This window comes from Cibotium barometz, chromosome 1, assembly GCF_041138505.1.
Source record: "Cibotium barometz isolate CiBa-2024 chromosome 1, ASM4113850v1, whole genome shotgun sequence".
In the NCBI taxonomy this organism is placed as follows: domain Eukaryota; kingdom Viridiplantae; phylum Streptophyta; class Polypodiopsida; order Cyatheales; family Cibotiaceae; genus Cibotium; species Cibotium barometz.
In genome coordinates this window covers 33,015,973-33,088,061 of record NC_141046.1, presented here as the reverse complement: position 1 = coordinate 33,088,061, position 72,089 = coordinate 33,015,973, and the positions used below count along the sequence as shown (strand labels likewise).

The following is a 72,089-nucleotide window of genomic DNA, read 5'->3' as shown; positions in this document are numbered from 1 at the left end:
ACTCCTTCAATTTGGGTCCAACTATGTGGGCTCTTAAATTCCCATTCATCCAATGTGATAAGCCTACAATTTCCTTATAGAAAGAACTGATAGAAACCCGGACCCTGAAAGGTGTGTGCACACACACGTGCAAAGGTGCATGTATGTGCAAATGGAAATGTCTGGTGAAAATGCATGTGCACGTGCGGGCGAATCACGGATTGTGTTTGCATGCGCTCTTTCTTCTTCTTCTGGACCTCTAGTTGTGGTTCACTCGCCTTTGTAGGGGCTGCTACAACTTTTGGGGCTTGCACCTCTGGCTCTTTAGCTCCTTGCTTCAAAGTTGAAGCCCAGGATTTCTACTTATTGGCAACCCTTGCACTCATCTTGGCTTGAAGCCTTGTAATGGTATCAAGGGAATGGAATTAAAAGGGATTATGTGAATGAGTCCTCCTTACACATTTAACAACTGAAGGCTCCTCAAAGTGGAAGCAAATGCTTTTATCCCAGGGGAGATTGTCACTCTGGTTTGGAAAATCCTTGTAAGCATGGTCGAATCCACACTTGTAGCATGTGCCTTCATAAGGAATTACATTGGGATTGGGCACGAGATTTGACCACTCAAGAGATTTGGTGTAGGTCTTTGTGAGGGCACCCCACAATATGGTGTGAGCCTTTACATATTAGAGATATCTCAATGTTTTTATTGCACTATATCTTTGAACAGAGAGGTGTAGTCTATGTGTGAAGCATGTGCATGATACCTATAGGGATCATATTATTATTGCTCATATGGGACTTGCTGGTCATCATAAGACATAGCTCTCTTGTTCATTTTTACAAGCACGGTCACTCAGTAATGTTGTATTGGTGCGATTCTTAGAGGAACTGACTAGGTTGATAGTAGGGAAGATGTATATGGCAATTGGGGTGGTCTATACATACCTTGCTTTTAGTAAAGGATTTTGATATGTAGACATTGGATCTTGTGCCTACTGAGGAATGACTAGTGGGGTTCACGAGGCCAATGGTTGCCTTTGCGTAGGGAGCATCTATTGTGGTCCCGAAGTCTACCCTACTGGGTTTCCTTGGTACCAACAATGAGATGTGTCATGGCTCTTATGGCACTGGTAATGAGCACAAAATTGTTGCTTTTTAGGCCTTAGCATTGGACACTTCGTACTTGAATGATTGTAGTGGCAAATTGCACACCAAATCATATCTCTTCGTGTGTGAATAGATGCGAGTGTCCTACTTGAAGTGTTGGTTGGGGTTAGCTTTGAGGCTGTCCCCACCACTACTGGCCTAAAAGGTTGATGTTTCCCTTGGGGATGTCCCTGCCATTGTTGGCCTTGAGGTTGCCCTTGGGGCTATCCCTACCACTATTGGCCTAAATGGTTGAGCAGATTCTCTACCAACTCGTCACTCATGTCCTCAATAAGGACTCTAGCTAGAGTCCTGGTGGGTCACCCTTGGCCAATAATAAGGTTTCGAATGATGCATCCCCTACCTATCGGTTTACATGGATGGCTTCTATGTCCTTGTCTTGCACGTTATCTACTAGGTCTATTGCCTTGTGAGGCAGCACTCTTCAAAGATGTAGTGCCTAGACCTATGGAGATGGTCGTGAAGCCTCTTGCTATTAAGACCTATGGAGATGGTCGTGAAGCCTCTTGCTATTAAGACCAATCATAAATCGACGAGAAATATATCATCTAGTGTTTTATGAGTATTGTATCTCATATGGAGATACTTAGATCTCTTAATATAGTCCGACATTGTTTCTCCCTCCTCTTGCTTCTTGAGGTTATATATGGGAGTCCATTTGGCTCCACTAGGTGGGAATCCCACTATAAAGTGTGTCTCAAGACCTTGTATCTAGCCTTTTCAAGTGGGTTTAGTGACATAAACCACTCACGTGCTTTGCCTTTAAGGCAAAGTATGAATGAGAAGATCTTGGTGGGATCATCAAACCTTCACATGGTCTCATAAATTTGATCAAAATTTCTAGGTACTGAATGGGATCTCCAGTTCCATCAAATTTGCTCATTATCCTTAAGATGTGGACTGGCTTGGTTTTACCCAATTGTGAGCCTCTCGGTGTTTTTTTAGTTTCAAACCCCCCTCCCATTTCAAACAACATCCTTACCATGTTTTTTACGTATTCACATGACAAGGCAATGTAAGGAAGTGGTTGCATGATACCCTCTGTTTCAAGGTACATGATCTCTTGCCCTATGAGGTTGGGCTATATGGTTTTCAATGACACTTGTCCTTTGCTAGTCTAGCCTTGATTCTATAGGCTTTTTGTGGGCTAAGGACATGTTTTGCAAATGTTCATGTGGATCCCTTTATGACAACGTAGTCCCTAACATTGGCTCCTTACCCCTCCCCGTGTTTCCCATTCTTCCTCAAAACAGAACTAGGTTTTGTGGTGGTGGTAAAGGTGCTTCTATAATGGGCTCATGTGGAGAGAGGAACTCATGCTTATGCTATGTGTACTTTTGTTGGTTGTACTATGGAGCATTCATCCCTAGTGGTATAGTAAAAGAGATATGTCCCATTTGTTGTAATTGGTGCACTTGTTGGGATATTTAATTGGTGCACTTGTTGGGATATTTGCTAGTAGTCATGGTCTGCTTGGGATAAACCTAATTCAAGATCGACAAGGTTTGGCTGCCGCGCTGGTAGTGAACCTTGAGGTTCCTAGTCTTGCTCTTCCTCCTTCACTAGAGCTGCACCCAAAAATAGAGTAGTTGAACACCTTCTTTATAAAATTTAAGGCATTGTTTATAGAGCTAATTAGGTTATGAAGCACACTACAAAGGTACTTCATTTTTTTATCGTGCATAGATAAAGAAACTTTTCCAACATGCACAATAGGGTGCAATGTATCGAACTTTCCCAAAACCATGCATAATAGGGTGTGATGTATCATCACCTATTTTTATATAACCTGGTTTTTCCAATCCCTTTATTTTTTAACCACTCACCATGGCTGCTCATATGGGTAAGAGGCACACCGAATCACATTCATCTCCTCCTCATATTGATCAAAAGGGCTATAAGGTCCTGAAAGTTTGGGAAATTTTCCCTAGTTCAGATAGATGTTCAAAACTAAGTCTTTTCCTAGCCCAATTCAAAGTGACCAGCACCAACAAGTCGTCGTCATCAAATTGATTCACCAATAGAGATGAGGAGATTTGCAAGACCTTTAATCTTCAATAAGTACATAGCTTATTCCTTTGTACATTATGTAGCTCTTGCTTTAACTGCATCTTCCTAGCCTTGGTACTTTTATACCATACTCCTTAAGGTATCCCACACATTTTAGGTGTCATTACATCCTTTATAAGACTAATTATAGAATTAGACACACTACTAAAGAGCCAATACATAACCTTGTTAGCCCTCTCATGACATGCCTTAAAGGCATGTACACCTATTGTAGAGCGGGATTTTCTTCTAGAAGCTCGGGCTCCTTCTCATTGTTTGTAATAAGCTCCCAATATCCTTCTCATTGTTTGTAATAAGCTCCCAATATCCTTTTCCCATGAGGAATTTGTCATCCTAAACCTCCATGCTTCAAACTTATTCTTATCTAGCTTCTCGCTCGCAATCTGATGGGAATTAGACATTGTTACCTGTAATAAATTTCACTCGCACAAAATATGGTATTCTATAGGGCCAAATAGAACTTGCAGTAACTTATGTCTCCTCACATCAATCCTGCAATCTCAAATAATATGTCTTGTAGATACCTACACAATTACCAATGGTATTGCAAACCTATCATGTAGCCACCTATAAGGGGAAGTACTCTACTACTAAAATATAAGCCACCTATAAGGGGAAGTACTCTACTACTAAAATATACAAGGTCTATATTGTGAACCCTACTATACGAGTTAGCTCTATAACAATGCCATAACTCTAGTGAACCTCACACTTGTCTTCCTTAGTAAAGAGATTTTTTAAAGGATGGACCTACTATTCACAAATGGAAACCAAAATACAAGAGTCTCTCACTATCCACCACTACCTTTGATATTAAGTAACTATGGAAAATGTGGCCTAGTGCTTCATATCATCATAACATAATTCCAAAACATAATGCAGTCATGAAAATGTCAAGAGAAAAATTTCTTGCACAAAATCTAAATGTCCCAAATCACCAAGACACATTATTTGATGTATTGCAAGAGGAAATACATCAATGGTTGACTATCATGGTTAACACATTCAAATTCTTTTAAGATCTATATTTACAAGATAGGTTAATATATCCTTTCTACCAATAGAATTGGTGCTTTCAAATGTCAAACTATCATCGTCAAAACATTCAAATGATTTTAATCTATACTTTACAAGATTGGTTCATATACCTTTTCCACCATGATCCCACACCCAATGTCAAATCCATGGCTTTAGTAGTCAAAATCCTTAAGATTATAGCTACTTGTTATGAACAACTACAAATTACTCATCAATATGGCCGAGAGATGTTTGACCTTATCAAGTGAGAAGCACATAGGTATTCTTCTTTCTTCTTCTGTGGCATCATCTTGATATATAAAAAACTCCCCCACCCAATGTCAAATCCATGGCTTTAGTAGTCAAAATCCTTAAGATTATAGCTACTTGTTATGAACAACTACAAATTACTCATCAATATGGCCAGGAGATGTTTGACCTTATCAAGTGAGAAGCACATAGGTATTCTTCTTTCTTCTTCTGTGGCATCATCTTGATATATAAAAAACTCCTTGAGCATCCCTCCTCACCTTCTATCTCCTCTTCTCTACCTACTTCCCCACATGCTTAGAGATCACCGCATTAGTCATACTCATTCAAACTCCCTCCATATGTGGCTATCTCAGAGGCACAAGAATGGCTCAAGTACGAAGGAAGAGAAATTTGGATTAGATATGAGATTGAAAGGAGTAAAGTGATGTATGTTGGCAAGAAGCCTAGCAAGAGGAGACTTAGTTGTATATATCCTTTTAAGAGAGTACTCCTCATATGTTGTTTTTTTTTCCTTTTAATATCTTATCTCAAAAAAAGGTTACTCATAACAAGGAATGCTTCATGTGTGTTCCAATAGGATATAAATATATGTCATCATTAATTTTTTCATTGAATTAAGGAACATGCAAAAGAGTATATATTGTATTCTCCTTAGTTTCCAAACTTGAACAAACATGGTTACCATCATGTATAACTCAATGATTAATAAAAGAATAATTGGTCCACAAAGGTCACCATACAAGATTTAACTCTTCTCAAGGTAGTTACATGATGAATACTTACATTATATATCTAGTGAAAAAACTAATCTTACATGATGAATATTTACATTACACATCTAGTGAAAAAACCACTCTTTGGTGAATATCTATGCTATTAAGACATAATTTAAAAAACAATAACTCGTTATCTTGAACTCTTAAACAGAAAGAATATTCCAGTCTCTTAAAGAGATGGAAGGAACTTCCATTGCAACATTATGTTACACAGATTAGACTAGATTCTCAATGTATTAATGATCATTAGAGATCACCAAAATATAGAGTGTCTAGAGTAGGCCCATACTAGATCAAGTGTATTGATGTATTGATGTATTGATGTATTAGACATCACCAAAATTTGGATTCTCTAGAGTAGGTCCATACTAGATTAAGTGTACTTGTCATGGCTTAAGATGTCTTGTTTAAAGGATAAGTGAATAAAAAATGGTTTGGTTTAAATGATATTTATAACATAACCCCTTCATGTGGGCCTTAAGATTGCCACAAAATTGTCTTAAGGACTCTTCACCATTTAGAAGAACTAATTATGTCCTTCTAGGTAGGCACCATAATATCATCATAGATAGATCTTCATAAAGTGGAATGTGTTCTCATATGTCTTGATCATATTTTTCCTTACTTCATTTTGTTTATTATAAAAACTTCCTATAGAAAAGAGGGAAATATGTTGATCGAAATGATCAAAGAACTGCATAATAATCTCTCTAAACTTTCATATAAAAGCACATCTGTAGAACTTTAAGCACATTTTTAGACCTCTTAGCACATATGTAGACCCTTGAGCACATTGTTAACCACTTTGTAGATTAACATGGTTTCACCGGCCAACCTATTACGAGCTGCCACTTATCTTTTTGTAAAACGGCATTGGGACATATAAAGTAGCCTTACCTTGAGCTTAATGTCAAATAGGTAAAGTATAAGGACTTCGTGTATATACTTGCTTAACACTAGTAATAGTGGCCAAACCATTTTTAATTTTGGCCAGCTTAGTGTGAAAACTTGTCACTTATATATAAGTTATTTTTAACACTAAGCTATACACACATTCCCTTGCAATAGAATATTTGTGAGCTCTTCTCTTCTCTACTCATGCTTTGCTATTAAATATTTCTTACTTGATGAGTGCATGCTAGATACTTTTTTTTATGGGTTTCCCTCTTGTGTTAGCTTCTTCTTTTTCCCCCGTCTTTTGTGAAAGAGAACCACCACAAGAGGTAAATTTCTATTTGCCTCCATCTAGGCAAAGAGCGCTCTTTAACCCCCTTAGCAAGGAGTGTTCTAGTGTGATAATGAAATGAGAATGGGATGGACGAGCTAGCACAACCACATTGGTGGGGAGTTGCACTACAACTCAAAGGCAAGGCCTAATGACACATGATTTGGTAAGGCTAAGGTCAAGCTCTTGAACATATTTGGTGCAACTCTGACAAAGACTTAGCCATTGTTCTTCCGTCCATTTCAAGCTATTAGGATTTCCCAATGTTGGTTAGGAGGTCACAAAACATATGGTTTTGGAGCCTTCGATGTGTTTATTTTGTTGTTTTTTATTTTATTTTGAGTTTTATTTAGCTTAGGGCATTCCGTTTTTATATCTTGGAAGGGGAAGAACTGTGATTTTTTGGTGATTCACATGATTTTGGAGTCCACAAAGGTGAGATTTCATTGTAGAGTGAATCACAAAATATCTTAGCAATTATAATAAAAAATGGAGTTCACTCCAAAAACATAAGCATCCATTAGGTGTAGATTAGAGTGAGATAGTTAATTTTTGTTTGAATTTTATTTTTTTTGGATATGGTAGCTTAGAAGTTTGTAAAGTCAATAAAAAACAAACAAAAAACACTTGATTACTTGTATGACCATCATTAACTAAGATTAGGACCCTTAGTCACCTCTCATCAAGTCTAAAAAATCTCAAAAAACCCCCAAAACTAGGCCAACAAACCAGCTCTTCGATTGGGAGATGTGAGCCCACAATCTTGCAAAAAAAAAGACATGAGTCAACATGTGTGAGCCTGGAGACGTGAGATAACACACATGAGCCCAGAGATGTGATTCATGAGCCTAGAGACGTGATCTATGAGTTTGGACACATGAGCTGTGAGTTGGAGGTATGAGTCAACCACACGAGTTTACAGGTAGGTATACCTAATATTACACAATTATTATTGCCTTGAAGACTTGCTAAGGACATGCCTACGTATGTCCTTCAAGGATTATTCTATCATATAGGTTGTAATAGCTACAAATTCTAAGGAAAATTCTTATCCTTTGTAATTATTAGGACATTCAAGTGTAATCAATACCAAATAATTGCACACCAACCCTATCATCATAGACCTATTTTATAAAAGTATGTGCCATAGGTAGGCCTTATCCAAAAAAATGTGAGCATAGTTCATACAAAAAAGGCATGAGTCTGGACATGAGTCAATAGACGTGAGTTAACAAATGTGAGTAAACACATGTGAGCCAAATACATGAGTCTGGATACATGAGTTTGGAGATAAGTCTCTAGACGTGAGTCTTAGAAACTTGAGCTTAGCAACAACAACAACACCCAAAAAAAAAATCTCAAAAAATCAAAAGCTTTAAAATTTTTTATTTTTTATAGTTTGAGCAGAATAAACGTGTCTGAAATCAGTTTCAAGCCATGCCAAATCATGTGTCGTTAGGCCTTAACTTAGAGCTACAACTGCAACTTCATGATGTGGGTGCACTAGCTTATCTATCACATCCTCACTCTAGTCTCACACCACAAATCCTCCCTTGTCAATGGGGTGAATGAAAAGCTCTCTTCACCTAGATAGAGGCAAATAGAGATTGTCCTTCGTGGTGATTCTCTATGTCAAAAGGTGGGGGAAGAAAAAGAAGAAGCTAATGCAAGAGAGGGAATCCTACAAGTAAACTTATTCAAGCAAGCATCCATCTAGCATACATGAATCCAATAGCATACAAGTAAGCAAGAGTAGAGAAGAAGGGGATCTCACAAGTATTCTTTTGCAAGGGAATGATTGTGTATTGCTTAGTGTTAAAAATGACTTATATATACAAGTGACATTAGGGGAATTTTGGACTCAACTTTGGGCCCTCTAAGAAGTGCCAACCAAGCTTAGAGAGAGAGAACCCAAAAAGCCTAAAAAATAAGGTGAATTTGATTTTGGCGTATTTTCTCTTTTGGCATTTTCTTAGATATAAAAGATATATTTCCATTCTTAAATGTACATAAAAATGATAGAATATTGCTAGTTCTCGAATTCTTCAATCCGTTCATGTACTATATATACTACGTGAACAATGAATTGGTCAATTCTCCAAGTTTAATAGCTTATATCTCAAAATCTCTACGTACAATGAATTGGTCAATTCTCCAAGTTTAATGGCAGAAATAGAATATTTCTTAAAATTTGAACCAAGGATCATCCAAAAATAGTTCGATTCCCAATCTTCAAGAAACTTCACCTCAAATTTCAAAGGTTTTACATATCAAAGTTTGCAGGTTTTGGTACCTTCAAAATTAAGGTTTTTCTCGTAAATTAGTTCGACTCTTTACTTCTTTTTACTATTTTGTCACCTTTCTCTTTCCATTCAGATTTTGCTAGTAATCAAGAGCAAGGAGAAATACAGAGAAAAGAGACATCTACAACCTGCACATCAAGCATGAACGTGAATATGAACCTCTAAGTAAGAGAAATAAACCTAATACTTTGTGTACTGCTTTTTCTAAAGAAATGTTGAGGATGCAAGGGAAGAAAAACATAGATTTATGGATTGATGAGAAGTTTTATCCAAAAGACCCTTTTACAAACTCCACACCTCCACATTTAAGAATATGACATCTCTGTTTAGGATTAGGCAAGATCAGTATAACGCGATAAGGGTGGGAGAACTCTCACATCGAGATCTCTATTCGTGTTGTAGTGATTTGATGAAATATTATAGTGAGAAAATGAAAATGCAAAGAAAAATGTGCCAAAATCACTACAACGCGATATGTGTGGGAGAATTCCCACCGAGGCCTCTCTTCACGTTATAGTGATTTGATGCAATATTTCAAAGGTAATTACGATGGTAATAAGCAAAATCACTACAACACGATATGAGTGGGAGAGTTCTCACCGAGATCCCTCTTCGTGTTGTAGTGATTTGATGAAATATTTGTAAGAAATAAATCAATTTCTTAAAAATCTAAACGTAAAATTCTTTGAAAAAGCAAAAAAAAAGGAACGACTGTAGGACAAATCACTATAATGCGATATGCGTGAGAGATTTCGCACCGAGACCTCTTCTCGCATTGTAGTGATTTGAAGAAATATATGCAAGTGTACCTATATCGCGTTGTAGTGATTTGAAGCTATTTTATCGTCATAGGTATTGTTGGGTGTATTGTTCATGTGTTATTTTGTCAAATGAAAGGGTCTGTGTGAGAAATCACTACAACGCGAGGAGTTGATATAGATTTTGTCTGATGTACCCATATCGCGTTATAGTGATTTGAAGTTATTTTGTTATCCAAGTTATCTTTTTCAATAGTTTTTATCTTATTTTATGTATTGAAGGGCTATGCGTGATAAATCACAACAACATGAGTATTGTATTGTGATTGTATCTAATGTGCCCATATCACGTTGTAGTGATTTGTTGCTATTTTATTGTCCTATATATTTATTGAGAAAACTTATTATGTAACATTATGACAATTTTCAGATGGCGCATATGAAGAAGACTGCAAGGCTCTTATCTACAAATGATCCTAAAATAGGTATTAAAAAAAAGTTATTTCGGGAAAGAAAATGTCTACACTGCGCTCAATGAGGAGATACTGATATGAGCAACATAGATGCGCCATTCTTGAACTAAGGAAGGTGGAGAAACATATGCATCATTGCGTGGTTCCAAAGTTGCCATTCCAACACGTAGTTAGGTCGATATGCGAGGATTTTGGCATTAATATGCGTTGCAGGCCTCTTCCCCTAGGATGTTTGCAAGGCTGCGGAAGGCTGGCTTGTCAAATATTTTCAGGATAGTTACATCCTTGCCGCGCATGCACACAGAATCAATGTGATGCGTCGAAAGACAATGAAGACATCGATTTGGAAGCTTCGAGATCCCGACAACAGCAAACTACGCCACTCCCCCAAGCGCAAAGTCAAGCTTCAACCCCACATAATGACAGCAAGCTTCCCGTCCAGAAGAGCAACCACCCCAAGAGCGTCTGGAAGAGCAACCACCCCAAGAGCGTCCGAAAGAACAACGATAGCTAGCTTCTGTTCTAGAAGAGCAACCACCCCAAGAGCATCCGAAAGAGCAACCACCCCAAGAGCGTCCAGAAGAGCAACCACCCCTCAACGACAAGCTTCACGGCCCCAACAACAAGAATATCCCCACACCCAAGAGCACGCTTCGTAGAAAAAAAAAGAACATGCTATCAATGTTTTAAACATCCAATAAGAAAATGTAGAATATTTGTCTTAGTTTCTATTGCTTTGAGAAATACAAAATGTTGTCATGATTGATGTAACTATACACTGTCAAAAATACATTTATCTCCATTTTTTAATGATTTATCTCTATGAGATGGTCGTTTGCACCACAAAAACTTGCTTCCTTGTAATGTCTTTACATTGAATGGTCCTTTCTTTTCTCCTTGGTACCTATTTCCAAAAATCAAAGTAATGTAGATAAGTAATAATGATTATTATGGCATAGTTTTGAAATGAATACTTTTTCGAGGTTAGATTGAATAACATACCTTATGGTTGTTGCACTTGAACACATAATCATCAGGCACTTGTAGGTCATTCTCATTTGCCAAGTCTGTTCTCAATTGACGCAGTGAGATGTTTGACCTTATATTGAGTACTATCAAGAGCTCATGTTCAAACCATACCTCTAATAACATCAATGGATCTTCAATGTCATCCTCCAAGTCCTGATCAATTGCTGGCAGACAATAGATTTCCTCTGGATTTTGCAGGTAACCCCATTTAATTCTTTCACATTCCAATTTTGATCTAGGAAATCCAAACATTTCTCTGATTTACAGATAAACATTGACGATGTTTTTTTGACCTCCTCATCATAAAAGAAGTCGACAAAAACATGCAATGGCATAAAGACAACGATTTTCACCTGACGACTTGCTACATTTGGTCTTATACACCTCTACACATCTTGGTATATCTTTAATCTAAAGCACTCGCTTGTTTCTGCTATTGGTATTGGCCATTCTGGACTGTCGAATGAAGGCAATGGTAATGCTTTCAAAGATCCATAACCTATAACACTATGAGGTGCCGTGTAAATTTCATTATAAAAGAAAACTCCTCTCTCTGCCAAAGACCTGCTTGATGTTTCTTTGTATAGCTACTCACCACCAATAGATGCATGAAAGGAAGATTCCCACAATACTATCTATAGGCTACCAATCAACCAAGTTTGAAGGATATATATCTATACAGATGAATACAATAGAAGCATAAGTATAGAAATGAAACACATTACATAAACATAATGTAAAAATCTTTCAAAAAAATATTTTCTTATAGTTTGGTCTGGAGTGGGATTCCATTAGGCAAACGTTGCAAACGCAGTTCTAAGTGCATGTAGGCATGTTGTATAAGAACTTCCTTAATGATCCTACCTGTGTCAGAGAGTTTGAAATCTTAAACTCTGCCTTTATAAGTGTCGATGAACTCATTCTTTGTATTTTTTCACGTCCTCGTCTGTAACATAATCCAACTACCAATAGAGATTGTGGTATGAATCCACCTTTGATTATCCATATCAAAGTTTTTGTATACTATAATAGCTCTAGTAGAGGAGCAGGGACGCCTAGGACGTGTGGTTTCCATTGAAGCAAATGGAAAATAAAAGCAGATGTAAGAAGATGGAAGACGATGAGATGGAAGAAGAAACCTCCAAAACGTGCGAAATTATTAGAGAGAAATCCATTCATTAAATGAGCTAGAAACTTCGAAGAGAACATTTCAAATTTTTAGAGCAAAAAAGTACTTTTATTAAATGAGATGAACGAGGGAAATTTTTAGATTGAAAAGCGTTCATTAAATGAGCTGAGATTTATTAAATGAGCTGACAACACTCTAATTTTCATATATATTAAAGAAATGACATTATAAAGTGTGGTCAAATGTATTTCGTATTTCTTTAATAACAATATATTCATATAAAGAATATATGAGAAACGTCTAATTATCAAAAGTTCCGTTTACGGTGGCTCTCTTCCTATTGGTCCTCCAAAGTCTTTCTCTCTCTAGAGGAAAAAGGCCCAAAGTTGAGTCCAAAACTTGCCTAATGCTAGCTTTCACAACTTAAAAACAATCTAACCTCTATTACTAGTCTTAAGCAAGTATGTATTTGAAGTCCTTAGACTTTCTTTATTCAACATTAAGCTCAAGGTAAGGCCATTTTAGATATTCCAGCACTGTCTTACAAAGGGTAAGTGCCCATTTGAGTAGGTAAGATGGCAAAACACCTTATGGTAGGTTAGTGAGTGAAACTATGTTAACCTATTGAGTGGTCAACATACCCCCCTTCCTAATAGTGTGATCATATCCTCCTGTCACCCAAATCGATGGTGAATCTACTGCTAAAGTGAAAAGATGTGGATAGTCCATGATATGCCATGAAATAAGTAGTATGGTTCAGGGCCAATCCGTAGGCATAGTGGTGAGAAGCATTGGGTAGCTTTGATGGTACGCAACTTGTCAAGGCAACATTAAAGGTATAGGCGATATAGTTGTTTTCCATGTGAGGTCTCCTCTTGTTATGGAAATAGCTTGGACCCTTCAAAATTAGGTAGTTGGTAGAAGTGGTCCACACCCTATGATTTGTAGAATGAGCGCCAAGATTTGCATGGGTAGGTAGTAGGCTGGTGTGAGGCCACATGCCGGTTCTTCTAGCTCATCATCCTGGAGAAGGCTTTGAGAAGGTGCCCAAGAACCAATGGATAAGAAAAGAGAGTGACCGGTCTTCAACTTTAATGAATGTCCCAACTTCTATCCCAGGCTCATATATCTTTTTACGGCATGGTCAAATACTTACATGGCCCAGATTGGTCACTTTCAAAGACATGACAGATATAAAATTTAGAAAATCTTTGAGATCATGCACTGATCCCGATCATTAGCTTTCCCAAAAGCCCCTCATCACGTCTTTCTATGAGATTGGTGATTTCTTTGGAACCAATGTGGATTGGTAAGTCTCACCCCATGTCATTACCAGTCTCCTACTTTTCGAATTCTTTATGTGCCCAAAGTTGGTACAAAACCCTTGTCCCGAGGTGTGCGCACAAGCTGCATGAACAAAAAGTCAAAGAAAGGAAACCTAAAAAAGTCAAATAAAGTAGTGTATTAGAGTTTTCACTAGAAGGAGCTTCTACATGGGCACACATTTAGCCCCATGCCCATGCATAACACCTGCAATATGTAGAATGAAAAGACTTGAAGAAAGAAAACAAAGAAAGAGTCAAAGAAAGCATAATTTAAAAGAGTTGAATCACCATTAGGAAGGGGATATGTTAGCCACTCCATAGATTAACATGGTTTCACTTGCCCGTGACCTCTACCGTAAGGTGTTTTGCCATCTTACCTACTCAAACAGGAACTTATCCTTTGTAAGAGGGTGCTTTGCCATATTACCTGCATGAATGGGCACTTATCATTTGTAAGATGGCATTGTAACAAAGAAAGAGGCCTTACCTTGAGCTTATACTTATGAGCTCATCTTCTTCTCTACTCTTGCTTGCTTGTATACCCTTGGATTCATGTATGCTAGATGGATACTTGCTTGAAAAGGTTTGCTTGTAGGATTCCCTCTTGTTTGTCCATCCACGACGAAAGCCTTGACATCATTATCGTCGGCTTTGTTGGTGCACTTGATTAAGCTTTGTCTTTCCATTTCCAACTTGCGAGTTGGTATTGCAATGTGGCGCACATGGGTGTTGTGGGGTCGTGGTGGTTTTTTTGGGCTTTGGGGTTTTTCAATGGTGCCATGTTAATTCTCATGATAGTTAGTGGGAGTAGCTTACAAATTAGTTTTATGATGGTTTATGTGTGACGAGGTAGACTGAATAGAGAGAAAATCTTAAGTGAAGAAACTTCATTTTTTCCTAACTCCATAATCTTGAGAGAAATGGAGTGGAGACGTGAGCTAAGAGAAGTAATAATGCAAGGATTAAAAGAGAGGGAGTGAAGTGGGAGTTGAGAAAGAGGGTGGCAAGGATTTTGACAGAGAAAGTGGCGTGAGAGACGCAGTGTCAGAATCAGTGAAAGAGATAAATATCTTTCTTTATGCTTGTTTTAAGGGGTAGGGAGAGATTAAGGTACTAAGGAGCACAATCATAACAAGAAAAACTAATAGACTCACAATTTACACTAATAATCCTTGACCTTGAGCCCGAAGCCTTGATCATTGTGCCACAAGCCTCGAGCTTTGAGTCTCATGCCTTGATCCTTAAGCCTTAGGCCATGGGCCTTGAATCTTGAGCCTTGGTCCTTGAGCATTGAGCCTTCGGCCTTGGGCCCTAAGCCTGGATTGTGAACTATAAGTAAAAGTCTTCACTCTTGAAAACCTTAACGTTATAAGTAAACCCTAGACCACGAACTCCCTTACGATGACAACAACACCTACATTAGGTAAGAGGAAAGAGTGTGAACTAGTGTGAGTAGGAGTAAGTACAAAACACCATGACTTGGAACTACCCCCGAATATTGAAAATAATGTGTCATTCAATGAGAGACAAGTTTCTTTTCCTCTATACAAGTTTGATGATCTCTATGGATATTCTAACCCCAAGGTGTCCATTACATGAAGTAGCATGACAATCATGCATCACTAGTTCTCTCATATATTTCAAGTTTGAATGCAAAAAAATATCATTGTTCCTCTTGAGACTTCCATTGTTAATGGTAAATCTACATGTAGCAAATAATGAATCAATAGTGGCCGACTCCTCATCATTGAATGGCCCTTTTCTCGACTATAACGAAACTCATCTAATACATTATTCATTGAAAGGCCTCATTCTTGAATATACAAAAACTCGTCTGATACATTATCTCATATAAAGCATCTACGATAACGTTTTCTTTTCCATGTCGGTACAACATTTTCGTGTGACATTCTTATGTCAATTCGGCCGAGCATGCTAGACCACCTCTTAAATCTAGCTGGTTACAAGAATACTTCAATGTATCATGATTCATATATACCTTACACTCAACACTATACAAGTAAATGCCTCCACACCTTGAGTACAGGTAGTTCAACTGAAGCTCAAGAGTTGGCCATTTACATTGTGAATTATTGAGCATCTTACTTTCAAAGCCCAATGGTCAGCCTGCTTGGCTCAACATAGCACTTATTGCGATACTAGTTGCATCTATTTCAACCACAAATGGCAACACAAGATCCACATTCTTTAGCATAAGAAGGGTTGCGATAATAAATAATGTGCGATCCAATTTTGTGCTTAAACGAAGGCCATTTCAATTGCTCTAAATAGAATTAACAAATTTTCTCGTCTTACCAATGACCGTTGTAGTTTATCCTTATGAACCAACACCGCCCTCCTGCCACCCCACCACCCATAGCATCCTCTGCCTACACAATTCATGGCAAACTCAGTGCACGCTCCACCCCTAGCCATCCTCTGCCTACACTCCACACCTCCTCCATGAAACCCTTGGCACAAAATCTTGACTAAAATCAATTAAATTACAAGAATTAGCTACAGAGTCACATTGGATACCCGTGAGCTCCATAAAGACCAGTACACAATATAGAAGCAAAAAATAATATACTGCATCTGATATTTACACAGCAGATATACCTTCAGAGTTGCAACTATATTTACACAGATCTGAAGGCCAGTTTTACAGCTTTTTCTTACATGCCAGTTGTGGTTTTGTAATCTATATCTTCATCATCAAATTTTTTACATCTGATTCAAGTCTAATCTTCATCTTTTGGTAATCATGCTGGGACCTCTCAAGGGCTTGCGACTCCTCTAGCAACATTCTCCGCCTCTCCTCTGCCTCATCAAGCCTCAATTTGGCATACTTCCAGGCAAAGTCCTCCTCCATCTTCTCACCTTTAACAGATAAGATGTGCTGGAGACTATTCGCATCTCGGCGGGCTGAATCTGCACGTGTTTGAAACATCATCGCTTCAGCTTGTTTCACTTGAATGATGCTGTGTATTTCTTCAATTTCCACCTTCTTTCTGGCTCTTTCATACTGCAAATCTGCTGCTTCTGCCCTCTTGCCCTCTGGTTCCCTGTGAAACACCTGAGCTGCAACCCCTATTTTGTCCAGATCAGCAAGTTTCCTTCCGATAATGGGAGCCCTTTCGGGAATACCGTTTGTAGCATCTGCTACATGGTCAGACACTTCATTTGGCTTCAATGAATTGACCTGTTTCGGGGGACCAGTGCCAGCTCTGTCCAGCTCAGAACTACCCTCTGCAGTTACAAAAGCAGAAAGCAACAGTGTTATAAGACTCTCTCTCTCTCTCTCTCTCTCTCTCTCTCTCTCTCTCTCGGCTGAGTACGGAGCATCCCCTTGGTCACAGGCACTTTTTCAAACTATCACAAACATACATAGTGTGTATACTTTGAATGCAGACCGTCTTCTGCGATTGGCCCTTGAGTCCTCCATGCAGCTTACATGAGAGGGACATAGCAAGTCTTAAAACTCATGGAGCTGGTTCAACTGCCATGGCCTTCAGTCCCCCCCTTCCACTATAGTCTCGACTCTCCTCTTTTAAATCTCTCTAGGCAAGAGATCAACCATCTTATCGTCTCGTCGTGATAGGGCTTCAAATGAGCCACACATGGAAGTCCACATTACAATTCCCTACGAAGCTTCACTTCTACAAAGAGCACGTTTTCAAGAATGGATTCATTGTGAGCCCTAGATATTGTTACGTCCCAACACGGTTAGGGCTAGGGACGTGAACTAACTAGGTTAGGGTTAGGGTTTAGCTAGGGCATGTGGACCTGAAGGGTAGGTTCACGTGGGCTAAGGGCGCTAGCAAGATGAGGTCTAGATTGGCTTAGAGCTTATAATTAATAGCCTAGGGCTAATAATGGCTAAAAGCTTATAAATAAAGCAAGGGCCGATAATAGCCAAGTTATTGCTATATAAGTGACCTTGGGGACACTTATGAGTTATTGAGGTATCTATACGGTAGACAGGAAGGTTACCAAGGGCGGGCAAGCCCTCATGGCCATGGAGCTGAAAGGTAGCTGGTTTGGCCTAGTGGTATGGGACCTAGTTTGTGGCCATCGGTACCAAGCAAGCTTGCGGTAATCAAACCTCAATCTCGGGGGTAGTTCAAGGTACTAAACCTATGGTTGGGCAGTGAGTCTCTAGCCACAATCTATCACGGTCATGTGATGCGTACAATGTCCGGTCTATGAAACCTTGTTATGGTTTCAGTTCTAGGCCAAATGATCCTTGGGCGTGGTCTATGGAGACCTTACACAGGTACCTTCACAAGCACCATGCCGATTACCATTGACAAGTTGAGAGTATCATCACACCGTCTATGGATTGACTCTAGTAGAGTAGAGGGCATTCCTCAGGAGGCATGGGTATGCAGGGTATGCATGACGAGGGAGGACACTGCAACACGATATGTTCAGATGCCCACCCTACTATGAGATTCGTGGGAGATTTCATTGTCTTTTTCGAGACCGATTTGGCCCTCTCACGCATTATGCAGTATGAGGATCACATATGCTTGGGTTTGTACTTATTGGAGCTTCGTCATCATCAAGAGGTCATGCTCAGATAGCACCTAGGGAGTCAGAGCCAGCAAGATGCTTCCCAGACCTCCATTAAAGATTTCTTCCAACTACGTCCGGCACTTTGTATTAGCCACATGGCTACTTGTAAAACATTTTCATCGACACATGTTCTTAGTATAGAATTTATAGATAGCTCGTTTCTTCTTTCAGTTTTCAGTTTTCTCATAGATCAGTATTTTCATGAAGTTATTGTATTGCTCTTTGGTCTCATAGACCCTTAAGGTCTTTTGAAGATGTTAATCTCTCTCTCTCTCTCTCTCTCTCTCTCTCTCTCTCTCTCTCTCTCTCTCTTTCGAAGACGGTAATCTCTCTCCTAGGGATTAGTGTTAGTTCTTTTTTTGTTATGTTGTCTTTTTCCATGATGAGATTCCATGGACACATTGTACACCTTTTGTCTCATAGACCAGTTGAGTCTTTTGCAAGACGTTAATATATCTTCTTCTTCTTCTTCTTCTTCTTCGTCCTCCTCCTCCTCCTCCTCCTGCTCCTCTCTCTCTCTCTCTCTCTCAATCAGGATGGCAGCAACAGTCAGCAATCCCACAAGACATCTGCGCCTGTAGATCCTCCCGGAAGTAACAGAACATTCTGCACATGCCCATGGCACACCTCAACGTCCTGGAGTTGCCCTCAATCACGCCCAATAGCTGCAATGCACCTGATCTCCAATGGCCCCTGTTTCGTGACATCCCTCCACACGGAAGCTCCAGATCAAGGAGATCCTACAGTGCCATAGAGACACTTTCCATTAGCAGTGAACATGGCAAGCTCCTTGACAGTCATCAACTCACCTATGATGGATATTCTAGATGGATGAGGATGATACGCCACACACATGAGCTTGCAATGATATGGAGATACACATTTCCACATGTATCCAGAAATTCCTATTTTAATCATCATCGTACATGTAGCTAAATGTCTGTTTTCCTTTTCCCTGATTGAGTTATTTCATGGAACTAATGTAACATTTTTTTGGTCTCGCAGACCCTTATTGAGGAGTCTAGGGCACAACAGCAATGGGCTTATTTGTTGTTTTGTATAATTCTAGAAGGCCTTTGACTCAGTCCCCAGATCACATCTTCTTGACCATTTCCAAGAGCCACCTGAGATGATATGGGGAGTAGTGGCATTATATAAGTTTGTGGCCCATAGTGTAGAACAGGATTAGCTACAATAATTATCCGTGATTTCAGGTTATCCAATTCCATGGGAGTTGGAGGTTGAGAGGAGGTTGGGTTTTTTACGACCTTGATTTGGTTTTGATTTCAGCCTCAGTTCCACTGAATTAGTTGTAGGAATAATGGTTGCACATTCAGCTAGTTCCTATGACAGACATATGAGTGGAAAGATTAGATGCGTATGAACCAGATTATGGAGTCAGTTGTGGAAATGTCCTGGGAGGGGAAGTATGTTATGTACCTAATGTCGGGAAAATCAATGTAAAAGGAGTTTTGTATAAGTGCGTGTGAACAACTGCTAAGTGTGTAAGGGTTCTTTGTACATGGGAATAGGCCCCTTAAGGACTTATGTAAGCAATGATGTGTAAAGGTGACACCTTAGTGGACACTTGGCACCTCATCTTGATATTGTTGGAATATATCATCTCTAGAGGGTCTACATACACCTTTTCATGCTTGTACTAGTCATTTTATGAGACCCTGCATTGGCATATTTAGCAGATATTATTTAGGCATTTTTCTACCATTTTTTAAGGCATTTTATAGCATTTTATGCTACTGGACAGTTGCTGGCCTGCTACAGCTGGCCAACCAACTCTCTGGAGGGATATATAAGGGTGCTCACCCTTCCCCTCACTTTTCATCTCGTTCTTGCATATCTGTTGGAGGTCATTGGCTGTAGCAACAGTCTCTTATGCTTGTAAGCACCTACAGGCTTCCCTTGTGCTCATTTTCAGCAATAATCAATTGTTTCAAGCCCTCTACACTTTGTGCTTTGGGCCAACAACCTGTGATGCTTTTTTTTTCATGGTATCAGAGCCAAACGTTGATCTACAAGTAAGGAATTGCTGCATTTTTCTGATTGGAGCAGAGGCTTCATCATTGCTGCGTTTTTTTCTGCATCTGTGATGTTGGACTGCTGCGTTTTTGCTGTTGGAGGCTGAAGCTCTCTTCTAGGTGCTAAGGATAGGGTTCCAAAGAGATTTGCTTTCTCTATTTCTTTTTTCCCACCCTACCTCTCTCTCTTCTTTCTCTCCTCTTGCTGTGCACAGCTTCAAAGGAGGCTATTGGCTGTTTTTTACAGTCCTCTTTCTTAAGAGAAGGTTTCTTGTCGGAGGACATGGCTTCAAGAGACTTCTCTATTGCTAATCCTCCTCCCATTGCTACTCCAGCTCCTTCAATGCCTGGATCCCCTGCTCCCACTCCCCAGGTGGTTCCTCTTCCCAATCTTTCTTCTTTGAGTTTCTCTCATCCAAGTCTTGCTCCCACCCCTACCCATATACCATCCTACAATCCTCCCCAAGTCAGTGACTCCATGAAGCTTACAGCAACCAACTATCATACATGGTCTTTCTACACTCAGCCAGTGTGTGGATGGCTATCTCCATACCTCACTTGGTGGACCCTACTTTGAGAAGCATATTGGATGCTCGGGCTCGTCTTATCATCATCCATTGCATGACTCCATCTATACAAGTACAGTTTGTCTCTACCCAGAGTAATGCTCATCAGATGTGGACAGAGATCCAGAGGAGGTATGGGAGAGTTTCGACAGTGAAGATTGCCAAATTGGAGTCAGATCTGGAGAAGCTTACAATCAATGAGTCAAATAACTTGATTGAGAAGATTGGAGAGTTCACCCGTATCAAGCTGTAGCTTGATGAACGAGAGCACCATCAACATCCCATCCATAAACTTCTTGGTAAATTGCCTACTTCCTTTGATTCTTAAACCTTTGATTCTTTTAAGAATCATATTTATTTCCATGGTCCTCTCCCCCCTTTTGAGGAAGTCATGAGTTATCTCCACGACAAGTGCATGCTTCGTGGAAAAGGCAAGTTGGACTCTACTTTTGTTGCTTCTGACAAGGGCAAAGGCAAAGGCGGAAGGGGAAACAACAACAACAACAACAACAACAACAAAAACAAAAACAAAGGCAAAGGCAAGGGTAAAAAGGATTCAAAGGAGTCCAAGGACAAAAGCAATGAATGTGATTACTGTGGCAGGACAAGATATATTGTGGCTCGCTGCTTTGCTCGTCGTGATGACTCTCGAGCAACCAAAGCCAAGTATAAGGATGCTTCCAAAGCATCTGACAAGGACAACACCAAAGACAAGGGCAAGGACAAAGTTTCAGAGAAGGGATCTGCCAAAGTTGCATACATGGCAGTCATAGATTCATCTACTTCTTCACAGGATTCACTCCTCATGATCACAGCGATGACTTCTCCAGAAGAGGTCAATAACACACCTGAAGCGGTGGAATGGGTTGGTGGTTCTGCCCACATAACCAATCAAGCCCATATCTTGGAGGACTACCAGACTCTCTCTTCTTCAGTTCGTATCAACGACAACTCTTTGCTTCCTGTCACCGGTGTTGGTAATGTTTCTCTAGGTTCCTCTGGCACCTCACATGATGTTTTATATGTACCACGGATTTCCAAAAATCTGTTTTCTGTATACAAAGCTTCTCAAAAGGGACTTGGTGTGTACTTTGATGATGAGGTCATTGACGTGATCGACAGGAAAAGACTCTCTCGGTTGTTGCCAACAGAGTCCATGATGGGGGTCTCTACAAGATCACCAACTTTTCTTCCCAAATCCCTCACACTAACTCACATCTTCATTAGCTTTTCTTCCCCTTAATGGCTTTGGTTTTTGAGGTAGAAACTTCTCTGTGGCATTCTCGCTTCGGTCATGTACCCATTGCTCCCTTATAGAAGTTTCATTCTTAGTAGGTTGTCAACGGACTACCTCAGCTCATGTCTCTTTCACACATCTGCTCATCTTGCATGATGGGCAAGCATCATCGAGATGCATTTCCAGAGGATGCCACTCATCGAACAACCCGAAGACGAGCTTATACATGCAGATCTTGTTGGACCCATGGAGGTTGTCTCTTGGAGGGGCTCGATATTTTCTTCTGGTTGTGGATGATTTCACTCACAAAGTCTGAGTATGTTTTCTAGCTCGCAAGTCAGATGCTTTTGCCAATTTCCGGGCTTGGACCGCGATGGTGGAAAATCATTCTGGGGGTACAATTTCTTTTCTCCGGACTGATAATGGTGGCGAGTTTATACCATTTGATAACTTCTGTCTTTGGTGCATTATCATGTTGAACATGACTGGATCGAGTTGGGACTTCTTCGACTAGCCCACTGTTCTACCAAGGATAATGTGGCTGATCTCTTCACCAAACCACTTCCAAGAGCTACTTTGGAGGTGTTACTTCAACATGCTGATATTGGACCACCCCTCTGGCGCTGAAGAGGAGATGTTAGAATATATCATCTCCAGAGAGTCTACATACACCTTTTCATGCTTGTACTGGTCATTTTATGAGACCCAGCATTGGCATATTTAGCAAATATTATTTCGGCATTTTATAGCATTTTATGCTATTGGACAGCTAGCCGACCAACTCTCTGGATGGATATATAAGGGTGCTCACCCTTCCCCTCACTTTTCATCTCATTCTTGCATACCTGTTGGAGGTCATTGGCTATAGCAACAGTCTCTTATGCTTGTAAGCACTTACGGGCTTCCCTCGTGCCCATTTTCAACAATAATCAACTGTTTCCAGCCTTCTACAATTTGTGCTTTGGGCCTACAACCTGTGATGCTCTTTCTTTCAGACATGTGGTATCTGTGGTGGCACTCTATGGCCACACCTTGTAAGGGAGGTCTCCTATTTAATGGACCGTCGTTATAATGTACAAATATACTTGCAAAGATGTAGTCTCTCCTGCATCCTGCTGTCTAGTTTAAGTTTACCTTCTTTATGCTTCTTGTACTTGCCTCTTGGCATGACCCAATCCCAAGTTCACCTAACCCAAGGGCCTAATCCTTGGGGGTAGTGGCCTAATCCAATAGGGTTAGTGTAACGTACCTAGTGCTAATCCTCGAGATTAGTGTCCTAATCCGACAAGGTTAGGGAGGCCCTAGGATTAGGAGAAAGCAAACTAATACCAACGACTAAGGTTATTATTAATAAATCCATGTGTACTGGCTATTTATAACAATTGAATTATTTATAGCAACAATGGGCACTATATAAGTGAAACATGGGTTATTGTTGTCATAACCTCACTATTGATCAGAGTTCGATGAAGAATCCAGCTACCTATGTGGCAGAGCATAGATTGGCACACCGAAGGACTAGCACGGATCTGTGGGAGTCAAATATTAGCACGTGACTTAGTGATGGTTCGAAGAATAGAGCCTACGGTTGGGGGGTGAGCTAGCCTACACCCCTCTTACGGGGTTTGTACTAATCACTCATGTTTTGCATTTAGGAGATACGTGGGGTTGTGACAATTAGGGGAGCCTTGGTGTTACGTCCCAAGGCTAACCAGGGTTAAGATCTTTAGGCTAGGTTAACCATAGCCTAGAGTAAGGCTTCTTAACACTAATGGAAGCAATGGAGAGCTATGGAGGCTTGAAGACAAACATGGCTATGCCATTTGATGAACATAGAGCAAGAAGTAAGGGGGGGAGAGAGAGAGTGAGAGAGAGAGAGAGAGAGAATGCTCAAAAAGAGATAGATTGCACCAACTCAATGATGTGACTGTGTATTACTTCAATCAAGTACAATGCTTCTTTTATAGGCTTAGAGCCTCTCATATATGACATCATTGCTTAAGTCATTACAAGTATAATATCTAGATATTTTAGTGAACCACTCTAAGAGTGGGTTCACACATACATACACATGTAGCCCTTTTAGAGGTCGTTCACGCAGTTTTATCCTTTTGTACTTGGATAAGACTTTATCTCCAACACTCCTATCCTGGCACACACCTTGGATAAATCTATGCCTATGACATAATTTCACTAGAAGTTGTGTTTGGTTCTGTCCTTGGATGGTAGTCAAGTCACCTTCTATGTAGTAGACCTTTTAAGGACCCATGAGTCTTCATACTGTGCAAAGTTTGCATCTTCTTTGCAAGTTTCTTCTTCTTCCTGTGTGACATTGACCTCTGCTTTCTTGTGAAAGCAATTCTTCTTATTGTAGTTGTTTTGCCCACAATGTTTGCAAGGCTTCTTTGAATAGCAATCCTTCTCTGCACAAAGGGAACACTTTATACCTTTGAAGTTCTTCTTTGTGAAGGAATTGTCCTCCTCCGCTTTGTTCTTAAACTTCCTTTTTTCTTCCTTGAAGAAGGCTATGACCCCTTCCAAGGTAAGATTTGGCAGATTCTTCAATATGGTGATGAGGTTCCCGTAAAGCTCTTCCGACACGAACTTTGATGAGTACTGCAAAGGCCACATCATCTTCAACTTGTAAGTTTAGACCTGCAAGCTGGTTCATTAAGGACTTCATCTTGTTCACATAAGCATCAAAGCTGTCATGTGGTTACATCATAAGACCTTAGAACTCTATCTACAAAGAAACTTTGGAGTTCTTTGCCTGAGTCCCAAAAAGCTTATCCAACTTCTCATAGGCTTTTTTGGAGGTCGGGAGATCTGCAACATGGTGTATAAAATTATCACAGAGGCCAAGGGCTATGAGGCCAAAGGCTCTTTGATCTCTAAGCTTCCATTCTTTCTAAGCTGCATCTTCATTCTCGGACATCTTATCTTTCCCTTCAATGAAAGACTAAAGGCCATCCCTCATGAGACTAAACTTCAGCTCAGTCTACCAAGTGTGGAAACTTTTCCAATTGAATTTTTCAATGAACACGTGGGTAGCCATGATATGCTCTGTGTGTAGGTCAAACTACTGCATTGCTGTGGATGTTGTCTGCAAGGAGTTGCCTTCTTCTCTCCTCTCTCCTCTATTTGCTTTGCTTCAGCTTAACAAGGCGCTGTTGCGCCCGATGCTCTACTGCACCTTGCATTGTAGAAGCTCTGATGATGATGACCGTCTTGTTTCTCCATTGCTGCCTCTCCTGTGTACTCCGTGTGTTGAGTGAGGTTGCTGCTTGAAGGTTTCCAGTGCCCTCGTTTCCAACATTTGGTATCAGAAGCTTTGGTTCTATTTCCCTACCTGCAGCATTTGGAGCTAAGTCGCCCGACGCGGACATGACGGCATGGAGACTGCGGCCACGACCATCTGGACCGCACAACTGAATTTGGGCTTCTGTGGCGAACCGCCAAAAAATTTCTCCGACCGGCCTGATTTTGGGCTTCTCTAGGTAAGCCCCCACCTGACCTCCTCCCTCTTGCCACCCAGGCCCAGGTTCTTGCCCCCAGGTCAGCCACCACCCATTCCCACCACCAAAAGCAGGTGGCACTAGTGGGAGAGGACCACCACTGCTTCTCCCAGCCGGCGGAAGTACTGGGGACAGGACTGCCACAGCCCCTTCCAGACGGCGGATCAGCCCATTTCCGCCCAAGACAGGCTCTGTGCTCCCAGCAAGTGGCCAGTTGAAGCTGTCCACACCTTTGAAGAAATCTTTCAGTGCAAGCTGCAGCAGCAGACAGGTTCTGTGCTGCTGTCCCGACCTTTGAAGTGTTCTTTCAGTGCAAGCTGCAGTTGAAGACAGGTTTTGTGCTGCTGTCCAGACCTTCGAAGAGTTCTCTCAGTGCAAGGTTCAGCACCAAAAAGGTTTCTGAGTGCTACATCAGCTCCCTGCACCAATTTCTCGCTCCTGCAAATACTTGCCAGTACATTCTTTATACCCTACAGTTTGTCGTTTAATCATATACTTGCAGGTACTCCACTACGCAGCCTGTGGATGCATTCAGTGGGCACTATCTGCAGTGTGTTTCGCATTAGTGTGGGACAGGATTCTTTTCTGCAGGATCTTGTTAGAAGTCATCTCCTGTCTTTATCAGACACCAGGGCCTCTGTTGTGGGTGTGCCCGCCCTATATAGGTGTTTTCTCATTTTTCCTCACTCCCCGTATTTTTTCCCTATTTTTCCATGGTGTGGTGGCTGCCCTATGCTAGCAGGATCACACAGACGCTGGCCGACTGCACTCGTGTGCATATGGAGCTGGCCGACTTTTTCTGTTGAGGTCGTGGAGGTTTTTTGGCTGGCCGACTGGAGGAGACCCGGTCGTGAGGCTGGTGGCCTGTTTCTCCACTGGCCAACTGCATATATGGGGCCATATAAAATGGCCCCATGGCCCCCACATCATTGTATCTTTGTTTAGTATTTGGGATCTTGTGTATAGAGAAGAGTTACACGCCTATCTCTCTCCTTCTCTTTTGCTGTCTATTTTCTGCATTGTACTTGCTCTTGTGGTCTCAAATTTGGTTATCATCTCCGCTGCGTATTTTGACATGGTATCGGAGCCCTAGGCTCTTGAAAGATCTTGGGAGTTTTCTGAGCAAGAGGGGGATTGTTGCGTTGCTGATTGGTGGACTGTTAGGGACTGTTCGAGAAGAGAAGTTGTTGGGGTAAAGGCGTTATGCCCACCCTTATAGTGTGTACAAGCCCATAAGTTATAGTACATAGTACACTTAGTACTTTTAATGTACTAAGTGCACTATGTGTACTAGTGCAATATACATGTGTGATAGGGGAGTCACACACTCACTTGATGAGTTGACTTATCCCCACATCTCTCTCTCTCTCTCTCCCTTGCTTCTCTGTGTATGTCTCCCATGAATGACTCTAAACCCTAATTCAGGTTTCTCCCCATCAACTGGTATCAGAGCTAGTTATTTTTCTAGGGTTTTGTCACTGCAGAGAACAGGCGCGTGCTGCATCAGAACTTGTCGCTGGTCGCCTTTCTCTGCCCAGCCAACCAGCGTGGGCTGCCCAACAGCCACGAGGTCTGGCCAGGCTTGCGTGGAAGGAGCAGGTGGAGGAGTTCTATGTGAACCTGTGTTAGCTCAGTGCTGGGCGTGAACGAAAGCAACGGAGCCAGACGGAGCCAAGTGCCGGAGATTCTTGGCCGCATGCGGTCGCTTCCAGGTTCGAGAGGCACATTTAACACGGAAGTCAAAATCGTCACAGAATCGGGCGTCGGAAAACTCCGGCGGCAGCAGCGAGACGTCCATCTTCAGGCGGAGGCTGGTGAACATTCAACTAGTTGGGCGTTCAACTGGCTACTCCGGCGGCAGCAGCGAGACGTCCATCTTGAGAGAGGTCCCCAGCGTGGTGGCGGTCACGTGGAGGTAGCAGGTGGCTCCGCCGTTCTCCATACACTCCAGGGAGCTTGCCGACACGGGTTCCACCAGAAAGACGTCATTGAGCTTCCCCCCCTCCTCTTGCTCAAAGCAATGGGCCACGCCCAGCACTATGTAGTCGTCATCAAGCCAGTCTGGGTCCTCCCCCAGCATAGAGCTTGACGCCTGCAACCGACAGTGTTTTCCCCTCTTGCCCAGCTTGCTTCCCAGGGCGCAGTTCCTCTGCAGAGACGAGATAGAAGACAGAAATGGAGACTTCACGAGAGACGATCCGCCTTGTGATGATGCAGGCGAGCGCCTCCAGCTAACGGCCAAAGGCCTCCTGCTCAGCTGCAGGAGCATCAGCATCTGCATCAATACCCCCCTCCTGCAACAGAAATCAACCTGCAAATCAGAGAAATTCAAAATTTCATAGGTACTTGCCTTTAATTTTTGCGAATTTCTTATCAATTAAATCAATTGAGCAGGTACAGGTGCCCAATTGCTCAATTTTTGAGCAAAATTGGCAAAATTGGGTGACATTGGTCACAATCAGGATAAATTTGCAAGAAATTGGTCAAATCAGGATCAATTTGCAGGAAATTAGATGTCGAAATTTGGGGCTTTTGATGTAATTGTGCAATTAAGCACTCATACATGCTGTATGATGTGAAAAATCGCACATTTGGGCAAAATTGCAGCAAATTGCAGTGCAAATCAAGGGGCTTTTGTGCCGATTTGGTTGATTTGCATGCAGGCAATCGCATTTGATGCTGTGGTTAATGTGCTGATGCCTTACAAGCACTCAATGTGCCTGTAAATCAAGGGGCTTTCATGTATTTGATGTATATGTGGCCAGGGGGAAGCATCGTGAACACTCTGGATGCCTTCATGTGCGCCAGTGTACCATGCATGATCAGAAATTGATCTCAAATCAAGGGGCTTTTCAAGTTCGTATGCTTGTTGAGCTTGGCAAAGCAGCAGGCAAGCCATTTATGCCTTGAATCCTCAAAAATCAGCTTGCAGTCAAGGGGCTTTTGCCCAATTTCTGTTCGGGACTGTTTTATGCAGTGTTCGGGACTGTAAAAGTCTGATTTTCACTCATTTGGACAGCCAGGAGAGCATTTATTGCTATTGTACCTGCTGGTACAGATTTGGCACAGCTTTGTGCATGTTTTGGCATGGTTGTACACTGTTTTGAGTGATCAAAAGGTTCAAATTCAGCTGCTGAACTTGCCGGGACAGGTTTGGTACATCATTGGTGAGCACTCGGTACTGCTGTACAGTACTTTGGAAGGGCAAAAGAGCACATTTAAGGTGCTGTCCAAAATCTGCAGCAACCAGATTTTGGTGTTTTCATCACATAAAGTGGGAGAAAAGTTGCATTCTTGCTTCCGCAGTGGGAGATAAAGCTTGGGAGAACATTTGTGAGCACTTTGTGTGCTTTGGGTGCAGTGTTTGCACATTTTGGGTGCAGTGTTTGCACATTTGTAGGGAGTCAGGCATTGACAGGTTGCATTTTGTTATGGCAACCACAGGTGAGAGCTCTTCATTGCTTCACATCAAGAAGCTTGAAGGCTCCCATAATTATGATATTTGGCAAACCCAGTGCTACAATGTGTTGCTCCAGAAAAAGCAGCACAAGCCTATCAAAGAAAGGGGTGTGATGCCCGCTTCTCTTACTGCTGAAGAGTGGGAAGATATGGATGAGCTGGCAAGATCTACTATCATGTTGTCTGTGTCAGACTCATTACTTTTCAGCATTCGTGAAGAGAAGACAGCTTGGGGAATGTGGCAGAGATTGCAGGACTTGTATGCCCAACAAAGTGCCTCAGGCAAAGTGTATTGGTTGAAGAAACTCATAGGTCTTCAGATGAAGGAAGGGGCTTCTATGACAGCCCATCTCAATGAGTTTAATGGTATTGTCAGCCAAGTCATCAATCAAAAGTTGGCAATGGACGATGAGTTCAAAGCCACTTTTTTGTTATGCACTTTGCCAGAGAGTTGGGACACATTCAGGACAGCCACTAGCAATTCGAATGCTATGCTGTCATATGCAGATGTTGAGGGTGCTCTTCTTCAAGAAGAGATGAACAGGAAAAACAACTCTGTTGGAAAGTCCAATGCAATGAATGCACGTGGGAGATCCCAGCAAAGGGGGAAAAGCCAAGAAAGGGGAAGGAGCAAGTCTCGCTCCAAAAAGGATTTGGAATGCCATTATTGTGGCAAGAAGGGACACATTAAAAAGCAATGCTACAAATGGAAAAATGATCAAAAAGAAAAGGGAAAAGGCAGAGACAAAGAGAAGGATGAAGCCAAAGATGTAAAGCCAAAGGGCAAAAGTGGAGTCAAGATCGAAGAAATCAATGTGTCACATGCAGGTGGCAGTGAGGATGAGGTCCTCTTTACGTCTTCACTTGATGCCCATTCACTTCTTACAGGTGGTCATGGTATGCACTCATGGATCATTGATTCAGGTGCCTCCTTTCATGTCACAGGTTGCAGAGACTTGTTTGTCAGGTACACTGCTGGCAATGAAGGAGTGGTTTATTTGGGTGATAACCATGCATGCAAAATTCTTGGCAGAGGTGACGTGAGGCTTGTATTTTCAGATGGCTCACAGCTTATGCTCCATGATGTCAGGCATGTGCCTGAGATCAAGAAGAATCTGCTTTCTACTGGACAGCTTGATGATGCTGATTATGTTACCACATTTGGTAGTGGAAAGTGGAAAATTAGTAAGGGCTCACTGGTTGTTGCCAGGGGCTCTAAGGTGGACACTCTTTATTTCATGCATGCAGGTGTTTGTCACCATGCTAATGTAAATGCAACCGAGCTGCCGGAAATTTCTATGTGGCATAGCCGGTTGGGACACATGAGTGTCAAGGGAATGGAGCAATTGTCTCGTTTGGGTTACTTGCCTTCTCTAAAGTTTTCAAGTTTTCAGTTTTGTGAGCATTGTATATATGGTAGGCAACTACAGTGCCCCCATAAGAAAGCTCTCGGACAGAAAGATGCTCAGTTAGAGCTTGTGCATACAGATGTATGTGAGATGCCTCAGCTTTCTTTGGGAGGGGCAAAATATTTTGTGTCTTTTATTGATGATGCCACACGCAAGGTGTGGGTCTATCCTCTTCGCTTGAAGAGTGATACATTCTCAGTGTTTCAGAAGTTTGTTGCTCTTGTTGAGAATCAAACTGGCAAAACACTGAAGGCTTTGCGTTCCGACAATGGTGGAGAGTATACGTCCAAACAGTTTCAGGACTTTTGTGATGCTAAAGGCATCAAGAGGGAGCTCTCTACTCCTTATGATCCTCCACAAAACGGGACAGCAGAGAGGATGAACAAGACCATACAGGAGAAGGTCCGTTCTATGTTGTCACATGCTGCATTACCTCATGGTTTTTGGGCTGAAGCTGTTATGACAGCCGTTCACCTTATAAACAGGTCACCTAACACGAGGCTTGGTGGGAAAGTGCCAGAAGAAGTATGGACAGGGAAGCCTCCGTCATACAAGCACTTGAGAGTGTTTGGTTGCGTTGCGTACGTGCACATACGCAGGGAAATGCGCACCAAACTTGATCCCAAGTCTCACAAATGCATATTCCTAGGATATGGTGACAGAGGTGAAATGGGGTATAGACTTTGGGATCCCATGAATAGAAAGATCATACGCAGCAATGATGTCTTTTTTGATGAAACATGCATGTATAAGGAGCCTGCAAGGCAACAGGAGCCTGGCAGAGTCATCTTTGATGATGATGGACATCATGGACAACGACAAAGGGCTGTAAATCAGCCATTACAGCAGGAAAACCAGCCCTTAAATGGTGCTGAAAATGGTCCAAATGGACAGCCAGATATGGCAGAAGATATCCCTATGGATATACCACAGTTGGAGGAGATACCGGGCATGATTTTTCAGCCTTATGGCATGGAACAGGAGCCACCAATGGGTGATATGCAGGCTGGACAGCAACCTGCAAATGATGGTCATTGGGTACGGAGGTCCACTAGACCCTCCAGAGCCCCTGACAGGTTTGTTCCAGGGGTTGACTACTTGATGCTCACTGACTGTGGGGAGCCCTCGTGTTATAAAGAGGCTTTACAGAGGGCAGACAAGGCTCTTTGGGAGCGTGCCATGAAGTCAGAAATGGATTCTCTGCATAAAAATGAAACATGGAAATTGGTGCATTTGCCTGCAGGCAAGAAGGTTTTGCCATGCAAGTGGGTATACAAGCTCAAAGTTGCACCAGATGCAAAGCCAAGATACAAAGCCAGGTTAGTGGCTAAGGGCTTCAAGCAGGAATATGGTGTGGACTTTGATGAGATCTTCTCTCCAGTGGTCAAAATGACCACACTTAGAGCTGTGTTGGCTTTGGTTGCGCATGATGATCTGGACTTGATTCAGATGGATGTGAAGACTGCTTTTCTTCACGGTGATCTCCATGAGGAGATATATATGCAGCAGCCAGAGGGTTATGCAGTAAGTGGAAAGGAGAAGCTTGTATGCAAGCTGAAAAAGAGTCTTTATGGGCTCAAACAGGCACCAAGAGAATGGTATCATAAATTTGATACATTCATGAAATCACAGAAATTCAGGAGAAGTGACATAGATCACTGCTTGTACACCAAGAAAGCTTTGGATGGCAGTCTCTTGATTCTCATTTTGTATGTTGATGATATGTTGATTGCCGGGAAATCTCGTAAAGAGATGGATGCTTTGAAGAAGAGGCTGCATGAAACCTTTGATATGAAGGATCTGGGTGATGCAAACCTAAATTAGGGTTTAGAGTCATTCATGGGAGACATACACAGAGAAGCAAGGGAGAGAGATCAGCATGTGTTGTATTTGTCTCAGAAGGAATACATTGGCAAAGTCTTGCAGAGGTTCAATATGGACGGGGGGAAGACAGCTAGTACTCCTTTGCCTCCATATGTGAAACTCAGTGCTATGGACAGCCCACAGTCGGATAGAGACAGGGCTGATATGGCCAAGATTCCGTATGCTTCAGCTTGTGGCAGTCTCATGTATGCCATGGTTGCTACTAGGCCGGACATTGCATTTGCAGTGGGAGTGGTTTCTAGATACATGGCCAACCCTGGCAAGAAGCATTGGGAAGCAGTGAAAGGTGTCATGAGATACCTGAAGGGCACACAGGATATGTGCATTTGTTTTGGCAAACAGGATGCATTAGTGCATGGTTACACGGATTCGGATTATGCCGGTCATCCAGATAACCGGAAGTCTACTACCGGTTATGTATTTACATTCACAGGAGGTGCTGTGTCATGGATATCCAGGATGCAGAAGTGCACAGCCTTATCTACTACAGAGGCCGAGTATATTGCAGCCACAGAGGCTTGCAAGGAGGCATTATGGCTATCTCGGTTAGTGGTTGATTTGGGCTATACAGGGGATATTCCATTGTTGCATTGTGACAGTCAGAGTGCCATCCAGTTGGCAAAGAACCCTGTCTTTCATGCAAAGACGAAGCATGTGGATGTGAAGTATCACTTCATCAGAGAGGTGATAGAGAACAAGCAAATTCAGCTTGTTAAGATTCACACGGATGACAACCCGGCTGATCTGTTGACAAAGAGTTTGCCTCCGGAGCGGTTTGCTCATTGCAGACACTTGATGGGCATTGGATGAGGCCAGTTTCAGCCTTGATATGGCCTTGTATATTATCATGTACATGCTGATTTTTTCTTTTCCTTTACTTAAGGGCACTTTGCCTTTAAGTGGGAGGTTGTTGGGGTAAAGGCGTTATGCCCACCCTTATAGTGTGTACAAGCCCATAAGTTATAGTACATAGTACACTTAGTACTTTTAATGTACTAAGTGCACTATGTGTACTAGTGCAATATACATGTGTGATAGGGGAGTCACACACTCACTTGATGAGTTGACTTATCCCCACATCTCTCTCTCTCTCTCCCTTGCTTCTCTGTGTATGTCTCCCATGAATGACTCTAAACCCTAATTCAGGTTTCTCCCCATCAGAAGTAGCAAGAGGAAGGCGGGCTAAGTTGCTGGACAGCCAGTTTTTTTTTTCCCACCCACCCACCCTTTTCAGTTACATCCCCGCAATGGCAGATTTGTTAGAGCTGGCTGAGAAGCATGTGAAGATCCCAACTCTCCCCACGTTCCCAGTGGACCGTCAGTTGGATGGGAACAATTACGGCATCTGGAAGGTTATGATGGAGTCTGTGCTGGAGTCATATGACCTTGCTGATTTCATCGTTATCGGGGTTCCACGGCCGGAAGCAGAGGAAGGGGAGTTACTGTCAACGAAGGACCGCGAGGCACAGGCACAGATGTGGGATCGTGTCAACGCCAGGGTCCGGTCATTCATCTTCCTCAACTGCACACCACAAGTAATCAATCACGTAAAGCATATGACGCTGGCCAGAGGCATATGGCAGCACTTCGCTTCTCTTTATAACAGGGTATTGCCCATGAAGAAGATTTCCTTGGAAGTGCAGATGCGGGTTATGAACCCTGCAAAGTCGTCAACGATGCGGGAGCACATTAACAAGCTACAGGCTTGACAGTGGTGTTTCCAGGCACATGACTCCGTCCCGTGACTTCTTTTTGGATCTGAAACGGCATCCAGGTCGCATTTTCATTGGCGACAACTCCACCATTCCGATACACAGTGAGGGCCGGATGGAGATTATTCCCGACGACAAGGGGGGCAAGCATGCCTCCCGTGTTCTTTACCTCCCTGCTCTTGGTTTTCATCTTCTGTCAGTGCATGAAGTATGCAAGACTGGCTTTCGGGTGGAATTTGAGGAGCATTCAGTTGCTCTACGGGACCGTGAGACTGGCCAGGTTATTTGGGAAGGCGGTGTGGAGAATGGTATCTACAAGCTCTCTGCACTCTCCTTATTGGCAGGTTCTCGGGTCGGAGATTTGTGGCACTTTCGTTTTGGCCACTTAAATGTGGATGCACTACGGCGAGCTTTCCGGGACCAGATGGTGGTTGGCTTGCCAAATGTTGGCAGCAAGCAAGGACGTTGCAGTTCTTGCATACGTGATAAGCAGCACAGGGAATCCTTTCCAAAGCAGGCTTCCCGCGAGGGCAGCTTCGTGGCGGTATGGGACGTCGCGAGAAGGAGATTGGTCGATACGTCAACCTAGTTAGCTCAGCTCCTGGCTCGGTGGGGACAGCCAAGACTGTGGGCTTGCCCACGGCTGTCATGGTTGGGAGGTGAGTCAGGCCTGCACCCCCTTGTTGATTGTTTGTTCGTTTGTTTGCAGGATTCGATTTCGTACCAAGAACGATCACGAGGAGATCCGTGGGGATTTGACAGTGGTATCAGAGCATACCTCGTGAACGAGCAAGTCGGTAGGTAGAGAAGATGAGGTCGAAGAAAGGTATGTGTTAAAAAGCTTGCTGTTTTTTCTGTGCATACTATTGTTTTCAATTTCAGTATGTGTTTTTCTTCATCAAAGAAACCCATGTTGATGGGAGGTGGTAGTTTAGGAAGGGTTGATTGCTTTGCAAGAAGTAGGAGATTCGTTTGTGCAGTCGCATGAACGTCGAGAGAGAAAACAGAAACAGAAAAGCACATTTGCTTTTGGTTGAACTCGAACGATAGCAAGCGTGTGAGAGGTAGCGTTTGGCGGGTGTAGCGTTTGGTGCATGGGCTTGCGTAGCCAGGCAGGCCAGGCCCACGTTGGCGCCTAGGCCAGGCGGGCTAGCGCCCAGAACAGGCCCACGTAGGCGCCTAGGCCAGGCGGGCTAGTGCCCAGGCCAGGCCCACGTAGGCGCCTAGGCCAAGCGGGCAGGCGCCCAGGCCAGGCCGACAGGTGCCCAGGCCCATGCTGCCAGCGGCCATGATGCCCAGGCCCACGCCGCCTAGGCAGGTGGACAGACGTCCAGGCCTACGCCACCATGTGGCTAGGCTGGCACAGGCGCAGCCTGCCGTGTGAAGGCACCCGCAGAAACGAAGGTGAAGCTGGCGGCGTTTTACTGACAGGACAGAGAAAAAAAAAGGCAAAACAACAAACGCATGCGCTAGCCCGATTCGGCGCTTTGCTTTTTTGTTTTTTATTAAACTTTTTTTTTTAAAGTTTACGGGTCCCTAAGATTCAACGTGTGTTCTTTTTCTTTTTCTTTTTTTTTAGCAAAGAGAATTTATATATTTATTTATTTTTATTTTTATTTTTATTTTTTTTAACACAAAAGCAAAAGCTAAAGATAGCTTTTGGGGGCTTTTAGTTTTTTTTGGAAACCTTTATAAACCCCCTTAATTGGGCTTCTTGCCACACATCTCTCAAGTTTTCAAGGTCTCAAGCTCTCAAGCTCTCAAGTTCACTCGCACTCTTGTTGTGCAAAGATCAAATTTTCTCTCCACTTACCCTCTTCACGATGTCGACCCAAGAATCGGAGTTGGAGCCCCTCGTGGAACGGGAAGGCTTGCCGGCTACGGAAGGTACCGATGTCGATCTTTTTGACGATTTTGTGTCAAAATCAGATTTCCAAGAGTTTAAAGTAGCTCTCGAAGCTTCTTCGACGGAACGTCAGGCACAAATCGCAGCACAGATGCAAGCTTTGCAGAACTCCATTGCTCTATTGACCACTACCCTCTCTACTTTCTCAGGTATGGATACCTTGGCCTCTGCTTTAGGCCCCAATATTACTCCGGAACCGTTCGGGGGCGAGCAAAAGCAGCGCACCAAGGAGATCGTGGACACGTGGCTACATAAGTGGCAAGTTCACTTTCAGTTTCATCCATATGATGACGGAAAGAAGATACAGTTAGCAGCAGGTTTCCTGTCCGGCAAAGCTTTGCTTTGGTGGAAGGAACTCAACCCTAAGCCAACGACTTGGGCACAATTCGAAGACGTCTTCAAAAAAGAATTCCTCAAGAAAGAGGATGATTATGATGTTGTTGTCCGGTTTTCAGCTTTGACCATAACCTCACAGCACCTCACTTATGAGGTCTACCTCCAGAAGTTTCGTGACTTGTAGATGAAAGCTACAAAGATGGATCTCACTACTCTTTTGGGGTTTTTTGTAGCTGGTTTACCAGACTCATACCGTTTACAGGTAAAAAATAACAAATGTAAAACATTGGACGAAGCCATTCATTCAGCTCGTATCTATGATGATACAATGGTCTCTTCCAAGTCGAAACCCGTTACCGAGCAAGGGAACAAGCATAAACGAAAGTTCTCCGCACCTATGGCTAACACGACAGAAGGAAAGTCTTCGGACCAACCTTCGAAGAATTCCACTTTGACACCAGCGAAGAAGAAACGACTCCTTAGGGCTTTAAAGCTCAAGAAGGAAGGACGTTGTTTTATCCGCGAAGAAAAAGGATACATGCGTAACGAGTGCCCAAAGCAAAAGGGTACCAAGACAAACGCAGGACCCAAGCCAAAGGCAGCTAACCAGCCGTACTTTCTCGCCCTAGTACTTGTTCTGATTGTCTATTCAATTCTAAAGTATTTGGCTTGCATGATCTTCTCCGAGTTTATGGAGAAGTGAATGGTCATAAGATTCACATTCTTCTAGACCCTGGCAGCTCACACAACTTTGTTAACTACAAACTTGTGCAAAAATTGAGTCTTGATACGACACCCAGCGATCATACCTATGAGGTACGCTTACCTGCGGGAAGGCAAGTATGGGATCGAAAGGTGGAGATGCTTTCAGGACTACAAAGATACTCTGGAATGCTATGTAATGCACCTAGAGAATGTAGACTTGTTATTAGGGATTGAGTGGTTTAAGACTCTTCAAGTCCAGATAGATTGGTCTAGTCATATTTTTTCTTTTCAGCATAGGGACACCCAGTATAGTATTTTAGGTGATTGTATTCATCCCTCTCAGGGACCTCTTGTAAATACACTTGATTTTGGAAATATAATGGATTCTTCTTTGTATACCGCTTTCCATTGTGTATTGATTCCACTTTCTTCCTTTCTCATCCCTTCCATGGATGTAAATGAATTAAGTGTGTTTGAAAGCAAAGAATTACAGAAGATACTTGATTCATTTCAAGATGTATTTCCTAAGGAACTGCCATCGGGTTTACCACCTGAACGGGCAGTAGATCATCGTATTGACTTGATCCCTGGTGCTCATCCTGTCAGTATTCCACCTTACAGGATGAGCCAAGCTGAGGAAGATGAGTTGGCTAAACAACTCGAAGATTATCTGAGGATGGGCCAGATCCGTCCAAGTAAATCACCTTGGGGTGCACCTGTGTTGCTTAGGAGAAAGAAGGACAACACGTGGAGAATGTGTATAGATTACAAGAGATTGAACAAGCTGTCCATTAAGAACCGTTATCCTCTCCCTAGATCAGATGACCTGATTGACCGGTTAGCAGGAGCGAAATATTTCACAAAGATAGATTTACGTACTGGCTATCACCAGATACGTATTCATGAAAGGCATGTCGAAAGAACCGCCTTTCGGACTAGGTATGGCCATTACAAGTTTCTCGTATTACCTTATGGGTTAACCAATGCTCCAACCACTTTCCAGCAAATGATGAACGATCTTTTTCGTGAACATTTGGGGAAATTTGTGGTGGTGTTCCTGGATGATATTTTGATATATAGTCGTACTCTTGAGGATCATGTCAGACACCTCACGATTGTCTTATCTATTTTAAGACAGAATCAACTATATGCAAAGTTAAGTAAATGTGAGTTCTTTATGACCGACATCATTTACTTGGGACACAAGATCACTAGAGATGGATTGAGCATTGACTACGACCGAGTTCAGAAGGTGCAGGACTGGCCTATACCACGAACAGTGAAACAACTTCGTTCTTTTCTCGGTTTTGTTGTTTTTCTTCGGAAATCTGTACGGGGGTACTCTCAGCTCACACTACCGATGACCGACTTATTGAAAGGTCGTGGACGTAAGTCAAATCAGCCTATCACTTGGTATAACGATTTGGATATGGCCTTCAGACTTTTGAAAGATAAAGTCAAGGAAGCACCTATCTTAGCATTACCTGATCCTAGTCGGCCTTATGTTCTTGAAACTGATGCCAGTGACTATGCTATCGGGGCTGCTTTATTTCAAGATGGTAGACCGGTTGCTTTTGAAAGTAAAAAGCTAGATGACACTCAATCTCGTTGGCCAAACCTTGAGAAGGAGCTTTATGCTGTGATTCATGCTCTCAAGGTTTGGAGACATTATTTATATGGCTCCAAGTTTGTGGTATTGACTGATCATCAGTCAATCAAGTATGTGTGTGATGCGGATGATTTTAGAGGAAGGAAAGCTCGTTGGGCGGAGTTAACGCAAGATTTTGATTTTGAGATCCGTTATCAGAAAGGGAGTGTTGCAGATGCGCTAGTCGAATTAGAGAGGTGAATTCTTTGTCGTTCACCAAGATTTCTACTGATTTATTTCAGTCATTGAGAGGGCATTGCAGGACTGATAGTTATTTTGGTCCATTTTGGCAGAAGATCCAGGACGGGAGCTCATTGATTGACCAAGACTCGATGACTGAGCAGTCTACCATTCAGGCTGCCAGAGGCCAGTGGATGATTCAGAATGGTTTGCTATTCCGTAATGACAAAATTTGTGTACCACAGATCCCGGACATTAGGTCCAAGATTCTTAAGGAGTGTCATGACGCCCCTTTTGCTGGACACCCTGGGGTACACAGGACGTTATCATTAGTGAAACACACTTTTTATTGGCCAAAGATGAAAGGATATGTAGAAGATTATGTTCTCAAGTGTCAAATTTGTCAGGCAAATAAAGCTGAACGCTTTAGACAGGCTGGGTTGTTGCATCCTTTACAAATCCCAGGTAATAAATGGGAAAGTATTTCCATAAATTTTATTACCGGATTGCCAAGAACACATCAAGGCCACGATTCTATTTGGGTTGTGGTAGATTTTTACCGACCCGGAAGATTATTACAGCTACGCAATTAGCACGGCAGTTTATCGAGCAATTGTTTAGACTGTACGGGTTACCGCAGAACATAGTCAGTGATAGGGACTTTACGAGTGATTTTTGGAAACTTGTTTTTGAGAAGTTGTAAACAACTTTGAATTTGAGTTCCTCAGATCATCCTCAATCTGATGGCCAGACTGAAAGAGTGAATCCGATTTTGGAGGATATGCTTCGAGCATATGTATCCCAAAAGACAGAGTTCATGGGAGGATTATCTTCCTATGTTAGAATTTGCATATAATAGTACTAAGCATACGAGTTCAGGTTTTAGTCCTTTCATGCTTATGTATGGTTTTCGACCTAGATCACCTGTTACAGTAGGATTCTCAAGACTGCAGCATGATGCAGCACGTAATTTTTTGCAAGATATGCAGGAAATGTTACAATTTGCAAAGGAATCTATTAGAAGTGCTCAAGACCGAGACAGGTTTTATTCTAATAGACATCGTTCACCCAGAGAATTCTCTGAAGGAATGATGGTGTATTTGCGAGTTCCGAAAGATTCCGAGACGGATTGGTTCAGTTGCATATGAATTAGATTTGCCTTCTCATGTGAAAGTTCATCCTGTATTTCATGTCAGTAGACTTAAGGAAGTACTGGGTGGAGCAGATCAGTTAGTTACTCCTCAAGAAATTATAGATGTCCAGGACATGACATTTGTTCCGCACGAACCTGAAAGGATTCTTGGATTTCGTGAAAGAAGATTACGTAGTACGCTTATCACGGAATACAAGATCAAGTGGAAGGATCGTGTTGAGGAGGACGCTACATGGGAGACATTGACTACTCTTCAGAGAGATTACCCTAGCTTTTTAGTGAGCTTAGGAGTGAGCTCTTAGAGGAAGGGGAGTATGTCATGTGCACAATGTGTATCTACCGTGTGCTACACGCACGCAAGACTAGTTTCGAGGCTTGGGGAAGCTTGGAGCTAGGCAGGCTGATTGACGAGCTGAGTTAGGGATATACTAACGGGCGGGCACCCAAGTATGGACAAGCGGGCGCCCAAGTGTGGACGCCCGATGACCGGCCAAGAGCCTATAAAAGGGTGGCCAAGGTTAGTTATTGGGATATAGAGAGTCTCGCGAGTTTGTGAAGCTCTTGTTAGAAGTCATCTCCTGTCTAGTTTTATACACCAAGGCCTTTGTTGTGGGTGTGCCCGCCCTTATGAGGTGTTTTCCCATTTTTCCCCACTCTCCGTATTTTTCCCCTATTTTTCCCATTTTTTCTGAGGCTTGGGAGGGCTGCCAGAGGGTGCCAAGAGCAGTACAGTGCTGGCCGACTGGGTGTTTATCAGTCGTGGGCACTCTTGCTGCTGGCCGACTGGTTTTCATCAGTCGTGGGCATCAGTTTGCTGGCCGACTGCATTTATGCAGAGTCGTGGGACCTCTTTCTTCAGTCGTGGGCACTTTAGTGCTGGCCGACTGCCCTCCCAGGGAGGTATATATAGGTCCTCAGCCCCCATACCTTATTTGTATCATTCCTCGAGATCTTCTTGTGTATATAGAGCAGAGTTACATGCCTACTTCTCTCTCTCTCGTGCTGTTTTTCTGCCTGCGTTTTTTTGCTCGTGTTCCCAGATTTGGTCATCATCTCCGCTACGTATTTTGACATGGTATCAGAGCCCTAGGCTCTAGATAGGTCTTGGGATTTGTGTGAGCAAGAGGGGGACTGTTTTGTGGCTGATTGGTGGACTGTTTTGGGCTGATCGGGAAGAGGAGAAGCAAGAGGAAGGCGGGCTGATTTGCTGGACAGCCACTTGCAGGTATCAGTTCTTCTTTGTTCCCACCCACCCACCCTTTTCAGAGTACATCCCCGCTATGGCAGATCTGTTTGAGATGGCCGAGAGACATGTGAAGATCCCGACACTCCCCACGTTCCCAGTGGACCGTCAGTTGGACGGGAGCAACTACGGCATATGGAAGGTGATGATGGAATCCGTTTTGGAGTCTTACGACCTCGCCGATTTCGTCGTTGTTGGTGTTCCACGGCCGGAAGTAGAGGAAGGGGAGTCGATCCGAAAGGACCGGGAGGCCCAGACACAGATGTGGGATCGTGTCAACGCCAGCGTCCGTTCGTTTATTTTCCTCAATTGCACACCGCAGGTAATCAATCATGTAAAGCACATGACGCTGGCCAGAGATATTTGGCAGCATTTGGCCTCACTTTACAACAGGGTATCGCCCATGAAGAGGATTTCCTTGGAAGTACAGATGCGGGTTATGAGCCCTGCAAAGTCGTCGACGATGCGGGAGCATATTAACAAGCTGCAGGCTCTTCAGCAGGAAGTTCTTCAGGCTGGGAAGGAGATATCGTCAGAGGACATGGCCATAACGTTGCTGTCACATTTGCCCTCTTCGTACTCAGCATTCTACTCGTCTTTGATTACCAGTGGCAGGCTCAGCACCATCACGTGGGAGGAGCTTGTGCCTATCGTCCTGGACCAGGAGGAACGATTCACGAACCCTCCTCAGGGTGGAGGTTCGGAGGCCTTAACTGGCCAATGGTCGAAAGGCCGTAACTCGGGCAAAGGGAAGGCTTCATCAGAGAAGTCTTCTCAGAAGAAGTCCGACGCTGACCACGAGAAACTGAAGGCAGAGAGGACCTGTAATGATTGTGGTGAGAAAGGCCACTACTGGAGGCAGTGTCCCAAGCAGAAGACCGAGAAGGGTGAAGACTCCTCAGCAGCAATCATGAAGACTCCGGCTTTTGTGCACCTGGAGGTGATGAACACCGATGCTTCATTTTCTTCAGGCAGGGAGGAGATTGGAGGACTCTCCGCAACGGATACTCGGGAGTGGATTCTCGATAGTGGTGCTTCCAGGCACATGACTCCTTCCCGTTCCGGTTTACAGGATCTCTGCAGGCTTTCTGGTCATATTCTTACTGGGGATACGTCCACTATCCCAGTTCACAGTGAGGGCAAGATGGAGATAGTTCCCGATGGCAGAGGGGGGAAGCATTCCTCCCAGGTGTTGTATGTTCCGGCACTTGGCTTTCATCTGTTGTCAATGCATCAGGTTTGCAAGACTGGCGTACGAGTGGAGTTTGATGAGCATTTTGTTGCTCTCCGGGACAAAGCAACAGGCCAAGTGGTTTGGGAAGGTGGAGTGGAGAATGGAGTTTACAAGCTTTCAGCACTCTCTCTCCCAAGTCCTCAGGATTGTGATGAGTGGCAGTCTGGTAATGGATACTCAAGTTTGGATATGCTGCAGGTACAGGCTTTCCGGGACCAGATGGTGGATAGCGTACCAGTAGATGGCAGCAGTTGGCAGGAACTTTCTAGTACTGATGTTGGTAGTTCTTGTGTTCGTGAGTCAGAGGAAGCTGAACAGGTCACTTATGCTCTAATGTCTTGTAGTGTTCAGGACATAGAACTTCCAGTTGTTGAGGATGATCTTTCCACGGGGACCTTTCGGAAAGCCAGGCAAGTGGCAGGTGCTTACTTGCAGAAGGAGGTGGTTTCTCCAAGCTTTGTGGTTCCGGATTCAGAGGGGGTGGTTGACAAGTTTCATCAGGTTTCCAGGACTTGTTTGTGCACCGTAACAGGTGTTGATCCTTGTGAGCAGTGTGATGTCTCTATTACTCAGAAGCTGTATGGTTCATTGATCTGGTTGATGGACACCAGATTGGACGGGAGCTTCCTAATGAGGCAGTTGAGCTCTTGGTTGCAGATGTCTCTTTGGGAGGCAGGATTGTGTTTCCTGTGGTTTCTGCAGCATGCGAAGGATCATGGACTCTTGTACACAGGAGGGGGATTGTTGGATGGAGTCCGACTCCGCGGTTGGAGTGACTCGGTTTGGGGAGGAGATCCAGACACGAGGAGATCTACTTATGGCCCAGGAGCAGTTTTACGGAGCAGCAGGAGGTTACATTGCAGGTTTGGGCTTCCACAAGAGGAACCCATGGTCATCCAGAGGCACTTTGTTCGTGAACAGATCGTTGCTGATGACATCTTGCTAGAGTTTTGTTCGACGGAGGACAGTACAGTGAACCTCTTCACGAAGTCGCTCTCTCAGGACTTGCTCAGGCGGCACCCCAGCTCCCAGTGGTTGGTTACACAACCAGGAGCTGAGAGGGGGTGTTAGAAGTCATCTCCTGTCTAGTTTTATACACCAGGGCCTTTGTTGTGGGTGTGCCCGCCCGTATGAGGTGTTTTCCCATTTTTCCCCACTCTCCGTATTTTTCCCCTATTTTTCCCATTTTTTCTGAGGCTTGGGAGGGCTGCCAGAGGGTGCCAAGAGCAGTACAGTGCTGGCCGACTGGGTGTTTATCAGTCGTGGGCACTCTTGCTGCTGGCCGACTGGTTTTCATCAGTCGTGGGCATCAGTTTGCTGGCCAACTGCATTTATGCAGTCGTGGGACCTCTTTCTTCAGTCTCGTGGGCACTTTAGTGCTGGCCGACTGCCCTCCCAGGGAGATATATATAGGTCCTCAGCCCCCATACCTTATTTGTATCATTCCTCGGGATCTTCTTGTGTATATAGAGCAGAGTTACACGCCTACTTCTCTCTCTCTCTTGTGCTGTTTTTCTGCCTGCGTTTTTTTGCTCGTGTTCCCAGATTTGGTCATCATCTCCGCTGCGTATTCTAACAGCTCTATGGTCTTGGAGCCTGGATCTAGTGCAGACGTGCACCTGCTTTACGCAGCCGAGGCCGGCAGCAATCTCGAGGCCCACGAGGGTAGCTTCGTGGCGGTATGGGACGTCGCGAGGAGGAGATTGGTCGGTACGTCAACCTAGTTAGCTCAGCTCGTGGCTCGGTGGGGACAGCCAAGACTGTGGGCTTGCCCACGGCTGTCATGGTTGGGAGGTGAGTCAGGCCTGCACCCCCTTGTTGTTTGTTTGTTCGTTTGTTTGCAGGATTCGAGTTTCGTACCAAGAATGATCACGAGGAGATCCGTGGGGATTTGACATAACCAGAGTTGTATAGCTATTGCTCGGAACCCGGTCTTCCATAACCGGACCAAGCACATAGAGATACAGTATCACTTTGTACGTGAGAAGATCTTGGCTAGTGACATCTTGCTACTTTGGAGGACAATGCGGCGGACCTCTTCACGAAGTCTCTACCTCAGGCTACGCTCAGGCGGCACTCCAGCTCCCTAGGGTTGATTTCACAGCCAGGAGTTGAGAAGGGGTGTTAGAAGTCATCTCCTGTCTTTATCAGACACCACGACCTCTGTTGTGGGTGTGCCCGCCCTATATAGGTGTTTTCTCATTTTTCCTCACTCCCCGTATTTTTCCCCCATTTTTCCTTATTTTTCCATGGTGTGGGTGGCTGCCCTATGCTGGCAGGATCACACAGAAGCTCGCCGATTGCACTCGTGTGCATATGGAGCTGGCCGACTATTTCTGTTGAGGTCGTGGAGGTTTTTTGGCTGGCCGACTAGAGGAGACCCAGTCATGAGGCTGGCGGCCTGTTTCTCCACTGGCCGACTGCGTATATGGGGCCATATAAAATGGCCCCATGGCCCCCACATCATTGTATCTTTGTTTAGTATTCGGGATCTTGTGTATAGAGAAGAGTTACACGCCTATCTCTCTCCTTCTCTTTTGCTGTCTATTTTCTGCACTATACTTGCTCTTGTGGTCTTAGATTTGATTATCATCTCCGCTGCGTATTTTGACAGATCTATGGCTCAGAATGCATCAGATTTGTTCGGGGTTTTGCCCCAAGAGGACAAACTAGATGGCAACAACTACTCCTTGTGGAGTTTTATGGTTAGAAATCTGATTGTGACTAAAGGCCTTCAGGGTTATGTAAATGGTGAAGATGTACGTCCAGCAACAGATGTAGCTCCTGCCACTCCTCAAAGGGGTGAGTGAGGTGCCAAGGCAGCTGCTGTTGCTACTCGAGCAGAAGAGATGGGATGCCCGTGATGCCCAAGTGTCATGTGCAAGACATGCACTGGCTGAGCTCATAGCTAATCCTGAGGAGAGCAACCAGATAAAGACAGATCAAGACCAAAGATTAGGAGCATGTGTTGCCTCATGAATGTTGTGGTGTTGCTGTCGGCTAGTATATGAAAGCATAGAACCTGTCGGCGGCGGCTGAAGCATGTGAAGGGGATTATTATCCTTGACCTGGCCAACCAGCAATCGGCTAGTCCATGGGGACTTTTCCAGCCTATAAAAGGCAGATTTGCTCATCAATGTGGACCATTCAGTCCAGCAATGGGCTGGGTCTAGACTTAGGCTTAGAGTAGGGGTTTTATACCTTTACATGGAAGGTAGCCAAGGGCTGCAAGACTGATGTACCTTTTTGTACTATGTAATATACTGAATACTCAGCTATCTCTCTCTCTCTCTCTTCTACTTGCGTTTTGCATCAACATGTTCCCAAATGGTGTTTAGGGCTGCCAGAGCGGATGTACTTGAGACTCTGTATCAAGCGAAGAGAGTTGTATATCTCAAGAAAGAGCTTGAGAACTTGGACATGGGTGATAATGACAGTCATTCACCTTACATGGAGATTGCCTCTGCACCAACTATACCAGTGGCGGATTTCTAGAAGGTGGCGTGGCTGTTCGAGGACCCCGTTGGCCACCATCAACATTCGCGCCAAGGCATACCCAAGGCCCCTGGTTCCCCCCATTATCACTACCCGAGGGTAGGATGGGCCGACAAGTTTGGCCGATCATCTTACGAAGATTCTAGCTCTTCGGGAGCAGCTGCTCAATATCGATGAAGTCATTCCTGAGAAAGAACTCATATCCAGAACTTTGCAATTATTGCCAGAATCTTATTTGACTTTCCAAACTTCTCTTATGTTGTCTATGAGGACTAATCCAAAGCCTTTAAAGTTTGAGGAGTTGGTGAGTTTGGTTCTACAGGAAGAGCAACTAAGAAGAATAAGTCTTCCATGGTTCGTGGCAGTGATCAAGCCTTTACGGCTCATGGCGAAGGCAAGGGCAAAGCAAAAGGTGGTTCTCATTAGTCTAAGGTTGATTCTGGACAGCCATCAAATGAAGGAAAGGCGAAAGAGGAGCAAAGAATCTAGTTTGGCAGTGGACTCTTATAATGCTCCTGCCAGCAAAGCTGATGATTCAGCTAATTTTGTGCAGGCTGACTGGGCTTTTTTGGTTTGCAGTTATGATGCATCACAGGAGGATGTCTCTCTCAATGTGAATGAGAAACCGGTCATTTGGCATTTTGACAATGGAGCCTCGAGACATATCACCTCTATGAGGGATTTGTTTACATCTTTGAAGGCTGCCCCAGAGGGAAAGGTCACGTGCTAATAATTCTTCTTATCCTATCAAAGGGATCGGTGAGATCATACTCACAGCCACAGATGGTTCACATATACGCATTACAAATGTACTCTATGTACCAAGCATAAAGAAGAATTTGTTACCAGTCTCTTCTTTTGCTAAAAGAGGCTATGCAGTCCACTTTGAGGATGACAATGCACAGTAAGAGATAGAGAGGACTATGATATAGTCACCTTTGGGACATTATACCAGGGCTTGTATCAATTGGACTCATTTGAGAAGAGAGCACAGGATAGTTTCTACCACCACTTCTGCCATTCAAGAGATAGAGTTATGGCATGCCAAATTCTGATGCTTTTGCAAGGGCATAAAATGGCACACGATATGCCACATGTTGAGCTACCTCCCAGACATATATGTGAGGGATGTATTCTTGGTAAAATGCATCATAATGCTTTCCCATAAGATGGTTCAGCAAGGGCTGTCTGGAAATTACGACTCGTACACAGTGATGTGTGTGGTCCTATGAGGACACCACTACTTTGTGACTTTCGTTGACGACTACTCCAAATTTGCTTGGGTGTACCCTCTTAAAGTAAAATCTGAGGTGTTTGTGTTTTCAGCATTATGTTGCAAGGATTGAAAATGAGACAGGTTACAAAGTGCTGACCCTCCATACAGATCGAGGGGGGGAGTATATGTCAGATGCTTTTAAAGCATACTTGGTTGAAAAAGGATCAATACACTATGCTATACACACCACAACAGAATGGTGTTGCGGAAAGAGAGAACACGTCTTTAATGGAGATGTCTAGATATATGGTTTAAGGCAAGCGTTTTGCCTCATAAGTTTTGGATGGAGGCAATCACATGTGCTACACATGATTTGAACAAATGCCCTACGAAAGCTTTGAAGATCATCACTCCGTTTCAGGCTTGGTATGACAGAAAAGCTCAGGTGATTACCTCAAGACAGTTGGATGCCTTGCATATGCATAGTTACGAAGCAAATTGGATGACAAGACAGTAAAATGCATATTTCTGGGCTATAGCAGTGGCAGTAACGGATACTATCTCCACAATCTAGGCACTCAAAGGATCTTTGGGAGTAGAAATGTTGTATTTGCAGACCATTCAGCACAACCTTTGGCTGAATTTAGTAGAGACTTAAAAAATGGCTCCCATGATATGTTTGAAGGACTACTCCCATTGGATATACATATATGTAGAGTGGCTATTTGTTCAGATGCCCATCCTATTATGAGATCTCGAGGGAGAATTCATTCTCTTCCAAGACAGATTCGGCACCTTCTCACAGGTCATGCAGTATGAAGACCAGAGACGTATTTACTGGAGCTTCCCCGTCACAGAGAGGTCATGCTGAGGCAGCACTGTAACTTGTAAGAGACAGCCAATGTGACGCCTCCCAAACCTCCACCACAGAATTTCTTTGGATCACAGCCACCAACTTCAGAGGCCCAACTGGAGCAGCAAAAGGACCAGCTGCCAGGTCCACAACGACCACCTACATGGATGTGGGCCCCTCTGGCCCTATGTACACAAGTGTCACTAGCGAGTGCATCCCTTTCTGAGAGCCAGACGCCCCAGATTTGAGAGGGCTCACCCCTCCACCCGGCAGCTGCAGAACCAGGATATCCTTAAATGATGTGGTGGGCTCTCATCACAGGGGATCTAGAGGAGGATGGTATCACTGTATGACCACACATCATCACATAGAGAATTTAGCTTTCGCAGCTCATTTCTTACAGTTTTTCTTTTCCATGGTTCAATATTCATCATGGATATAATGTACTACATTTTTCGTCTCATAGACCCTTTCACTCTTTTGAAGGTGTTAGTCTCTCTCTCTCTCTATGTGCATGCATGCACGTGTGTGTGAGAGGTGTGTGTGTGTGTGTGTGTGTGTGTGTGTGCATGTGAAAAGTCTAAGATTTCAGAGGTCTATAAGCATAAAACCCTACCATGAAAGAATTGTAGCATACTCCTGCACACGTCAGTGGCATCCACATTATTCTCAAGCTTTTGCAGCATTTTCTCAGATTTCCAGCAAAGCTGCTTTCCCCTCACATCTTCACTTCCATGGAAGATCCTCCTAACACAGTCCAATTCTTTAGCAAGTGTTTCAGCTCCCCAAGCACCAGCAAAGTTGTCAAAGACTCCCTTGACAAATCCAAATAACTCCATGTAATGGCCACAGGAAAGGCATTGGAACTGCATCTCAGAGAATCCTGCTCCACCTTGAGATATTGGAGTTGGCTTAATGTGAGACATCCTTAAGCCACAATCCGTGTGACACCAATGCGCACAGATGTCACAACCAACCCAGCGAGAAGTATTGTTATCAGAATCAAACTTGGAACATACCATACACATGCATTCATGGCAGAAACCGCTCTTCAGTGAACAAACTTTGCATTCACATCCATCTACAGGTAATGACTGTTGGCAGTCAACATTCCGGCACCTAGTCTGTAAAAAAATCTCTATTAAAGCCTTGTAAGTCAGTGTTTTGGCACTCTGTTTCACAAAAACTTGCATCCCCGTTTTCAGAGCAACGAGAATCTCCAACTGTGTGGGGTGTGCACGCAAAAGCGTCTCTTCTGTAAGATCTGTTCTCCTCCTGATGATTTGCTGAAGAACTAGAAACTCATCTCTCTTTGCAAAACTCACCAGCAACTCTTTTACCAAATCCTTCAGACCCTCCAGGAAGCTATCGGGTAGTTCTTGTAGCTTTTGAGCCATCACTGCAATCGGTTCTGATGAAATTTCATGCAGCCCAATTTTTTCACTGGACATACTCCTCACTCCTACCATCTCCTTGCTCCTCTCAGTGAAGAATATTTTGGCAGCAGAGGGGGTGTCACCCAAGCTCTCCAACTGCACATGTGGCTGTGACTGAGCTTGACAGCCCAGTTGCTGGGGCCTATCTGGAAAGTCCTTACCCCTTATATTTAGCCGATCTTGCGAGCTCACAACTCCGTGTCTTGGGGCTTCTGTGCTCTGTCCAATCTGGTGACTTCTCTGTGAGATTGGATTGCTTCCAGAGCTTCTGTTACTTCCAGTTCCGGAAAGAAATCCTGCATGGCTCTGCAAGTTGTCATTCTGCAAAACCTGCTGATACAAAGAAACTCCACACTTATGCTTCGGCCTGTCCTTTGACAAACTCGTCAGACTGTTGTTGAAAGCATTTGACAGTTGATCATTTCCACTGCGATTTTGCCAGCTTCTGTGAGACGCATGCTCAAATTCTTGAGATAACTGCCTGCTTCCACCACAAGAAAGCTCCTGATTCTCGAGAAAAGTGCAGTTAAGAGAGCAGCTTGGATTATGAACAAAGGATGAGAGTGACAAAGAAGTGTTAAACCCATCTGAAATTGTCTCTGTCTGAAACTGAGACAAACTCTGTGTATGTGTCAGGGTGTGTGTCAAAGATTGAAAACTTCTCTCGAATTCCACAGGACCTGCCAAACTTGGAGGACGGGACCCTGCTGAGGCCATAGACGTCCCTGGAAGAGACAGAGAGAGCTGAAGAGACTCAACCTTAAGCTTCTTCTGCTTGCGGTTATGGACAGAAAGCTCATCCAGCTCCTCATCATGGGAAGCCAAATCTCTCACACCCTTCATTTGCTTACTCTCCAAATTACCACTCAAATCCCTGTGTCTATACATTCCAGGGCCCTCTCCCTTAGATTTTTCCACCTCTGCTCCAGCTGGTTGCATGAAAAGAGACAGCGTCAACTCCTCTGGATCATAGCCTTCTAGACTCAACTCTTTTGCATGCACCTCTGCTGCTGATGTTCTATTGTGCAAAAGAAATGATGCTGAACCAGCATATAGGCTTACACCCACTTCCATTTCTGTGGAGCTGGGTGGCGTGGTGACCTTGTGTTGCAAAAAAGAATCTCCATGGTCTTCTTTGTCTCTAAGAGTGCCTTGCATGTCTGGTTCACATCTTGTGCTGAATTCTTGCCCATGGTCTACAAGGTCCTCTTTGTCTCTTATAGCTCCTTGTTTATGTTTTGTGTCTGGTTCACAATTACTACTGAGCTTCTGACCATCAAGGACACCTCTGGCCTCATCTTTAATCAGCCTGCTTTGAAGCTCTCCAATTTCTGTGTGCATTTCTTGACAATCTCCTCCTTCCCTGCCACCTCCTAGGTTGGCTTTGTTTACACAGTCATCCACCTTACTCTCCACTTGCATTTCAGCATCTGCACTCTCTCCTCTACCATTGTACGCCGTCTCTAAATGTTCTACCTCAATAAAATCATCATCGGGTTCCAACTCACCCTCTTCCCTTTCACTTGTTTCTCCTGGACTATGCTGCTTCTGAATCATAGGTTCTATCTTCCATAAAAGATTACCATCTGATTGCACTGCCGCTATATCACTGCTGCTCAGCAAGGCAAGTGCTCCTTTCTCAACTGTTTTGTTCTTCATTCCTGCTGTTCGTTCCACCCCATAATCTACCTCAGCTTCCAGTTTCTTGAGCAGAGCCTCTTCAAGCTCAGCACCAAACCCATCCAGTGAAACACCTTTACTCAACTTATTTTTGGCAGGATCCTCTCTTCTCCTCTCAGATCTAGCTCTCCTTGCAACCTGGAAAAAGGTAACAGGGGTCTCCAGACATTTCTTCAAAGGCCTTTGTTCATACGAACCAGGTGATTTCTGTTCTTCCCGAGCTTTGGTGGATGAGTTACTCTTCCAAGACCCCTCATCTGAGCTCCCTCCGAGCCTCTTCGGAGAAAGGACGGGAGGTTTTTCTGGTTTTCTACCTTTCGAAACAGAGTCTTTATCTGCTTCAATAGTCTCCATGTCTGAAGAGTTTTTTGGTGACAGTTTAGAGGATCTCTTGCAGTCCTTCTCCGTTACATGCTCTTTCCTGGGAGAACCTTTATCTGGCTCTCCCGCAAGCATGCTTGAAGAAACCTTAAGACCATGCTTCACATTCCTCTCTGTGTCGGAACCCTTGCCGTGATGAAAACTATCTGTGCCGGAGCTCTTGCTGTAACGGAAACTCTCTGTGCCAGGACTCTTACCGTGGGGGCTCCTACCAGAATAGCATTCCTCCTCCAAACCAAACGAGGCCTTCCCTACAGAATCTTGCCTCTCCTCGTGCCGCACAACGTTTCCGTAGCTTTTCGGTGCAGAGGCTCTCGACGTCGCCACCCTATTAAAACTCTCCCTGTCACGCTCAATGGATCTTCTGCTGCCGCCGAAAACCCTAGGGTTATCAGATCTATCCGCGTCTGACGGAAAAGGTTTTCCGAACAAAGCCCCTCCATACCTGCCGATTCCATCTTTCTTCCCGAAACTGCGAGCCCTGTCCAACCTCGGATCCATGCTTGCTTCACCGTCGCCGATGGGCTCCCTCTCTCCGGGAGCAGAAGCTTTCCTCCAGTGATACCTGTCTCGGTCGAGAGAAGAGGAAACGCGTTTGAGGCCGTCGTGGCGGTTGCTCCAGCGGGGTTGATCGCGATCACCCTTGAAGCTCATTAAACGGGGGAGGTGGTGGGAGGGGCTGGAGATGGAGTCCATGGCAAGGGAGGATGCTTCATGGGAAAGCAGGAACCATGGCTAAAGTGTAGGTGACATCAGTGTTAAGGTCAGTGAAGCGTCCGAGGAAGCAGAAACGCCTAATTTAGTCAACGCCGCATCCCAGAGCGGAGCCTCACGTCAACGTCCCCTCAGCTGAGCCGGTATGAATATACCGCCACAGACTTAGGGCCTGTTCACACGATACCGGAAATTGCCGTAGTTAGCAGCTGGTTAGGAGAAAGCCCCCTTTAAATCCCATTTCACCCTCAAAATTGGTTTCAAGAAAAGGTCATCCCAAGTACATATCTGTTTCATTGAAAGCAAAGGTGCCTTGTAGCTTTCCCCTGGTTGCAAATTTCATCCCTGCTCTGATGCGCTTAGTCACCCCTTTTTCTCCTTCACATGACTTAGGTGACTTAGTCCCTCATTTAAGGCTGCAACCCACCACCCTCCTCTAGGTCTCCTCAGTTGGTGTAGGGCATTTCTCTTTTTAGTGCTCAATAGAAACCTTTTTCCCAACCAATCTAAATAAAGACAACTCGTTAAATCAATAGTTTGCATTACAATGATGTATACCAATTTGATGCCAATTTACTGTAGAATGTACTAAAATACATTTCTTAAAATAAAAACTAAGAAAACCCTTGGCTAATTTTCTTTGATTTAAGATGGTAAAAATACACTTCAAAGTTGTTTTTGTCTAACATTGAGCTTTACTGATGGTGGCTACAAAATTGCGAAATGATGTTCTCCTATAAGAGCCAGCAAAAACCCCTCCGAACCCACCCCGATTTTAGTTCAAGAAATGAATCAATTTAAGAATTATTCCTTTCGCATTCTAGTTCAGGCTCCAAGGGTGTCAATTGGGCACTACTTGCAACTAGGCACCTTGCCAATAATCAAAACCAAAAATTTTGGAGTAAGCCCAAAATCTTAAATTTTAGAGCAAGCCCAAAATTTATTTTGTTAACTCTCGACAAGATTTAGTGGGGGGAAAAAAAAGGTGCCCCATGTGGCTAAACCATGGATGAGTGTTAACCACTTCACAGGTTAACATGGTTTAAACCGCCCGACCTACCGTAAGGCGCTTTGCCATCCTACCCGCTCGACCTACCTACCGAAGGAGCTTTGCTATCTTACCTGCTCAAACGGGCACCTATCTTTTGTAAGATAGCATTCGAACATATAAAGTGGCCTTATCATGAGCTTAATGTCAAATAGGGAAAGTCAGAGAACTTCGTGTATATTACTTAAGACTAGTAATAGTGGTTGGACCATTTTTAAGTTTGGTCGGCCTAGTGTGAGCACCTAGTCAATTATCTCTAAGTCAATTTTGATAGCAATCACTCCTTTGCAACAGAATACTTGTGAGCTCTTCTCTCCTCTACTCTTACTTGTATGTATGCGATCGAATCTTGCTTGGTTTAGATAGGTTTGATTGTAGGTTTCCCTCTTCTATTAGATTCTTCCCTATCCACCTTTTATGACACAAAACCACCCAAGGCTATCTCCTTCTTGCCTCCATCTAGGCAAGGGAAGCTCTACCTTTACCCCCTTAGCAAAGGAATATACCAGCGTGACAACAAGGATGCAAATGACATACAAGCTAACGCACCCACATCGAGGAGTTGCGCCTGAAGGAGGCAAGACCTAACGACACTTGATTCAGTAAGGCTAAGGTAAGCGCTGGACTTGAACATATTTGGTCCCACCAATAAGGACTAGCCTAAGGCAGCTTAGCTCCCTTCTTCCATCCAATCCCCATTCCAAGCTATGGGGATCACCTAATATTGCCCAATGTCGATTAGGAGGTCACACTCCAAAAGGCCTATGGTTTTGGAGCTTTGGATGTGTATGTTTTGTTGTTTTTTATTTGGTTTTTTGAAGCTTGTTTACATTATTTTTATATCTTGGAAGGGAAAACCCTTGGTTTCTTGGTCTTTTGCATGATTTTGAAGCTCATGAGGCTTAGATCTTATTACATTACGCCAAGGAATCGCTCGGCATTTGTGATTATGATTGGAATCCAGTCCAAAAACTTACGCATTGAGATCTATTAAGTGTGGATTGGAGTGGAAAGTTAATTTTTGTTCTTGCATGTGATATTTTTCACACATTCTTGGAATTAGAAACATGCAAAACCAACCAAAAATAATCAAAAAATATTCATTAACTCAATTGAACCCACCATTAATTAGGATTATGAATCTTAATCACCTCCTATCAAGTGCAAAAAAATCTCAAAAACACTCCAAAACTAGGCCAAACCATCTCAAGGATTTTCTTATCATATAATATGTATCATCTCTAATTTTCAAGGAAAATTCTTGTCCTTTGTAATTATTAGGGCATTAAGTATAATTATTGCTTAATAATTACACAATAATTGCACACCAACCTTGTCATAGGCCCATTTCATAAAAAGTTGTGAGCCTAGTTCACACAAGAAAAAAAAAATGAGCCTACAAACATGAGTCTATAGGCGTGACCCTATATCTGTGAGCATACATACGTGAGTCTAGAAATGTGAGCCCATCAGACGTGAGTCTAGAGGCGTGAGTTCATAAACATAAGTCTAAAGACGTGGATCTAAAGGCGTGAGCTTACCATGCCTGATGCGAGTCTCTAGCTCACTAGACCTTTGTGAGCCTATTTCATACAAAAAAGTTGTGAGCCGCCTACAAACATGATTCTAGAGGCATGAGTCCACATGCGTGAGCTCACAAATGTGAGCCTAGAGATGTGAGTTTACAGGCGTGAGACATGAGCCTTATAAAAAAAGGTTTTGAAAAACAAAAAACTCAAACTAAATAGAAGAAAGAAAAAAAACTTTCTTTTAATAGCTTGAGCACAACTTACGTTCTAAGATTTTTTTGAAACCCTTTGATGCAAACTCAATCCAGACTAATGGAACGATACTACACTCGGCACTATAGCGCATTAAACCACACCTCCTTAAGCCCACTCAGTCAAACTAACCTAGCCTTTGGTCCCAGCAAACGGCCATCACTCAATAGAGTTCGATTCCAGTAAATGGCTAGCACTCACAAATAGAGTTTGGTTCCAACAAACAACCAGCACTCAATAGAGTTCGATTCCAGTAAATGGCTAGCACTCACAATAGAGTTCGGTTCCAACAAACAAGCACTTAGTAGAGTGCTTCCTTGTTAAGAAGGTGATACTCCTTTGGATCTAGCTCAAGCAAGGAGCTTTGGGACGAGATGAACCAACTAAACATAGAAGTAAGCAAAGGAATAATATAATCCCTTGAAATGGGAGCTGCCTCTCTTCTTCGAGCCCTAAAATCACCCACTAGCTCTATAAACATCACAATCAGCTTCATGAAAAGGGCACTAAACTACCCTATCTTTGGGTGAAGCTCCAGAGAAGGAGGTGGAGAGCACGTCTAGGAACCTCAAGGTTCGCTCCCTCAAGTAGTGCTCAAACCATGTCAGACACCACAATGTTCCAAATATTTAGTGTCTATTAAAACCCTAAGAACTCTCTAGATAATCATCATGCATAAACCAGGCATAAACTTATCCACCCAACCACCCTTGAGACCAAGAGTGCACATATAAATACAATGAAGTACCACATACCTTACCTTGGTGTCCCATACCACCAAGAGATATGACATCATTCTAGTAGCACATAGCTCTAGTGTGAAATGGCATGAGAGTAGATACAATGCTCTACACAAAAGGACATCCCTTGAGTGTTTCCCATGCCCCTATTATATAAGAGGGCCCTCAAGTGACTCTTGACTCTCCATTTTCCATGTGTAACCCTTGGATGTCTAACCCTAACCTCAACCCCTAAGGTTAGCCGTAACCCATGCTCCACTAGAGCTTGTTCCCATGCTCCCATGCTCACAAGCCTAATGTGGGTTAGCCTCCTAGTATATGCACATATAATGTGCACATAACATACTTGCCGTCTAGGAAATATGAGTAAAATCCAGCATAAAAGGAATGAGATAGCCTTATCCCAGACTTTTACATACTAAAACCTGTCTCTATATACTTGAGACCACATCAAGGAATAACTCTTTCCGAGTACATCATTAGAAAACAATTTGAATTATTAGCACCTTTCTAATGATAGCTACTCAATAAACATAATAAAGTTGGGGTAGAAAAATAACAATTCACCTAGATACATAAGCAACCAAGTCTCTAAGTTGGAATATGTACAAGAGTACAAGGAACATAGTCCAAAATTATGTGCAAAAACGAAGGCAAACACTACCTTTTCAAAGCACATGATATTATCCAAAAGATCAAAAGATCCTCATAAAACCATGGATAGAAGCATAGAAGTACCTCGAATCCATGAAAAACATAGTTGAACATAAAAATCAATGCATTCCATCTAATGTTCATTAATCATGCCAAAAGAAGCATTAAAATTGGTGGCCAACTCATCAATCCGGAGTATATGAACGTGGTGTTGTTCAAGCAAAACTCCAAAGTAAGAAAGTGAAGCACATGTGTAGCACTCATTAAAAACCCCTAGGCACAAGTGATCTTGGTAGAACCTGATGAGTCCATATAAAACTTGGAAACCATCCAATAAAATCCACCAAAACAACTTGATCAACTAACCCATGATAGAATTTGTCTTAGGCTTAGGACATTAAGCATAGACCACACTTAAACGTTCCACCAAACCTATCTTATGGCATTCTAAATCTATATTTTTCCAAAAAAAAAATAGCAATTAGATTTGCCAAAATACCAATTTCTAGGATTTCTAAAAATAATATATAGAATATTCCTAAATTCTCCTGATAATCCCATCATTCATGAAATTTTCCATTCCGCCCTAACAATTCTCAAATCCAATAAAAATTTATAATTTTAATAAATTTTCTAGGCAAAAAATAAATTTTTAAAGGAAGTTAAATGGTCACGGGTGCCCGAATGGACACTCCACATGCCAATCACCAATCCCAAATTTTCCAAAAAAATTAAAATAACCTTTGTCTATTTTTTCACTAATTTTCAAGAATTTTTCAAAATTTTTAATTTTAGAATACGAACGGTCCAAAAATTTTGAAATCCCAATGGTCTTCCCAGAATACGGAAAGCCAACAATTTCGGGGAAATGAAAAGATTTAAAAAAAAGGAATGTGAAAGGTCAAAAGTTTTCAGAATTCGAAAGGTCAAAAGATCCCCAGAATTCGAAAGGTCAATAGGTTTCCCCGGAGATGGAAAGCCAAAGGGCTCTAAGAAAAAAAATTCAGAGAAAAAAAAATAGATAAGAAAAAATTTCAAATCTTTTTTTCTTTTTTTTCAAGCTTTTTTGAAAAGTTTTTAATTAAAAAAAACTCTCTTTTTTATATTTTAAAGTTTTTTTAAAGCTTTAATTATAAACCTTAAAAAAAGATTTTAGGGGGGTGGCTTTTTTCCGCCCGGTGACCTGCAGCACCCCCCCCCCCCCGGATGCATTGCGATTTATGAAAGAGAGAGGAGGAGAGCTCCTCTCTCTCCCCCCCTTCTTCTCCATTCCAACATTGTCTCTCTCTCCACCCCCTCCTTCTCTGTTAACAAAGAGGAGGATTAAGGTTTAATTGATTTTTAATCATAATCAAAACTTAATTATGATTAACATTAATCAAAATATGCCTTTTAAGAGGTGTTCACACACGCGGGAGAGAAAAATAGAAGAAAATTCAAGATTCTGAGGGAAGAAAATAATTTTATGCACACGGGAGAGAACCGAATGAATCAATTAGCTACCCCATACTGCATTTCAACAAAAATTTTGGCAGAAAATTGATAGCATCTCCGTAGAAAACTCGCCAAAATGCATAAAAATACTTTTTTACCATAAAAATGCTCTAAAATTTTATAAATAATTAAGAAAAATTTCCAAAAATTATAAAAATTCAGAAAATTCATTCTACCAAGAATATCTGCAATAAAATTCATTCCCAAGCCCAAGGGTGTACACATAAATACAATGAAGCACCACATATCTTACCTTGGTGTCCCATACCACCAAGAGATATGACATCATTCTAGCAACACATAGCTCTAGTGTGAAATGGCATGAGAGTAGATACAATTCTCTACACAAGAGGATATCCCTTGAGTGTGCCCCATGCCCCTATTATATACGAAGGCCCTCAAGTGACTCTTGACTCTCCATTTCCCATGTGTGACCCTTGGATGCCTGACCCTAACCTCAACCCCTAAGGTTAGCCCTAACCCATCCTCCACAAGAGCTTGTTCCCATGCTCCCATGCTCACAAGCCTAATGTGGGTTAGCCTCCTAGTATATGCACATATAATGTGCACATAACAGTGTCGATCATCCTAAGCTAGGTTTACCAAGCAACTTAACAACAAGAATTACAATCATCATGACATGTTGCTTTTACTGTACCATTAGGGACAATTATTCCCAACACAACAAGTGCACATAATGCAAGTAGGAGTTCCACCTTTTACATTAGGGGCAAGTATACCCAAGAGTAGCCACACACAATGCAAGCAGGAGTCCCACCTTCTACAAGAGTCCATTATATAAGCTTCTTCACCATGGAACCACCTCTCCATTTAGACGAGGACCAAGGAACATAGGAAGGGTAAAGAGCTGAGACTACCTCAAACCCTGGAAACCCACGAGATCATTTGCATAATGTGTCCTAGCAACAAGCCTCCAGCCTCAAAACGAGTCTTAAAGCAAGGCTAACATAGAACAAGTGTCATTGGAGCCGCACAATAAGAATTCCCAAACCGCGAGACAGAGGGATTTATACAACCACTCTCCACAAACATAGCACTTAGATGCTCAAAGTTGGAAAAAACAAAGCCAATCCACATCTCAAGGATGATGACCAAAGTTGATGGAGCTGGAGATCCCATTCAGTACCTACTAGATAAGTTCATTCAAGTTTGCAAGGCCATGGGAAGGATTGATGATTCCACCAAGATCTATTCATGTAGACTTTGCCTTAAAGGCAAAGTAGGTCAGTGGTTTAGGTCTCAAGACACACATTCATTTGTGCTATGAGATCTCAAGACACACATTCATTGTGGGATTCTCACCTAGTGGAGGAGCTAGATGGAGCCCCATTACATAAATCTATGACCTCCAACAAGAGGAAGGAGAGACAATGCAGGATTACATTGCTAGAACGAATTATTTCCACATATAATGTAGTTCCCACAAGTCTCCACGAAAGGTAGATGACTTATCACTCCATTGATTGGTTTTAAAGAGAAATCCATAGGCTTGAAAAGGAGCTATTGTTGTCGATGCCACCCTAGAGGAGCTAGTCAAAACCCATAAAATAAGTAGTACATGGATGCCCTCCGACTACAATACCAGGAACTAGAAGTAGCCAAGATTATGGCAACCCAAGCACATGATGCCCAACTTATCAATGAGGTCAAGCAAGCTAAAGCCAAAGAAACCCAAGCCATCCCTAGAGCTAACCCGTTTGCAAAAGAGTGTGAAGATGCCCTTCAGATAATGAGAGGGAAAACCCGAGCCGTGACCAAATTCTATGAGGACTATAATCAAGCCTTGGCTAAGTAGGCACCTCTAGAAGCGGCCTATCAAGAGCTTCCTCCAATATAAAGAAACCCTCATCACCTAGGCACAAATCAAAATCCATAAGCTGGAATCCATTGCCTTGGAAGGTCACAACCAAAAGAAGCTAATTGGATATGCTTCTCTCATGGGCAACCAAACTCAACACCTTACCAATAATCAGTCCTAACCTTAAACTCTTGAATCGTACCAATAATCAGTCCTAACCTTAAATTCTTGAATCGTACCCTAGCCCTTCACTTGGTTCAATTCAATATCTTTTTATCCAACCCTATCTCAACCCCCTCCCTTCCACACCATCTTCAACACTACATGGCAATCAACACTGGCAACCCTCTTCTTCTTCAATCAAGTCATCTCCTTCTTTGTGCACACCACACACTATCTCAACCCCCTCCCTTCCACACCATCTTCAACACTACATGGCAATCAACACTAACCCTCTTCTTCTTCAATCAAGTCATCTCCTTCTTTGTGCACACCACACACTTCTATACTCCATTGAACCCCATCCAATTGTGTCCAACCTTGCCACGTGGTGCCACATGTTCATCATCAATTATACATTCTTATCAAGAAAGATCACTTCCTCAAACTCAGTGCACCTAATGGCCTCAACTAGCCCATCAATGATGATTTTCTTCACTCGGCCATGGTAGCCATGAAGACCCTCATTTGATGAGGCGTGAAGTTAACCTATCACCATGTTTATCACATGCCCAATAACCACATGGCAACCTCCCGACTATATCAAATAGTCTACACTTACCTCGAGCAAGCCCTTACCGACAGAGATGCCACCATTCACACCATTCATGTGGCCATGTGGCTTACCCACAAGACATAGCCATCAACAAGGCACATGAGGCCTATGCCTTTTTCAATAGCCACAAGCCTACAGATGAAGTGGATAATCCTCGTAGTTTAGGGACCCAACCTTCTAAAAAAGAAGGTCTACAATCCCACGAGGCACACTCTCCTAGAATTTTGGGTGATAAAGCAAATCCTTAAAAGAAAACTCCTAGGAGCAAAACCCTCAAAAGATAAACAAGGTGGGGCCCAACCTTCTAAACATGAAGATCTATAATCTAATGAGGCACACTCTCCTGGCATTTTGCGTGATAAAGCAAATCCTCAAAAGAAACCCCTAGGAATAAAACCCAACCCAAGAAAATAAGATATACAATCCAATGAGGCACACTCTCCTAACATTTTGGGTGATACAGCAAATCCTCGAAAGAAAATACCTAGAATAAAACCCAACCCCAGCCATGAGCGATCCTCAAGCTACCCCACCCACCCGACCCATTAATCCATCAACATCATCCTCCATAGGATTACCTACTTCGTCGACAATTCAACCCCATGGGTGTCCTTACATATCCATGAACATTGACTCACTTACTCACCCAATGTACAGACCTCACATTCCAATGCAACTTCCATGTAACAGCTTTGATACACCCTTTGACATGGTTGAAATCCATCTATTGTTCAACACATGGTTGATATCTATCTGCTATTCAACACATGGATCAACACAAGGACAAAATCCATTTAGTGAGAAACAACACATGGATCACTTGTTTGCCCAACAAAATAGTGACCACTCGCACGACACCACACAAGGAGGATGGCAATTCGTTGTTCACATGAATTAACAAATGGACAAAATCCATCTAGTGAATCAACACGTGGATCACCGATTTTCCCAACAGAACAGTGACCACTCGCACGATACACCAAAGGAGGTTGGCAATTTATTGATCCAAAGGGACTATGTCTGGTGAATCAACACATGGATCACTTGTTCGCCGAATAGAAGATCAACCACCTATGGGAGGTTAGCAATTTGTTAATCCAAAGGGACTACACATTAGCAAGTCGCATAGGAGTACAACCTGAGCAGCTCATGCCCTATCTCCTCAATGACCCACCAGATGTGGCAAGAGTACATGGCCACACCTAGAGAAGTCCACGTTGACCCCAAGTTTATACCAATCAAAAGAAGGTGGTCCTAGCATAAGTTCTTGTACATAGAAAGAAAAGGGGCCATGTACAACTTTCCATGCATTGATGGACCCACTCCACTCACCACCACGTAGATGTGACTCTGAATGAAGAACTTTAATAAGCTCTACTACACCAAGATCCCTAACCTTGTTAATGGCCACATGCCATCATCCTTGTCCTTGAGGAGGTGCCCAAGAACCAATGGATGCCTGGTCTTTGACCTTAATGAAGGCTCCAACTTTTGCCAACAAATAAGATCTTTATGGCATGGTCAAGTACTTCCACGGCCATAGGGCGGTCACTTTTGGAAGCCATGCCATATACCACGATTTGGTATCACTGACGATCTAATCATTAGCTTTCCCACAAGCCCTTCATCACTTCCTTCTATGAGGCCGGTGGTATCTTTAGAGCCAATGCATGTTGGTAAGTCTCATCCAACATTGGCAATTTTTCGCGCACACTCTCTACATTTAGTAGACACATCTAATAGGAATAGGCACCACTATCTCAAGCACCTGCACAAACCCTCATTATTCTCAAAAGCCTACCACCATCCACGTATGCTTCTGGACGGGGGACTGGTAGGCACAAGTTGGCCCATGGTATGACCCTCCACCTGGACCCTCCTCAAATCAACAAGAACCTCCCATTGCCTCTTCTTTGATCACATCACTCATTGGTCTAGATCCATAGTGCTCAATAATACCAAATTAACCTAGCTGAAAAGGCCACCCAACTTTATTGAAGCATTAGGCAAAGTCTATTGTCGAATGCATCTTATGATTTTGACTCCCATGTCGACAAATAAATGTCAAGGAAAGCAATAAAGAGACTCAAAGAAAGCAGTTGATGTTACAGGTATATATTTTATTATATTTTAATGAATTAATAATCGTAGAAAAATATGCTTAAATTAATTAGTGCTGGATTCAGCTTAATGGAATGTGCAAATGTGCACAAAGTTATTTTTTGTAACAAGGCCCATTAGCAATTATATTTGGGCAACGGTTTTTATATGTACAAACCTTAAGAGACTTCATATGGATAATAATATGTAAAGCAATATCCAAAAGTGGAAAAAGCAAGCCCAACCGATTTGTATGTACATCTATTATTAGCTCCTTGGGCTATTTTTATGAATAAAATTCTCTAAATACTCAAGTCGTGGAAGTTGAGCTACACACTTGAGGGGGGAGATTGCACCCAATCTTGTCTTCTGTGTGGTACTCTCTATCCTTTACTTTTTTACTCTTGATGGTGAAGTTATTCTAATTCTCTTGCCTTGTGTTATGCTATGTTATTTATTTTTCAATTTAATTCAAGTCTTTGTTTCAATTTTGATGTAATTGTGAGATTTTAAATTATTTTCTTCAAGAAGTACAAAAGGCCTATGACAATGGTATCAGAGCTTTGGTTTAATTTAATCTTCTTGAAGCCCGTCAAAGACTTGTGGACAAAGAGGTGAAAGAGATAAAGGCACATGTGATTTTGGTAAATTTTTTTAATTTAATTTGAAGAAGAATAAGTTTATGTTTATGTATGGTTGAAAGAAGGCTTGTCTTTAACCATTCCATTGGACAACAAATCCCCATCAATCTATTACCCAAAGGGTAAAGTAAGGTGGAAAAACCATTAGTTGGTTTACAAAAACCACCTTGAATCTCACTAATCCTTTTCATAATCCGTCTGTACCGATCGAATCAGCAAGGGGAAGAGCATAGAGGGCCATAGCAAGATTGCTAAACCAATGGAGGTGTCTGATTTCTACAATGGACAGATCTAGGAGTTTCTCAAATCAATTTATCGTTTAAAAAATCAAATCATTTTTTCTCGCAGTCATAATTGGATTAATTGGAGATTAATTAGGAGTAAATATTAATTCTCTCTCTCAAAAATTCAAGGCAAGGGTGGTTTAGTTGATCTCCTTTCCAGCGAAATTACGTCGGACGTCCTCTAGCACTCCTGCAGCAACGGGTTCTAACAATGAAGCTACGTTTTCTTTTAAAAGCTTTATAAGCTTTGCTTAAAGGCTTAATAATCAAGCTTATATATATATATATATATATATATATATACAAGATTAACCACAATCCCACCTCCCTCCATGTGGGCAAAGGAGGTGGGGCTAATTCAAAATAACCACTCCTCCTGCAAGCGTGAGGAGGAGCCAAATCTCACATCTTCCAATGCAATCAATGCAATTTTGAATTTGAATCTAAGAAGATCTCATCTCACATCTTTCAAACCTTTGTATACATGCTTACATACTTATAGATACACACACTTATATATAATATGTATGTATGTGTATATATAGGTATGTAAGCATGTATATATAAATAGATTTATATGTATGTCGACGTACACACATGTATGTTCATGCACACACACACACACAACACACAGACACCAGCACATGATACGTGCACACACGCATACAAAAACACATACACACACTCGCACGCATGGACACACGTGCAACATATAGAGATATGCACACTTGCACACATACTCAAGCTTACACATACACACACAAACATATATATTATGTGCATGTGTAAAAGAGAGAATATACATACATACACACACATATATATAATATGTATGTATGTGTATCTATAGGTATGTAAGCATGTATATATAAATAGATTTATATGTATGTCGATGCACACACATGTATGTTCATGCATACACATACACACACATAACACACAGACACAAGCACATGATACGTGCACACACGTATACACACACACATACACACACTCGCACGCATGGACACACATGCAACATATAGAGATGCACACATACTCAAGCTTGCACATACACACATGTGTATACATGCACACAAGCATATAAATACACTCACATACACAAGTATATGCGCACACACATGGACATGCACACACTCACACACACATATACACCTGCACGTGCACACACATAGATGTACACACGAGTATATTCACATGCTCACACACACGTACATGTAGACACTCGCTATGGATACACATATATAAAAACATACACACCATGTACACACACACACAACAAATACACACTAACACATACACATAATCAAGACACGCACAACACATGCACGCGTGAAGACATTACACAATCACACATACGTGTGTATGTGCACACACAATCACATACATATGTATGCAAAAGAGAAGACAAAAGACATTGTATTTAAGATACACTTATTTAAGAGTGAACACACCTCATCATGCATCCCCACGTGTTAAAATTTAATATTAATAAAATATATGTGTTTATTTATTTTATAAATGCACATGTATATATAGGTATACGTCTCTAAATATAATAAACATAATATTATAGATAATATATATTTACATGTGGGTGTGTGTGTGTGGGGGTGTGTGTGTGTGTGAGAGAGAGAGAGAGAGAGAGAGTGCGTGTGCGTGTGTGTGTGTGTGTGTGCACGTGTGCATGAGAAAATCCTCATACACTTTCGGAGCTCATGCGACTCATGACACAATGCACCCACTTAGCATATTTATATGAATGAAATTATGCTATTTTTCAACAACTGCTACGGATATTCAACCGCCGATAAAACAAGATGAATGGTCAAAGATCTGGACGCATGATCACGAAGAATGTTTTGTTTTCATACCTATTGGAAACACCACAGTTTTTACTCCAAACATACATTTTTGTCACCTTTTAGAGTGGATTGACATCATACGTGGATATACTATAGAAGATGATTTGTTGTTGATAACAGATGAAGAGTTTATGAATCGACTCCGTTACCTTAGAACCATATTACCCCTTGAGAAAATGATAATACCTGACCATACTCGCATCATTAGAAGAATGTAAATATTATCCGACTTCTTGTATTCATTTCTCTTGTTGGTATCTCTTTATCTTTATGCCAATAGTAAATTGTTTCTCCATTTTTCATAATTTTAATCTTCATAGCAAATTAAAATGTCACATATGTGCGGTATTTGTGTCCTTTTTAATAATGTATTTTGTAGCAAAACTATCCGACACTTGCAAAAGTAAGTTGCTATTTTCCATAACTTCATAAATAATTCTTCCAATATCTTTATGAAAGTTTTATCTTTTAGACAATAATTCAAGTACCGTCCAAGTAAGATTATCATTTTTATCTTTACAATAATCATGCTTAAATAATTATACATAGAGTTTCAAATCATACTACTATAAGTTCTATTTCTTATAAAGTCATAATTAAATATAACCCTAGCTACGTTTGGAAGAATAATTATATTTCAATCCATTAGCATTGTTTCTCATTTTTCTCAATGTAGAGCATCATTGCAATCAAATATATAAAAAGGTACAACTTTCTTACGCTTAAGTTTCATGTTTATTATTCAAGTCTATTTCAACCTCAAATGTAAATTAATCTTTTATCATCTAGACTTGTTCGCTTAATCAAGATTGTTAGAATCATTACTAGTCATTCATGTTTTATCAATTTTATCCACTCTTCATTTATAATCTCACATCCTCTCAAACAACTTTTCAACTCAAGGTTAGTATTCCCTATCCTTATATCCATAACCAATTTAACTTTCATTCTTATGATGTTAAGCTTTTCGTGAGATTATTTAATAACTTATTATACCCTATCCATAAAAGTAATAACAACTCACGTCTCTTTGAGTGTCAAAATTCTTTTGACAGATAATTTTGATAACACCAACGATGGAGGTATGTATATATTCACTTCTTTTTTATACAACTTTTTCATAAATATTTCTATAATATTTTTCCAACCTAAGAACCTAATTAATAAACCATAGATTCAACATTAAAATTAGTTCAAGTTCAGTAACTTAAATAAAATTTCTAGATAGAGAAAATTTATGTCAAAATTTATATGGAATTAATCTAGTGGTATGGGATATCAGATTGGTTTCATATACTTACTCCATACACATTGATGTCTTCTATCTTTTACTATCCTATGTGTGTATGTGCAACGCACCTATGTGGTATGGGACACTTAGACTCGTCTTACATACATTCAATTGATTGGTTCATTGCATATGCGTTATGTGTAAATCTAGTCTTCCACACCAATCATGAAGCCATCCTCTCATGTGTTTATGCAACTATATATCGGCGACAGCCATATATGCCATGCTTTTGGGCCTCCACTGTTTGTTTCAATTGGTTTGTATGGAGGAGTGATTCTCGGGTTACTTACACCTGGCAAACATATGTGTGGCTATTATTTCAATACTTGTGAGTTATCTATATCTCAAGGCAACGTTGGGATTAATTGATGTGTTCAATTAATTATTTAACTAACGTGGACAGTGTCTGAGTATAGCCAACGAGAAGTGCGAGGATACTGATTGAGGTGTCACACTGCATGAGATGTGCGAGGGTACCAATTGAGGTGTCACTATACGAGGGTACCGATTGAGGTGTCGTATGGCTGGTGGATTGAGTGGTGGTGTGAAGATGATGATCATTTTTCTTTTGTGAATCATGTATTAGATTTTTATGCATATTATTTTTTATTTGATAATCAGTGTGATAATCACCAATTTAGGTGCACAGTGACGATCACCAATTTAGGTGTCGTACGAGTTTTCTTGTTAGTATTCCATGTCCATAAGAACCTCTGAGCCATGGCAGGTTATGACATCAATACCTTACGAGCATAATCTTGTTCTCTCAACATTTTTCCTACACAACTGAGGACAATTGCTTCCTCAAACGGCAGGATTGTTACAGGTATATATTTTATCATATTTTTGATGAATTAGTAATCATAGAAAAATATGCTTAAATTAATTTGTATAGGATTCAGCTTAATGGAATGTGCAAATGTGCAAAAAGTTATTTTTTGTAAACAAGGCCCATTAGCAATTATATTTGGACAAAGGTTTTTATATGTACAAACCTTAGGAGACTTCATATGGATAATAATATGTAAAGCAATACCCAAAAGTGGGAAAAGCAAGCCCAATTTGTACGCACATCTATTATTAGCTCCTTGGGCTATTTTTATGAATAAAATTCTCTGAATACTCAAGTCGTGGAAGTGGAGCTACACACTTGAGGGGGGAGATTGCACCCAATCTTGTCTTCTGTGTGGTACTCTCTATCCTTTACTCTTTTACTCTTGATGATGATGTTATTCTAATTCTCTTGCCTTGTGTTATGCTATGTTATTTATTTTTCAATTTAATTCAAGTCTTTGTTTCAATTTTGATGTAATTTGTGAGATTTTAAATTATTATATTCAAGAAGTACAAAAGGGTCCCGTGACACTTGACTTAGAGAAGCCCTCTCACAATTGGAGCAGTACGCACACGAGAACACCTTCAACCCATTGCACATGCACCAACATCGCACATGCAGCCATGTGCATATTTCACTAAGTACATCACATTTTGTTTTTTCATGTCTCGCACCTTATGCACCAACTAGCCTCATTAAGGATTACCGTCCAAGTACATTTATGGATGGATGGACCATGGCATGCACAAGCCTTACCCATAGTATGACTCATTGCCTGGATAACCATCAACCTTGCAAGTACCTCCTAAGAGCTTCAATGAATATAACCTCTCCTACTCAACGCAACCACACCTTGCCTTGGCTTACATGTCAGCCATGAAGAAGCCTAATCTCTAAGCATCAAGCTATGAGGTCTAGGCATAATATCCGGTTGTGCTGCCACACAAGTAGGTCCAAACAGCCATCATCTACCCATGTCAATTATTTATTTGGGTATTGGGTGCTCCTTTCTGCCAATCAAAAGATGTGGCAGCTTCTACCAGCTTCAATGAATACACCCTCTCCTTCAACTCCTATTTAAAACAATCACAAATCACTTTTCCCAACATATCATTATGTTAGCCACAAATAAGCCCAACCTCTTAGTGTCAATTTGTGAGGTCTGGTCATAGTGTCATGTCATGCCACCAAGTAGGTCCAGACCACCATCTACCCATGCTTGGGTACTCTTTCTACGAATGTGAGCACGAAGCGAGTTTCTCTGAGCAGGCTTTGGTGCAGGTTTTTTTCACAGCTCTATACCCTTGTCTTCTCTCTCTTCTCCCATCCTCCCTACTCCCACCTCAGCCCAGCCCACCTCCTCCCCCCTCCTCCCCCCTCCTCCCACTACAACCAACTCGATCTCCCTCTCTCTGTCCCTCCCTGTCTCTCTTTCTCTACTTTCTCTCTCTCTCTCTCTCTCTCTCTCTCTCTCTCTCTCTCATGTCTCTATCTTCCCTATCCCTCTCTCTTTACACTCTCTCTCTCCGTCTCCCTCTCCCTCTACACACACTCTCTCTCTACCTCCTTCGACATGCACTCTCATGCATGCTCTCTCCACCTCTGTCTATCCTTCTCTCTCTCTCTCTCTCTCTCTCTCTCTCTCTCTCTCTCTCTCTCTCTCATTGCCACCATATGCTCTCCCTTTGTTGTCTATCCCTCTTCTCTCTCTTCTCTCTCTCTCTCTCTCTCTTCTCTCTCTCTCTCTCTCTCTCTCTCTCTCTCTCTGTTTCTATCTTTTCAAATAGCAATGAACATGTCTCAATGCTACAAAACATGTCATCCACCATATATTTTTCAAATACATGAGATCAAAAGGAACACAAGATATACAAGTTAATTTGATGTGATCTTTAAAAGCCAATGTATATAGAGCTCTAGTCCATACGATACGTTCATACTAAAACCAAACAAAAAGTTAATATACATGAGAATCATGTTTGCTTATGTAAATATCAATAAGTTAAAGCATATGTGTAGTCATACTTAGAAGCTGGGTATGTTGTCAATGAACTATATCTTTTGGTTTTATGTCCATATCCTTAAACCATATCTCTAATCCATGTGTTGAATCGTATGCATATAAATTTGTGTATGTCTCATTTGCTTCCAATGCATATAAATATTTCCTAAGAAACTTATAATAATGCTCATATGAGCCCCAAAAGATATTATGAATTACATTAGTGATCCATTAATCTTATTAAACTTCCCCTCTTTTCATAATTTATTGTTTTTCCTATACATAAGAATGCAACCTATGCTCAAGCATTAAAATATGTTAGTCAACCCAAAAGAAACTTTAAAAAAATGGTCGAGAGGGGGGGGGAGAATGCAACCCAAATTGAGAGATGAGGCTCCAAATGTAGATTGCCAATGTTAAAATTAATGAAATAGAGGATTGTTTTGTAATAATCCTTTATTTTTTTAAATTCCACTTATGGGATTTTTGCTTATGCTTTTATTTTTTATTTTTGTGCTACTTTTTGGATTTGCACTTGTAAAAATCAACCAAAAGTGTGGCAACTACTCAATGGGTCGAGAGATGGATCGCATCAAAAGATGAAGTAGGGGTGTGAACAGGTAGGCGTAAACATAATTCAAAGAAAAACCAAGCTCAGAGAGTGATTCTTCTAATGCAATTTTTTTATTAAAAAAATTTCCCATCTAGAAGGAAGGGTGAAGTCCCTAGGTTGATAAGAGATATGCCATGAGAATAGCACGTCTTAGATTCACAATGCCATTGAGGTTCTACCAACTTTGAATAATCTTCTAATGCAATCCTAGGCTTGCCTTGGCTCAATAGAGCAATGGAAATTTGAGGAATCAAGTGGGGTAATAGCTAAGAAAAGAAAGAACTAAAAATTAATGGAGATAGGAGGAGGTTCCATAAGCGTTCTTGAGGGTTTAGAAAGGCCATACCCGGAGATGAGGACTATTAGAGTTCTCATGACTCTTCTTGAGAGGATTTAAAAAAGATAACACTACATAAACCATGCAAAAGATGTTATAGTATGAATAGTTGGAAGATGTGACCCAAACCCTTCAATATACACCAAATAAAAGGAGGGCGAGGGGGGAGGGGACATTTGGGCGCCAGCACCCAAACCTCTTCCAAAAGGCAAAAAAGGGGGTGCCCAAACCCCCCCCACATTTGCCCCACTGCCACATTACTACATCGGTCACCTTCCTCAACTCGGCCCCCGCCCACACTACTCGCAGCCCCACGTCCCACTCCGTATCAAGGGCACCCCTTCTTGCCACCGCCCCCCAGGCTTCACCACCGTCATTGCACTCATGTAAGCTGGCTCTATTGCCATCAGTCAGTCGTAGTAGAAGCACTGGCACCCTCTTTAATGCCCTCCACTCCATAAAACACCACGTCTCACTCTGGTACAAGCTGCTTCACCTACCTTAACAGCCGCAGCACCACCGCACGTGTCCACAACTCCCAGCTCGCCGTCCGCACAACGCCAGTTGGGGAAAGCGTTAACGTAGGTGAGATGGAGAGGATCACGCGTCTGCAAAATGTCATTCTTAGTGAGGGTATCAAAAAAATTAAAAAAAATTAAAAAAAAGGTCATAGCTTCGGATCTATGTCCTCCACTTGTCGTTTTGGCAAGCCAAGTATTCAAACCTGGGTCCAATCATCGTTGTCTTAAGATATTCTATAACAACAAGCCCAATTAGCAAAGGAGAACCTAAACATCTTACATAAAAATAAGGCGAAGAAAATTTTAGTCATTTGTCTTACGCTTACCCAAAGAATCAACAGGTGAAGAAGAAATAAAAGTCCTTATCACAAGAAGTAGAAGGCACAGATGTACCTAAAGAAAGTGTTGAAGCCCATTGAAGAAGGAGAAGGTGTAAGATAAAAACGAGGACAATTCAAAATAAACTGTCTCAAACCATAAGGGACTTTTAATACATTCCTATATAGCAAAGAAAAACATTTTGCTGGATAGTTTACTAGAAAAAATAAACATATCTAGTAAAATTCTGGATCTAGGAAAGTGGAACACTTCCTCATTCTTCATTCTAAGAAAGCACTTGCTCTGTCTAGCAATAAATCACTATATAGTAAACTATGTAGTAAAGAATTACTATATAGCAAAAGTCATGAAAGCATTCACTATATATACATAGTCCCTCAAGAAGCTTTTCCTAATTCCTTCTCTGTCTCTCAACCCTAAACCCTCTTTCTCTCTCCCTCTTATCACTCCAACATGTCTACCTCCAACAGCACTATGATGAACATGAAAGAAGCCTTCACCAAGGTCTTGTCTAAGCTATCGGTGCAAGTCAAAGAGAGAGAAGAGGCTGAACATGAAATATTTAAGCACATGCAACAAGGTCTAGAAGCACAAAAGCTATGGAAAAAAATCAATGAAGATGGAGATGTATATCAATAGAATTTGAAATTGAGTAATACAATAGGGATTTGGCGGGCATTTGGATACATCATCGAGACAACAAAGAAACCATTCTTTGAAAGGAGCTTGGGAAGTTAGTGAAAGAGGACACTTAGTTTAGTAGTGGTGCAAGCAAACCATGTAATGTTGCCCGCGTTAATTAAATAAAGGAGAATAATAATGGTAGCTAAAATATCTATATGTGTGGATT

The 72,089-nt window shown here is 42.2% G+C and overlaps 1 protein-coding gene across 1 annotated transcript; it reads right to left on the bottom strand.

The window, feature by feature from the left end:
- Window positions 1-16,095: 16,095 nt before the first annotated feature.
- Window positions 16,096-52,226, bottom strand: LOC147641891 (uncharacterized). Its single transcript, XM_086800764.1, has 2 exons — window positions 48,506-52,226; window positions 16,096-16,773 (listed from the first exon to the last, which is right to left on the bottom strand). The coding sequence occupies exons 1-2, from the start codon at window positions 52,080-52,082 to the stop codon at window positions 16,226-16,228; spliced, it is 4,125 nt and encodes a 1,374-aa protein (XP_086656890.1). The 5' UTR covers window positions 52,083-52,226; the 3' UTR covers window positions 16,096-16,225.
- Between the last annotated feature and the right edge of the window lie 19,863 nt (window positions 52,227-72,089).

What these genes read in the sequence shown, in the direction of transcription:
- LOC147641891 (XM_086800764.1), bottom strand. Translation starts at nt 52,082, where the DNA reads ATGGACTCCATCTCCAGCCCCTCCCACCACCTCCCCCGTTTAATGAGC. An exon ending in TATGCTACAATTCTTTCATG is followed by an intron (nt 16,774 to 48,505) that starts GTAGGGTTTTAT and finishes TTGTAACTGCAG; the next exon opens with AGGGTAGTTCTGAGCTGGAC.